Below are 72,089 nucleotides of genomic sequence, written 5' to 3'. Positions count from 1 at the left end.
TGGCCAAAAAGCATACAAAACCTACAAAAGACAAAATGAAAAAAACCCTGCTGTAATTAAATAAGTAAAAAGCAAAAGTGCATTTAAATCATACAGAGTTCTTTGTATACTGAACCTGTGCTTCCTTCCCTGACCCTGGATTGTCTGACTATGTCTTTGCCTCTGTTCTCCTGTACCTCATACCTGTATCTCTGACTCTCTGTTCAGCTGCTGCAGACCTTGGGACTGTCCTGGAGTGGTACCTGGTGTCTACCTGTGGCCCAGCTTATTCTCACCATCAGAGTCTATAGATAAGACCTGGTAGACACTTAGTTATACCCCCAACAGGGTAAGCCCGGCCCGTGATGCAGTGGGTCTACACCCACCAGCGTTACATTCACCCACCAGTGTTATATCCAGGACTATCTGTTATCTGGAAAAACTATGCACTCATGTGTCTGCCATGTGCATGACTTCTAAGGACTTGAAATATGCTCCCTCATTGATAACCAAATAACAAGCTTCAACACTAGAGATCCCTTCATCTCTAGATAGATGTTAAATAGCTGTAAATTCAAAAATGGTATTCAGACATGCACGAGCAATTTATTATTGAAGTAATGATTTTCACTCAGAGAATGTAAATCACAATTTAAACTGCACTAAGAGCTGCATTAATTGGATGTGAATGTGAACATGGATTTCAGAATGTTTATAAGACCAATAGGTTTATGGCTGATCAAAGTGTCTAATAATCTTTTACTGACTTTTATGTTCTTTTTCAAAGTCAAAGCATTTTGAAATCTGCTCAGATGTCTTGTCCTGCTTGTCAGGATGAAGACTTGTAAAGTGAGTAACAATGCAGAATTATGTAAAAGAATAATGATGAAAAATAAAGGTTTAATTTATTGCTTGCCTGTTATTTAGAGGTAAGTTTTTCATGAAAACAAATTCAGCATGGCACTCTCTCATTGTGTAGCCACACACTGAGGCATTTACTATTTTCTTCATTACTTTCCCACCTTTGATAAGGAATATCAGAGATATTCCAACTTTAACCTACCAAATTATAAACACAAATTTCACATATACTTCAAGATGAAAGTAGAAGGTATACACTAGACCCTTTAGCCCCTTCAAGACTGGACAATTTTTCATTTTTGTACTTTTGTTTTCTCCTCTCCTTCTTCTGAGAACCATCACATTTTTATTTTTTCCTTGATACAGCTATATGAGGATGTGAAGAATATTGGAGACATAATTCCCTGTCCATCATCTGTATACTATTGGGCACGGAATTAAATGAAATCCTACAGCACATGATGTGGTAACATGGCACCTGGCCAACTTCAGACAAAGGGATTCACTCCACCCCTAGCTAGCTGGTATGCAACTTTCTACAGGAAAACCCCCTGTCAATACAAGCCATGTGGCCTGAGTCCTTTGTTCAGTCAGCTAGTATTTCATAAATGAGTTATGGAAATACTAAACATCCTAGCTGTACATCGTATATATTTTCGAGTTCCCCAGAAAAGTGCAAGCCCCTGCCTGGGTCTCGAGTCATTCTAACAAGCACGGGAATGGAGATACATAGAGCAGCCACTAGCAACTAAGTAGCAAAATGGTGTTTAGTTTCTGTGAGTAGCAGGGGCCCGGTTGGATTTGATGGTGCCAGAACCACTGCCCTAGGACCAATCAGAAAGGAGTTATGATATTTCATAGGTTTTGGGAGATTTATCACCAAACCTCCAGGGGAGGGGATTTAGGTGCAGCCCAAAGGGTAGGAGGGGAGTTACGTATTCTGTTAGTTGCTTCCTGTCATGGATCACACTCTGTGGATATCTCCAGGTTTTTTATTACATTATGTGAAATCCTCCATTACAAGATATTTCCTAACAACAACTGACCCACAAGTTCCAAACATGACTATAGTACATACATAAACATAGTGAGACCCATAGAGGCCACATCATCATATAACATATTGCTACATCCTTTCTCTTTTAACTGGAGGAACAATAAAAAATAATAAAACAATGGATATCATGACCAAGTTAGAGCTATAACATAATAAGTCCAGTTAGATATAATCCTTGAGGTGCACCTGCTTTCTGATAATTCTGCCAGCTCTGGTAACATAAGATGTGTCACTGTCTACATCTGGTAGTTCTTCTGATTCTGGTAATATGCCTTCTGATATTGCCTGTCTCTGGCCAGAATCCTCACCCTGATGGTCAGCTGTCACTGTTGTTACTTGAGTTGTATTTGCTGCCTCGTTGTCTTGTGTGTCAGGATACTGTTCAAAAGGACATGAAGCATCTCTTTCTTGCATTTTCCTCAGATATCTCTGATTTCTCCTTAGTCTTCTTCCTTCCTCTGTTAGAATTTTGTAGGACCGAGGTCCTAGTTTCTGGACAACTTTTGCCTTTTGCCAGTGTTTGTCAAATGTGCTGCTTGACTGCAGCCGAATGTTGTGATTTCTCTGGAACTCAGGCAGATTCTTTGCAGATTCATTGTAACAAAAAGCTTGCCTATCTTGATTCTTCTGTAATTTAACTTTGATGCTTCCCAGCAACTTTGGCTTTAACAGATGACTAGCAGTTGGTAAGAGTGTCTTTGTACGTGCCTCTGTGCTGGACTGCTGTCTAGGCCTTGGGTGGGTGTGTTTCTATGATCCAGTATAGACAGATATACATCAGTACCCGCCTGTTTTGCTTTCTGCATTAGTCTTTTGGCTGTTTTTACCGCTGACTCTGCTTTCCCAATACTTTGAGGATATCAGGGAGAAGATGTTTGGTCAGAGGCGTATCTATGGGGCAGCCGGGGCATGTGCCCCGGGCGCATCCGGCAGGGGGGCGCAGTTGGGCCGCCTAATGCGGCGGTCTGCAGTGTCTCCCCTGGTGGCTGCATTCTGCATTCTGCCGCCCCCCGGACTGGGAGTCAGCTGTTCTCTGTGTCGGCTGTCAAACTGACAGTTGACACAGAGAAGCTGCAGCACGCCGACTCCCAGTGTTTAATTGTACTCGCATCTTACAGACGCGTGTACAATTGAAGCTATGATGGCAGTGACTAGAATGGAGGTGATTTTTTGAGGCGATGATGTCACTGGAAGGGGTGGGGCCTCTTTCTGTCCAGTGAGGCTCCCATAGCAGGAAGCTGCGTTTTGCTGAGGCTGCTGGAGCAGAGAAGCAGGAAATGACAGGCTGCACACCATGGAGTTGTGTGAGGATAGGACTGAGGGGCTGGACCCTTGTACAAATGGGAATGAGGACCCAGGACTCAGTGTGAGTACTCTGAGGATGGATTTTGGAAATGTTACTTGAGTGGGCCTGCAAGGGGAAGATTATGATAAGGGGCTGTGTGGGGAATGGGGGATGATGAGGGGCTGTGTGGGGAATGGGGGATGATGAGAGGCTGTGTGGGGAATGGGGGGATGATGAGGGGCTATGTGTGGGGAATGGGGGGATGATGAGGGGCTGCGTGGGGAATGAGGGATGATGATGGGCTGTGTGGGGAATGAGGGATGATGATGGGCTGTGTGGGCAATGGAGGGATGATGACGGGCTGTGTGAGAAATGGAGGGATGATGAGGGGCTGAGTGGGGAATGGGGGATGATGAGAGGCTGTGTGGGGAATGGGGGGATGATAAGGGGCTGTGTGGGGAATGGGGGGATGATGAGGGGCTGTGTGGGGAATGGGGGAATGATGATTGGCTGTGTGGGGAATGGGGGGATGATGAGGGGCTGTGTGGGGAATGGGGGAATGATGAGTGGCTGTGTGGGAAATGGAGGGATGATGAGGGGCTGTGTGGGGAATGGGGGGATGATGAGGGGCTGTGTAGAGAATGGGGGATGATGACAGGTTGTGTGGGAAATTGGGTATGATGAGGGGCTGTGTGGGGAATGGGGAATGATCAGGGGATGTGTGGGGAATGGGGAGATGATGAGGGGCTGTGTGGGGAATGATGATGGGCTGTGGGGGTAATGATGATGGGTTGTGTAGGGAATGGGGGGATGATGACGGGCTGTGTGGGGAGTGGGGAAAGGGGAATGATGATGGGCTGTTTGGGGAATGGGGGAATGATGACAGGCTATGTGGGGAATGGGGAATGATGAGGGGATGTGTGGGGATGGGTGTGGGGAGATTTGAAGTGGGGATGGGGGATTTTATGTGTGTGGAGAGATTTGAGGACACAAAATGAGGAGCCAAGGGGGAGATGCAGGGCATGTATGAGGAAACAGTACAGTAGAATGGGGGGCATGTATGAGGAAACAGTATGGTGAAATGGGGGCATATATGAGGAAACAGTATGTGGGATGGGTGCAGAGAGTATGGGTAATGAACGGGGAATGTATGCGGACACAATATCAGTAGCGATGTGAAAAATGTATGTGGACACAGTATGAGGAGTGAGGGTGATGGGATGTGTGCAGACACAGTGGGGGTATGTGTGAGGTGTATGTGTGAGCAGGCAGTAGAGAAAGTGAGGGGGTAAATATACAAGGAGACAGTATGGTGAACAGGGGGGATGTGAGAGGAGACAGTTTAAGGAGGGAGAGGAATAGTGTGAGGAGTCAGTATGGGGGGAGAAAAGTGAGTCGGCACAGAATAGAAACTGAGTAGTAGGGGCGTAGCATGGGGAGACAGTGTAAGGGTACAGCCAGGAGGGGACAGTATACCAAGGCGGAGGAGTGTGATGACAGAGTACAGTATAGAGACTGGGCCCTATAGGGAGGATAGTGTGAGAGGACAATGTATATAGGGGGCCAGTATGGAAAGGAGAGGTCAGTGTGAAGAGCAGGTACCATGACAGGGACAGTGTGGGAGTCATATTTTGTGCAGACAATATAGTGAGGGGCAATTTTTTATTCAGGAGCTCAGCATACTGCAGATATTTTTATTCCGGAGCATAATAATGACACTTCTATCTTTAAGGGCAACATGTGGAGATTTGCTGCAAAAGACAGGAGAAGATGGAAGTCTGCAGAGACAGCTGTGGATGAGAAAACTCATCATGGGGTCTGGACAAGATGAAAAAAGAAGCAGAACAACTCCAGAGACGACGACATCTATAAAGTACCTGTATGTAAATGTTATTTGTTATACTGACTAATTCTCATATTTTTATTTATGTTAGGAGCATTAAAGGGGTTGTCCAGGTCTGTGCTGAGTCTGCAGTCATTCTATGTGACTGCAGACTTCTGAATTCTCACAGTGCTCACTGAACGCTGTTAGGATTCTCTTGTGCCGGTGATTTACATACATGCGGTCACATGCTGACTAGACATGTGTGGCCTCACTCAATGAAAATGAATGGAGCGAGGCCGGGCACATCTAGTTGGAATGTGGCCAGAAGTATACAAATCACATACGTGTGCTGACATGACTGTCCATCGGCAAGGGAGAATCCTAAAAGTGGGCAGTGCATTCGTTGTGAGAATTCAGAAGCCTGCAATGTCAGGATTCAGCTCTGCAGGTTCCAGCAGTCATCACATGGACACTTCACACATATGCGACTCTCATACTTATGGTCCTGTGATAACGAGCTTCTCTTCCTGCTTCTCTCAGTTTTTCACTGATCACTGAGAGCATTAGGAAGAGCACATCGTCTGTACATGACTAAAGGCCCCGTCACACACAGTGATCTCGCTAGGGAGATCGCTGATTTTGTGATGCCACAGCGATCTCGCCAGCAAGATCACTGTGTGTGACGGGGATCAGCGACTGGCCCCCCTGCCAGGTATCGCTGATCGTGCTCGATCGGCCTGGGCCATTTTTCGTTCTCTGGTCTCCCGCTGGCCAGCACGCATCGGCTGAGCTGCTCATGGATGTACAGCATCTGTATGCAGTATAGTATCATATTTAATGGGTTGTTATGGGAAAAGCATTACGTGTTATACGGGTATATTCAGGTGAATTATGGGGAAAGTAGCACTTTAAAAAAAACTCACAGCATCAGAGCACAGTAACACATCAATAATGCATAAAAGTGTCTGTGAGAAAATATTAAATCCACCTGACATTTAATATGTGCACTTTCCTACTTTTATGTGTGTCACTTAACCCCTTCCTGACATCAGACGTACTATCCCGTCCATGGGACCCGGGCCCCTATGCCCATGGACGGGATAGTACGTCTACCGCGATTAGCGGCGCCCACGTGGTGAGCGCCGCTGATCGCGGCCGGGTGTCAACTGATTATCACAGCTGACACCCGGCACAATGTGTCAGGGGCGGTCACGGACCGCTCCCGACACGTTAACCCCTTGCACACCGCGATCAAACATGATCGCGGTGTACCGGGGTTAAAGGGAAGCATCGGCAGGGAGGGGGCTCCCTCCGTGCTTCCCTGAGCCCCCCACGGCAGCGCAATGTGCATCGCTGCTGCGGGGGGCTCCATTCCTGCAGGCCCCCAAATCCAAGATGGCGACGGGGGCCTTCGGGGGCCTGCAGGAAGCTGGCTTCCTCAGTGCCTGCAAAGCCGCAGGCATGAGGAAGCCTTCTGCACTGCCTGTGACAGATCGCTGATCTGTCACAGTGATCTGTGATGTGACAGATCAGCGATCTGTCACAGGACAGTGATGTCCCACCTGGGACTATTTAATAAAGTTAAAAAAATAAAAAAAAGTGTTAAAATAAATTTTAAAAAAATCGCCAAATAAATTAGAAAAAAAAAAATATTCCCCCAAATAAATCCATTTTTTGGAAATAAAAAAAAACAAAAAACAATAAAAGTACACACATTAGGTATCGCCGCGTCCATAACGACCCGCCCTATAAAACTGTCCCATTAGTTAACCCCTTTAGCGAACCCATTAAAAAATAAAAATAAGAAACAAAGCAAAAAATAATGATTTATTATCATACCGCCAAACAAAAAGTGTAATAACGCGCGATCAAAAAGATGCATATAAATATCCATGGTACCACTGAAAACGTCATCTTGTCCCGCAAAAAACGAGCCGCCACACAGCATCATCAGCGAAAAAATAAAAAAGTTATAGCTCGCAGAATAAAGCGATGCAAAAATAATTATTTTTTATATAAAATAGTTTTCATTGCATAAAAAAAACGACCTAAATGAGGTATCGCTGTAACCGTACTGACCAGAAGAATAAAACCGCTTTATCAATTTTATCGCACGCGGAACGGTGTAAACGCACCCCCCCAAATGAAATTCATGAAACACTGGTTTTTGTTCATTCTGCGTCCCAAAAATCGGAATAAAAAGCGATCAAAAAATGTCACATGCCCAAAAATGGTACCAATAAAAACGTCAACTCGTCCCGCAAAAAATAAGACCTCACATGACTCAGTGGGTCAAAATACGGAAAAATTATAGCTCTCAATATGTGGTGATGCAAAAACTATTTTTACAATAAAAAGCGTCTTTTAGCGTGCGACAGCTGCCAAATATAAAAACCACCATAAATAGTAAATCAAACCCCCCGTTATCACCCCCTTAGTTAGGGAAAAATAATAAAATAAAAAAATGTATTTATTTCCATTTTTCCATTAGGGTTAGGGTTAGGGCTAGGGTTAGGGTTAGGGTTAGGGTTAGGGCTAGGGTTAGGGTTAGGGCTAGGGTTAGGGCTGAGATTAGGGTTAGGGGTGTGTTTGGGTTTGGGTTGGAGTTAGAATTGGGGGTTTCCACTGTTTGGGCACATCAGGGGCTCTCCAAATTCAACATGGCGTCTGATCTCAATTCCAGCCAATTCTGAGTTGAAAAAGTCAAATGGTGCTCCTTCCCTTCCAAGCTCTGCCATGCGCCCAAACAGTGTTTTACCCCCACATGTAGGGTATCAGCCTACTCAGGTCAAATTGAAAAACAATTTTTGGGGTCCAATTTCTCCTGTTACCCTTAGGAAAATAAAAAATTGGTGGCAAAATATCATTTTTGTGGAAAAAAATCATTTTTTTATTTTCACGTCTGAGCGTTATAAGCTTCTGTGAAGCACTTGGGGGTTCAAAGTGCTCACCACACATCTAGATAAGTTCCGTGGGGGGTCTAGTGTCCAAAATAGGGTCACTTGTGGGGAGTTTCAATAGTTTAGGTACATCAGGGGCTCTCCAAACGCACATGACACCCGCAGACCATTCCATCAAAGTCTGCATTCCAAAACGTCACTGCTTCCCTTCCAAGCCCCGACGTGTGTCCATACAGTAGTTTTCTCCCACATATGGGGTGTCAGCGTACTCATGACAAATTGGACAACAACTTTTGGGGTCCAATTTCAACTGTTACCCTTGGGAAAATGAAAAAAATGGGGACTAATTGATCATGTTTGTGGAAAAAATACGATTTTTTTATTTTCATGCCCGGGCATTATAAACTTCTGTGAAGCCCTTGGGGGTCCAAAGTGCTCACCACACATCTAGATAAGTTCCTTAGGGGGTCTCGTTTTCAAAATGGGGTCATTTGTGGGGGTTTCCACTGTTTAGGTACATTAGGGGCTCTCCAAAGGCAACAAGACACCCGCTGACCATTCCATCAAAGTCTGCATTCCAAAACGTCACTACTTCCCTTCCGAGCCCCGACGTGTGCCCATACAGTAGTTTTCTCCCACATATGGGGTATCAGCATACTCAGGACAAATTGGACAACAACTTTTGGGGTCCAATTTCTCCTGGTACCCTTGGGAAAATAAAAAAATGGTGACTAAAAGATCATGTTTGTGGAAAAAATACGAATTTTTTATTTTCACGCCTGGGCGTTATAAACTTCTGTGAAGCACTGGGGGGGTTCAAAGTGCTCACCACACATCTAGATAAGTTCCTTGGGGGGTCTAGTTTACAAAATGGTGTCATTTGTGGGGGATTTCCACTGTTTAGGTACATCAGGGGTTTTCCAATCGCGACATGGTGTCCGATCTCAATTCCAGCCAAAAACGTCAAATGGCGCTGCTTCCCTTCCGAGCACTACCATGCGCCCAAATAGTGGTTTACCCCCACATGTGGGGTATCAGCGTACTCAGGACAAATTGCACAATAACTTTTAGGGTCCTGTTACCCTTGGAAAAATAAGAATTGAGGGTGAAAAGATCATTTTTTTGGAAAAAATATGATTTTTTAATTGTACGGCTTTATGTTATAACCTTCTGTGAAGCCCTTTGGGGGTTCAAAGTTCTCACCACACATCACATCTAGATAAGTTCCTTAGGGGGTCTAGTTTCCAAAATGGTGTCATTTGTGGGGGTTTCCACTGTTTTGGTACATCAGGGGTTTTCCAATCGCGACATGGTGTCCGATCTCAATTCCAGCTAAAAACGTCAAATGGCGCTGCTTCCCTTCCGAGCTCTGCCATGCGCCCAAATAGTGGTTTACCCCCACATGTGGGGTATCAGCGTACTCAGGACAAATTGCACAATAACTTTTAGGGTCCTGTTACCCTTGGAAAAATAAGAATTGAGGGTGAAAAGATCATTTTTGTGGAAAAAATATGATTTTTTAATTGTACGGCTGTATGTTATAAACTTCTGTGAAGCCCTTGGGGTTCAAAGTTCTCACCACACATCTAGATAAGTTCCTTAGGGGGTCTAGTTTCCAAAATGGTGTCATTTGTGGGGGGTTTCCACTGTTTTGGTACATCAAGGGTTTTCCAATCGCGACATGATGTCCGCTCTCAATTCCAGCCAAAAACGTCAAATGGTGCTGCTTCCCTTCCGAGCTCTGCCATGCGCCCAAATAGTGGTTTACCCCCACATGTGGGGTATCAGCGTACTCAGGACAAATTGCACAATAACTTTTAGGGTCCTGTTACCCTTGGGAAAATAAAAATTGGGGTGAAAAGATCATTTTTGTGTAAAAAATATGATTTTTTAATTGTACCGCTGTACGTTATAAACTTCTGTAAAGCCCTTGTGGGTTCAAAGTTCTCACCACATATCTAGATAAGTTCCTTGGGGGGTCTAGTTTCCAAAATGGGGTCACTTGTAGGGGGTTTCCACTGTTTAGGTACATCAGGGACTCTCCAAACGTGACATGGCGTCCGATCTGAATTCCAGCCAATTTTGCATTGAAAAAGTCAAACGGCGCTCCTTCCATTCTGAGCTCTGCCATGCGCCGAAACAGTCATTCCCCCCCACATATCAGTTATCAGCGTACTCAGGACAAATTGCACAATAACTTTTGCAGTCCAATTTCTCCTGTTACCCTTGGTAAAATAAAAAAAATTGAACCTGAAGTATTTTTTTTGTGAAAAAAGTTAATTTTTATTTTTTTTTAAATATTCAAAAAAATTCCTGTGACGCACCTAAAGGGTTAATAAACTTCTTGAATGTGGTTTTGAGCACCTTAAGGGGTGCAGTTTTTAGAATGGTGTCACTTTTGGGTATTTTCTATCATATAGACCCCTCAAAGTGGCTTCAAATGTGATGTGGTCCTAAAAATAAAATGGTGTTGTAAAAATGAGAAATCGCTGGTCAACTTTTAACCCTTATAACTTCCTAACAAAAAAAAATTTTGGTTCCAAAATTGTGCTGATGTAAAGTAAACATGTGGGAAATGTCAGTTATCAAGATTTTTGTGTGCAATATCTCTGTGATTTAAGGGCATAAAAATTCAAAGTTGGAAAATTGCGAAATTTTCAAAATTTTCGCCAAATTTCCATTTTTCTCACAAATAAACGCAAGTTATTTGAATGAAATTTTACCACTAACATGAAGTACAATATGTCAGGAGAAAACAATGTCAGAATCACCGGGATCCATGGAAGCGTTCCAGAGTTATGACCTCATAAAGGTACAGTGGTCAGAATTGTAAAAATTGGCCCGGTCATGAACGTGCAAACCACCCTTGGGGGTGAAGGGGTTAATGATACCACACAGGAGGGGGGGTTCATTTCTGTCATGTACTTACTGCTCCTTTCTGGGGACAGACGATGGCTGGAGCTTATGTTCCTGCGGATGCTAGATTTCTCCCACCATGTCAGTGTCTGCTGAGGTGTTGTCAAGTGGGAAAACTTGCGCATAGCAACCAATCACAGCTCAGCTACTTTTAACCAGCTCTGGTGAAATTAGAGATGCTTAGTGATTGGTTGCAAGGAAAACTGTTGGTCATAGCAACCAATCACAGCTTAGCTTCTTTTGAACAGCTCTGGTGAAATGAAAGATGCTTCGTGATTGGTTGGTGATACACACACATTGATTTTTATATATAGAGATTGCCTGAACAGCTTTTACTCCCAACAATGGTATATGGTCACCACCACGCAACACGGTAAATTCAACTCTATAACTCTTTTTGTTACATGGGGTCCGTATTTTGAGCTTACATGTCCCCATCGGTTTCAGAACACTTTTGTTGTTCATCACCAGTACCTTGTCACTTGGCTCAATAGAAACCTGTTTGTCCAGCAGAGCAAATGGAATTACATTGTAGCTTGCTCCACAATCCAGCTGAAATCTAATGGGCTTCTTATCCAACAAGAATTTTGCATAAAGCTGCTTGGCATCCTTGACTACTCACTGCCTGACTACAGTTGTAGACATGTAATGTCCTCTGCACTGTCAGGGTCTGGTGTCACAGTGTGGAGCTGTTTGTACTGTTTGCCTGTTCTCAGCCTGCATACAGCTGAGAAATGATTCTTCTTGCCACATGACCTGCACGTTTCCCCATATGCTGAACACTTGGTTTTGTCTCTCTCATGTCTTTTCCCACAATACTTGCAGTGGACAGTGCTTATAGAGGAGCTTGGTCTTGTCTTTCCTTTCATAGATACTGCATATACCTTATCATCATCATTCTCACTGGTGCCTGCCATCATCTTCAGGCTGTGTTTTGTCAGCTCAGCAGCCTTGCAGATTTGCAAGCATTTCTCTAAAGTCATGTCTTCCTCTCTCTGTAATCTTTTTTTGAGAGGACTGTCTTTTATGCCACACACTATTCTGTCTTTGAATAAACTGTCTCTGATCTCTCCAAAACCACATGTTGCTGAAAGTCTCCTCAACTCTGTCAGATATCTGTCCACATTTTCACCATCCTTATGATGTCTTGTGAAAAAATTATATATTTGCACTGTCTCATTCTTCTTTGGGTCACTGTGTTTATCAAATGCCTGCACAATGTCTGCTAGGAGGAGGTTGTCATTTTCTGGGAGTAAGGTGTGGGCTAATTCTCTGCCATTTTCCCCAATAAGGTAATAAAACAGCTTTACTTTTCGTTTGTCATCACTGGGGGCCACTGTGAGATCCACATACAATGTAAACTCTTCCTTCCAATGTCTCCAAGTCTGGGACAGATTACATGAAGTCACATCCAGTCCCTGAGGGGGCTTCAACCCAGTCTCCATTTTGCAGTAAGTTCAGGGAATCTGTACTTACAGGTGCTGTGATCCTCTGTGATGCTCTGTCTAGTTCCAGCCTCACACAATCTCTGAGGATTTGCAGGTTCTGTGTCCAGCTGCCACCATGTTCTGATAGTTGTTTCCTGTCATGGATCACACTCTGTGGATAACTCCAGGCTTTTTATTACATGATGTGCATTCCTCCATTACAAGATATTTCCTAAAAACTGACTAACAAGTTCCAAAAATGACTATAGTACATACATAAACATAGTGAGACCCCTAGAGGCCACATCATCATATAACATATTGCTACATTACCCAGGGGATTAAATGCTTGTGTGCAGCACATCCTTTTCTCTGGGAGATCACAGCGACAAATCGTGTGAGGACAAGTCACATACAGAGGGGACCACAAGCCTACCATGTGGCAGCTACCCCCCCCTGCAAGCCAGGTGTCATGATCCAGTCCGGGGTTTGTTTTTTGCTATCTTCTCTCAGGCCTGGTCATGCGGGGTTAATCCCCTCTGCCTCGGTTTTGAGCTGGCTGGGCTATTTCTGTCCTCTGCAGCCTGCTGGCCAGCGTCAGCTATAGTTTATGCTTCCAGGCTAGAGCCGCTGACCCGTATACCCTAGTGATCCTTCTGCCTCTGACTTCCTGTATTTATGTGTGACCCGTTCCTTATCCCTGACTTAGTGTGTGTCTGTGGTTTCCTTACAGTGTATGACTCGGCCTGGTCTCTGAACTCTGCCTCTTGCTTTCCGTCCCTGATACCGCATTCCCCGACTGGCTTTAACTCGGTGGCTTGCACCCCGACAGCGTCTTATGTCTCGCATTTCAAATACCACATTCCCGTTAGGCTGACTTCTGGCCTGTCTCTGATTATGTGCATTGCTGTGACCATTGGCACTTCTGCTCCTGACAGTGTATGACTCGGCTTGTCTGACCACTCTTTTGTTATCTGTGATACCTGTACTGCTGCTCAGTGCTGCTACGCTGTGTGTGTGCAACCTCTCTTCCCTCACCAGCATCCTTTGGTGAAGGTTGCACTATACTGTACTGCAGCAGCATTACACGAGGCCTTTCATCCAACTGTTAACTGACTATTTGTTGTGCCTATATCTTTTATTCTACAACTATTGTGTTTGCATATTTGACCATTATCTATGTATAACAATTGTGTACATACAGTAGTGTATTGTCTAGTATGCCCTTAAGGCGACTAAATATATAATTTAACCTTGGGCTGTTCTTTTATCTCAATCCACTAATCCACACATCTGTTTTTTAGCCTAATCTCACATGTTACAGGGCGGGTTTCTGGCCCAATATAAACCCTATTAATGGACCAAGCATATATGGAACGAGGAACTGGACTGCTAAAGTTCTGTTTCACTGGTGCTAGTGAAAGGAGCCTCTCAACCTGTCAGGGTTGCGGGCGAGTGTTGTGACACGTCAGTGACTGCGTGGGCCAACTTCTCTCACTCCCCATAACTTCCTGGGCCCGTGTGCACAGGGGGGGGTCTGTGTAAAACTGTGCTAAGCTGAACTTATGTGTCCCGAGGGGGGTGCGGAATGTCACATTGTTACAAGTAGGGAGATCTTACCACCTTATCCCGCTGACGTAATATTGATGTCAGGTGGGGTGGTGAGGATCCTTCACGTTTCATCACTTATCCCACGTTTTTTGTGGGATGAGTGAAAATTTTGATTATTTATTTTACTTATAATTCTGAAATTTACCTCTGCGATTTTTTTTGATGTTTTTTTGTTGCCATTGTTTGAGGCCAATAGCATTCTTCCTTTTTGGAGCCTTATTTAAAGTGTGTTTTTATTTTTAGTTTATTATTTAGTTCCCCTGTGGTAACTAGAACCTGCAATCATTTGATCATTTGATAATTTCAGTGGCAGGCTCCTTTTACTTTCAGCAAATATAGTGTTCTTCTGGAATAGTAGGTTAGTTCTGCTCCGGAAGCACACTTTGGAGCATGTGAAAAGATATTTTTGTTTTAGCCACACTTGACATGTGGCTACACGCATGTGGATTAGGAGTGGCCAAGTAATTTTTCCAATGCTTGATTAACTGATAGTACATGTTACACAAAAGTTTATTGTAACATGAATTCTTACCAGAAGCAGTAAGCAAAACCTTTATCATTTACTAATTTTTATGAAGTGATAAAATTAATATTGAGTAAAATTAAGATCAGCCTATTGGGCTATCCTTCCACAATTGTCCTAGTTTCTCATGTGGCTCCTTAGGAAAATTAATTATTCAACTCTGGCCCCTCGTTTATACCGCAACATCTAAAATAGGAAACCTGTCAGGACTTGAACCCAGCACCAGGTGGCAGCTCTTCCCTCTGAGCCATTCAGCTTACTGGACAGTTACTTACTATCCCAGATGTTAGTATCTGTGTTGTTCCTGATTGTCTCCACCATGAGATCCTGATTGTTTCCACTCTGTGATCTCCTGATTTAACATTCTACTTATACCTGGCATTGCACTTCCCTTCTTGTGAGATTATTGAGCTTCCAGCCGTTAGTCAAGCTTTCTTTCCACCAGCTGCTTTCTCCAAATTATACTGCGATTCTCATATACCGACCTCAGGCTAACTCTTGATTATGCACCCTGCTTATCCTCCAAACTTTAATGCTCTTCCCGTGTATCAACCTCTGGCTAAATCCTGACTATGCGGTCTGCCAGTTCTGCCCCTAGTGGTTGCAATACCACTACTACAACTCAGGTTAGTTCATAACTAAACCCCATTTAAATGTAAATTTTGTAAAATTACCATAGAATGACCATGTCCTATGCTAAGAAATCTACATCCTTATATAACCATAATCTACATTGTTGTATAATCAGATTATATTCAGTAGACAAGATAGGGCCCCGCCACACATAGCGACGCACCAGCGATCCCGACAACGATATGATCTTGTCACAATCGCTGGTGTGTCGCTACATGATCATTGGTGAGTTGTCAAACAGGCAGATCTCAGCAGTGATCAGGACAGCAACGACGTGGGTAACAAGCGCACACGTCGCTTAGAAACCGCTGTGTACCTTAGTTACCAGCGCGCTGGTGCAGGGAGCTGGCAACCAAGGTAAACAGCGGGTTTCTAAGTGCCGTGCGGCGCTTAGAAACCCGCTGTTTACCTTGGTTACCAGCTCCCTGCACCAGCGCGCTGGTAACTAAGGTACACAGCGGGTAACTAAGTGACGCGTGGTCTTAGTTACCCACGGTTTACATTGGAAACCAGCATCCAGCTCGCTGATCGATGGTCTCCCGCCTGCCACACACAGGGATGCGTGCTGGCCAGCGGGAAACCAACAATCAAAAAAAGTCCAGGCCATTCGAGCACGATCAGCAATACCCGGCGGGGGGGGCCGGTCGCTGATACCTATCACACACAGCGATATTGCTGGTGAGATCGCTGTTGCGTCACAAAACTTGTGACTCAGCAGCGATCTCGCTAGTGATCTCGCTGCGTGTGATGGGGCTTTCCTGAAAAATAGGAATATAATCGGGCAATACTAACTAAACAAGATAAAAGAAATGGAAAAGGAAGCTGCAAAAGTTAATGAATGGGAGTTACGCAAACAGCATAGGACAGAGCAGAGCAAATCTAGAGTATCCTGCACCTGGTACTAAAATTTAGTTTGGCATCAAGTCGCATACACAGCTTGAGTTGGGCATTTACAGGAACTGCTTCATTAAGAGAAGCGGAAAGAAGCTAGTTGTCACATGACCGTAAATATGAAAATCATATGCAGTCATGTCCAAAAGTGTTGGCACCCTTAAAATTGTTCCAGAAAATGAAGTGTTTCTCCCAGAGAATTATTGCAATTACACACGTTTTGTTATACTCATGTTTAATTATTTTGTGTGTATTGGAACGACACACGAAAAAACAGAAAAAACAAAGACAAATTGGACATTGTTTCACACAAAACAACAAAAATGGGCTGGACAGAATTGTTGACACTTTTCCAAATTTTTGAGTAAACCACTTTGTTTCAAGCTTTTGATACTCATTGAAACTCATCTGTGACAAGTAACAGGTATGGGCAATATGAAAATCACACTTGAAACCATATAAAAAGGGGAGAACTTGACTCAGGCTTTGCCTTGTGTGTCTGTGTGTACCACTCTCAGAATGAAGAAGAGAAAGAGAAGAAGAGAACGGTCTGTTAAATTGAGACCCAAAATTGTTGGAAAATACTTTATTAACAATCTCAAGGTTACAAGTCCATCTCCCAAGGTCTTGATGTTCCTTTGTCCTCAGTGCACTACATAATCAAGAAATTTACAACCCGCAGCACTGTAGCTAATCTCTCTGGACATGGATGGTAGAGAAAAATTGATGAAAGGTTGCAATGTAGGATAGTCCAAATGGTGGATAAGCAGCCCCAATCAAAGTCTAAAGAAATTCAAGCTGTCTTGTAGGCTCATGATGCATCAGTGTCAGCGCAACATTTGAAAGAAATGAAATGCTATGCAGGAGTCCAAGGAGGACCCCACACTGACACAGAGACAATAAAAATCTAGACTGCAGTTTGCGAAAATGTTTGTGAGTAAGCAATAATCCTTCTGGGAAAGCATCTTATGGACAGATGAGACCAATACAGAGCTGATTGGAAAAGCACATCATTCTACTGCATCCTGAAAATGGATTGAGGCCTACAAAGATAAGAACACAGTACCTACATTCAAATATAGTGGAGGTTAAAGATGTTTTTGAGTTGTTTTGCTGCCACTGGCACTGATTACCTTGACTGTGTGCAAGGCATCATGATCATAAAATCTGAAGATTACCAAAAGATTTAGGGTCACAATATAGTGCCCAGTATCAGAAAGCTGGGTTTGGGTCCTACGTCATGGGTCTTCCAGCAGGAGATTGACTCCAAACATACTTCAAAAAACACCCAGAAATGGATGGAAACAATGCACTGGAGAGTTCGGAAGTGGCCAACAATGATTCTGGATATAAATGCTGGAGGAGGCAGGAGTGGCACATTGCTGCAAACTGGGATGAGGGGATGTTCTGATGTGCGCCGCTGCGGTGAAAATGGCTGCGGTGCTCTGTGATGCGGGGGGCTCCGCCAGCATTTTGTGAAAAGCCTGGAGCACCCCGCACATCCATTACTGCAAAGCAGTGGCCTCCGGGAAAATGGCCGCTGGGGGCGGCGCATGCTCAGATTGAGATTTCGGCATCGAGAAAAAAGCTTATTTTTTTTTCTCATTAATGTATACTCTGAACCCCATCTTGACTGAAAAAAAGAAATGTAGAAATTTTTGCAAATTTATTAAGAAAGAAAAACTGAAATATGACATGGTCATAAGTATTCAGACCCTTTGCTCAGTATTGAGTGGAAGCACCCTTTCGAGCTAGTACAACCATGAATCTTCTTGGGAATGATGCATCAAGTTTTTCACACCTGGATTTGGGGATCCTCTGCCATTCTTCCTTGCAGATCCTCTCCAGTTTTGTCGGGTTGGATGGTGAATGTTGGTGGTCAGCCATTTCAGGTCTCTCCAGAGATGCTCAATTGGGTTTAAGTCAGGGTTCTGGCTGGACCAGTAAAGAAAGTTCATAGAGTTGTTCTGAAGCCACTCAATAGTTATTATTATTTAGCTGTGTGCTTAGGGTCATTGTCTTGTTGGGAGGTGAACCTTTGGCCAAGTCTGAGGTCCAGAGCACTCTGGAAGAGGTTCTGATCCAGGATATATATGTAGTTGGCCTCATTCATGTTTCCTTCAATTGCAACCAGTCGTCCTGTCCCTGCAGCTGAAAAACACGCCCATAGCATGATGCTGCCACCACTATGTTTCATTGTTGGGATTGTATTGGGCAGGTGATGAGCAGTGTCTGGATTTCTCCACACATACCGCTTAGAATTATCCCCAAAAAGTTCTATCTTCATCTCATCAGACCAGAGAATCTTATTTCTAATAGTCTGGGTGTCCTTCATGTGTTTTATAGCAAACTCTATGCGGGCTTTCATATTTCTGGCACTGAGGAGAGGCTTCCATCGGGCCACTCTGCCATAAAGGCCCAACTGGTGGAGGGCTGCAGTGATAGATGACTTTGTGGAACTTTCTCCCATCTCCCTACTGCTTCTATGGAGCTCAGCCACAGTGATTTTGGGGTCTTTCTTTACCTCTCTCACCAAGGCTCTTCTCCCACGATTGCTCAGTTTGGCTGGACAGCCTGGTCTAGAAAGACTTCTGGTGGTCCCAAACTTCTTCCATTTATGGATTATGGAGGCCACTGTGTTCTTAGGAACCTTGAGTACTGCAGAAATTCTTCTGTAACCTTGGCCAGATGTGTGCCTTGCCACAATTCAGTCTTTGAGCTCCTTTGCCAGTTCCTTTGACCTCATGATTCTCATTTGGTCTGTCATGCACTGTGAGCTGTGAGGTCTTTTAAAGACAGATGTGTGCTTTTCTAAAATCGTACTCTCCTCCTCAGCATACCTGCATCTTCAGATTAAGCTTCCTCTGGGCACTTCCCAGGTGACGGCGGTCCCTCTTTCAGGCAACCCCCAGCATTGGAGATACAGTCCAAGTTAACTTTAACACTTTCTTTACAGAGTACTTCACACGTTACATCCACAGTTGGTACATCGTGACATTTACTTGTTCCCTCATCTTTCCCTTTCTGGCTGTAGCTTCTGTGCATTACACGCCCGGACCGGACCGTCCTAGACTGATCCCCAGTTCCTTCCTGACCTGACCTCGCCATAATGACAATTCTTTCTGCCTGTTTCGCCCCAGACTTGAAATCATCAGTCACCAGGTTTGGCTGCCTCTGGTAAAGCATCTGGTCCATCTGTACCGATCTCGTTGAAGCTCCAACTTCCTTAATTTCCTCAGTCCAATCGACTTCTGCCCTAAAAGCATCGGCCCAGGCGATAAGTCGCCACATCTTTCCTTTCCTGCACTGGCCCACTTCTATGACATGCAGCACTTTAACATTGCGTGGCTGCCTAGCTGTCCGAGCCTATAGCCCATGTGGACCCTAGGTCACCCTGGCCCCGTCTGACTTAACTTTCTAACAACTTCTCTCTTACTACCCAGCAGCCTCTCCTACAATTAACTCTCTTGAAACATCCTATAAGGTCCACTAGTATGCCCCCCATCTAGTGGCCCACAACAGAACTACACTTACCCTTATCTATAGGAACTATATACTAAATTGCCCTCCTCTAATGTCCCCCAAAGAGGATGCACTGACTTACCCTAACTGTGCATGAACATTATTACATTATGTACAATAAAGAACATGACCACACATTATTATCTTACATTAAAGGAGCACAACACATATACACAATCCTACAGAGAATGGTAACAAATGTATGCATGTAGCAGTACCAGTAGGGTTAGCGGTAATACATCTTCAAATGTAGCAGTACCGCAAGCATTCAGCATATACATTATCAATGGCGCTGGAATTCCAAGAACGGTGTTTAGCAGACAGGGAGTCAGAAGGTCCTTCTCATGAAAATTCCACAGTGAGATAAAATTAACTATCTTGGATCAAAGGTGAGCAAGGTGTTGAAAGAAGACGTAGTCCCGGCCGGTGACTATCGTCTATCTGTGGATCTGTAACAGCCGTCTGCATAGAGTACACCTTGCTCACCTTTGATCCAAGATTGTTAATTTTATCTCACTGTGGAATTTTCATGAGAAGGACCTTCTGACTCCCTGTCTGCTAAACACCGTTCTTGGAATTCCAGCGCCATTATGCCAGTGCCTTTATCTCAGTCTAGTTTGAGACATTAGTCTTGGCATATAAAAACTGGTTTGGTGGAATTTAACCCTTAGTTATACACTACAGCGCGAGTTTTTATAGCTTTGCTTTTTATGGTTTATTATATTGGACAAATCGAGTGGTTTTGTCCTTAAAACTTGCTGCTTGTGTGTGATATATGTTAAGCGTAGCGCCAATTGTTTTTACTATTGATATACATTATCAATAGCTAGCAATATGCAAACATTAACACTCAAAGGCAATGAGAGGGAAGGAAGGCAAGAAGGACATTATATCTCACCCCTTTACACCTATAAAAATCAAGTCTTATCAGTTTAATTAAACACAACTGGACTCCATTGAAGGAGTAGAACCATCTCAATGAGGATCACAAGGAAATGGACAGCATATGACTTAAATATGAGTGTCTGAGCAAAGGGTATGAATACTTATGACAATGTGATATTTCAGTTTTTCTTTTTTAATAAATTTACAAAAATGTCTACATTTCTGTTTTTTTTCAGTCAAGATGGGGTGCAGAGTGTATATTAATGAGAAAAAATTAACTTTTTTGAATTCACCAAATGGCTGCAATGAAACAATGAGTGAAAAATGTAAAGAGGTCTGAATACTTTCCGTAACCACTGTATATCCGCATAATAAGATGCACCCCATTTCCCCCCAAAATTTTGGGGAAAAAATGCGTCTTATAATTCGAAAAATACGATACTTCATTTTTTGGAACATTTTCGGCCATGGCTGTATGAGTGGTCATCTGATAACCAGTGGAAATGGCAAATAGAGCTGAATCCTGACAGTGAGTATATTATACACAGTTAGGATTTGAAGTGATACGCTATTTAATTTTATAATTAATGCCCCTAAACGTAAATCCAGATGTAGCAATCATTAACTTGTCAGACTGCACAATACTAGTAACATAGTCATGTATCAAAACATCTGACAAGTTATGGATTTCTAAATGTGCATGGGATCAGAACCAATAATAGTATAATACAAAACCAGAAGTACATCACAACATTTATCATTACAGGAATACATTACTAGAACCACCATCAGTACATGAGTTCAGCACCAGAACCCGCATCACTACAGGATTACATCAACAGAACCAACATCAGTACCTAAATACAGCACCAAACTTAATACATCGATCAAGTGTAATGTCAGGTCAGCCCATATACACATGTACCTACAATTCCAATTATGTTCTTAACAATGGTAAGGAGATATTGGGAGTTGTTACCAGTCATCATCACATTGTGAACCATACAGGAATCACAAAGCTAATGAGATAGAGGCAGTTTCACACATATTCATTTACATTTACGTACCATATGATGACATCTTCTCTGATTGGAGTAATTCTCTTTTTATTCTTCTGCAACTGGTATAGATGCCATGTCCCCTCACCCTACCCCCATACTGAAATCTCATCTCCCTAGATCTTGATGCCGAGATCTCCATCTGCGCATGCACCACCCTCCAGCGGCCATTTTCCCGGAATCCACCGCACAAGAAACCACGGAACTGCGGGGGGCTCTGGCCTTTCACAAAATGTCAGCAAAGCCCTCTCGTAGCACCAGAGACCCCCACAGCAGCACCAGAGACCCCAATAGCACCCCTGGAGACCCCAGCATCACCGCTGGACACCTCAGCAGCACAGCCGGGCACCTGCAGCACCGGACACCAGCAGCACTGGACACCTGCAGCGGCGCACTGCACATCGGACACCCCCTCATCCCAGCCTGCGGCCTGTAGCATCACCCCACTCCTGCCTCCTCCAGCAGCGACCCTGGGATCCCGATTCACCACAGCCACCACCCCCGGTAAGCAATAAGACTCTTGGTGTAAAAAAAGCACTATCATTTTGTTAAAAAAATGTTTTTCCAATTTTCTCCTCAAAATTTGGGGTGCGTCTTACAATCCGAAAAATATGGATGGTACTTTTTTTCCCCACTGTATGTCAACAGCACAACTAGCTGTTGCAGCAATTCCCATTTCAATCTTATAATAGTTAAGAAAACAGTGTAGCCCAGCAGAGCTAGACTGCTTTTAAAACTCCTTTTCTGGCAGCTGGGACCCAATATTATGACTCTTAGACCAAATAATTTTAATGATGCATACTAGTTGTGTTTTGTTTTTCATTGTTTGAATCACGAGCTTATAGGAGTAAAGTGTAAAAAAAAATGAAAAACAACTATTTTAAATTGCAATGCTTCATGTTTAATGATGGCAACATTTTTTGTATAGTTGAAATAGGTATGTTTTAAAAAAAAAATCAAAGTACCTTTCAGTATACATACAGTATGTATTGAATATAATATAGCAGGAATATTTTACTTTGGTTTAAAGTCCTCTTTATTTTGTGTGGCTGCTTTCAACAGGGGATTCTGATGAAACTCCCTCCTGTGCCATCTCCTACTTTGCCTTGTATGTAGAATAAAAGCTCCTTCATTTACTAGAGCAAGTCTCCAGTAGGTTTTTGCATCGTGGATCCACATACCCCATTACTGTATGTCAGCTTATCCTTAACTTGTTTCTACCTCCTCCATGTGAACACTCAACAAATTATACAATGGCGCTGGCAGAACAAAAGGTACTTTATTATGTTATACTTTTAAAAACAGATTTGTACACTGCTGTGAACACTGGACAAAATGCTGTCGCTTTTAATTTAAGAGTAGGAAGGAGTACCAAAAAAATAAATGTATGTGATGAAATAGAAGTGAAAAGGAACTATGTCAGATTTTTAATCTTCACACTTCATAACAGAAATTGAAGAAAAGATGAAAAGTAGGCAAGTAATATTTACAGAAGTGGGAACTGTCCCAGTTATGTGTGGTAAAAGTAAACTGCAAGCAATGGAAAAGGACCAAATATTTTTTTAAACCAAGGAACATGTGTTGTAGCACATACACATGTGGTCAAAATTGTTGGTACCCCTCGTTTAATGACAGAAAAACCCATAATGGTCATATAAATATCTCAAATCTGTCAAAAGTAATAAATTAAAAATTTATGAAAATGAACAAAAGAAAGTCAGACATTGCTTTTCAACCATGCTTCCACAGAATTAAAAAAAATAAATAAAACTCATGAAATAGGTCTGGACAGAAATGATGATATCCTTGAAAATATTTTGTCAAAATGGACATGTTAAATCAAGGTGTGTCCACTAATTAGCATCACAGGTGTCTACAATCTTGGATTCAGTGAGTGGCCTGTATAGAGGGCTACAGATACTCACTGGGCTGTTTGGTGACATGGTGTGTATCACATTCAACATGGACCAGAGGAAGCGAAGGAAAGCGTCGTCTCAGGAGATTAGAATGAAAATTATAGACTAACATGTTAAAAGTAAAAGTTATAAGACCATATCCAAGCAGCTTGATGTTCCTGTGACTACAGCTGCACATATTATTCAGAAATTTAAGCTCCATGGGACTGTAGCCAGCCTCCCTGGATGGGGCTGCAGGAGGAAAATTGATGACAAATCAAAGGGACGGATAACACAGTTGGTAACAAAAGAGCCCAGAAAAACTTCTAAACAGATTAAAGGTGAACTTCAAGCTCAAGGAACATCAGTGTCAGATCGCACCATCTGTCATTGTATGAGCCAAAGTGGACTTCATGGGAGACAAGCAAGGAGGACACCATTGTTGAAAAAAAAAATTATAAAAAAGCCAGACTAGAATTTGCCAAACTACATGTTGACAAGCCACAAAGCTTCTGGGAGAATGTCCTTTGGACAGATGAGACAAAAATGGAACTTTTTGGCAAGGCACATCAGCTCTATTTTCACAGATGGAAAAATGAAGCATATCAAGAAAAGATACTATGAAACATGGAGGAGGCCCTGTAATGTTCTGTGGCTGCTTTGCTGCATCTTGCACAGGGTGTTTAGAATCTGTGCAGAGTAAAATGAAATCTCAAGACTATCAAGGGATTCTAGAGAGAAATGTGCTGCTCAGTGTCAGAAAGCTTGCTCACAGTCAGAAGTCATGGATCCTGCAACAGGATACAGCTAAAAGCACCCAATAATGGCTGAGGAAAACATTGGACTATTCTGAAGTGGTCTTCTATGAGCCCTGACCTAAATCCTATTGAGCATCTTTGGAAAGAGCTGAAACATGCCATCTGTAAAAGACAACCTTTAAACATGAGACAACTGGAGCAGTTTGCTCTTGAGGAGTTGATCAAAATACCTGTCGAGAGGTGCAGAAGTCTCATTGACAGTTACAGGAATTGTTTGATTGCAGTGATTGCCTCAAAAGGTTGTGCACAAAAATACTAAGATAAGGGTACCATCATTTCTGTCCAGGCCTATTTCATGAGTTTTATTTTTTTAAAAAAATTCTGTGGAAGCATGGTTGAAAAGCAATGTCTGACTTTCATTTGTTCATTTTCATAGATTTTTGATTTATTATTACTTTTGTCGGATTCAAATTATTTCTGTCACCATTGTGGGTTTTTCTGTCATTAAACGAGGAGTACCAACAATTTTGACCACGTGTGTATGTAACAAAGTGCAGGTGTTGGGTATGTCACCACAGAACAGACAGACCAACAGTTAAAGGGTTTTATTTACAAGGAAATAAACTGGCAATATAGCAGTGCGAGTATTAGAAAAGTGAAACAGGTTCTTAGACAGGCAAACAGTATAAACAGTAATTCTTGGAAAGAACTTATCAGTCTGAAGGGGACTTGCTTGAAGGGTCGAACTTCTCCCACTTTGGCGCCGAACAACAGTGGCACTTGTTGTCTCTAGTCTCTGTGCACTCTCTGTTCTTTAACACTCCCTAGCTGGGGTCTCAGGGGTTACTGCGGGAGTTAGAGGGGATACGAGGCAAACAGGGTCCACTGTGCTCTGAGTCCTTCGCTCCAACGCTACAGTCTCTCCTGGGAAAGCGAAGCTCCGTCTACAATTGAGTCCCTCCACAGGAATCAGGGGCTCTACACTAACACTGCGGGTATCGGGGCTTCGCGCGGGGGTCACTGTCTCTGTATGGGTCACTGTCTCTGCACGGGTCACTGCCTCTGCACGGGCCACTGTCTCTGCACAGGCCACTGTCTCTGCACGGGGGTCAGGATGCACCTCTCCTGTCACTGCAGACTCTGGTTCCACATACTCACAAGATGCAGTGTTCCTGTACAGTCCCCCCGTATGGGTCCTCTGGACGGGAGTTCTCTTTCCTCTCCCAAGCGCAGCTGTGTTCTGCCCTGACCACTGTCCAAGCTGCTCTGAGGACCACGCGCGCGCACTTTTCCCACTCTCTGCCCGGCTTCCTTCCTGTCCCGGTCTCTTTGTGTGCCCCCGAGGAACCTGCTGTGCAGCTCAATGGTTCTGGGCACGGAGCAGAGGAGGCAACCCCCCGACTCTTCCTGTGTTTCATCCCCTTACATTCCCCCTCTCTTTTAGCTCGCCATTCCACTGGTGAGAGTTTCTGGAGTTCCTGTTGGCAATCTTCCAGTCCTTGCACAATCTGTTGCCAGATGAACTCATCCTGGTTGTAGCGGGTGGGGGGTACACCAGCCGTTGAACGTTCAGAGCGTCTCAAATCAGCAGGGACTGTAGTGTCAATCGTTGAAGGAGGAGTGGGAGTCGAGGCCCCCTCTGATACATCAGTAGTTTCAGCCACCAGCCCTGTTTCCGGGTTCCCTGGGAGATTGGGAGTCTTCCTCGTCTTCCACATCAGCATTGAACACTGGCTCAGCTGATGGGGGCACTGGAGCCAATTGTTCTGATTCAGGATCACGAGACAAACATGAATACAACAAATTCTTATGCAGTGTGCAGGTGGGAGTCTCTTCTCCCGTCTCAGACTGGATCTCATAGACGGGGCCCTTGCCACCAAGCCGCCGCTTCACCCTGTACGGCCTTTTCTCCCATCAGTACTCCAAGTTGTTGTGTGGGTGCTTCTCCCTCACTAAGACTCGGTCTCCAGATCATAGAGCTGTCCCCTTTTGAGGAGTGACTTGGGAGTGTTCCAATTCTCGTAGTCAGTTCTGCACTAGCCATTGAATGGTTCGTAGCCGATGACGGTGTTCTTGAACCCAGGAGTACACCCTTGTCCGTGGGTAGTCCTCCTCGGGCTCCAGCTCCAGCTCTGCCAGCCCCATCCCTGGTCAGCTGAAGAACAGAGATTAGGGTATGAATCCGGTGGTGCTGTGTTTCTGATTGTTGTTTGCCCACACCAATTTGGGGACGGACTCAGTCCACTGTGCTTTCTGGTCCTCTTCCAGTGTCCTCAGCATTTGAATTAGGGTGCGGTTAAATCTTTCACAAGCTCTGTTCCCCTGTGGATGATAAGGGGTGGTCCAGGAATTATCGATTTTGTACAGCTGGTGCAGCTCCTCCACTACTTTTCTGAAGAAGCAGGCTCCCTGATCAGAATGGATGCGTTTGGGACACCCATACACCTGTATGAAGTGTTTGCAGATTGCGAACGTTTGGGAGAGTGGCTTGATTCTACTCTACAGCCCTTTGTGCAGCGCATCCCTGGTTATCTTAAGGATACCGGGGATGTTCTGTACTTATTACATGAGACGACATGGGAATCTGATTGGACTTGGCTTTCATGTGATGTCATTTCACTGTACACTTCGATCCCTCACCAAATTGCAATTATGGCGGTAAAATTTAATCTTAATAAATATAGTTTGTTCAGTTTGGACTTACAAAATTACATCATTCAAGTTTTGGAATCTTTATTATCTCACAATTATTTTTTATTTGATAAAAATTTTTTTTGCAGAACAATGGTGTTTCAGTGGGTGCAAAATTTTCTCCTTCAGTTGCAAATTTAGTCATGGCATGGTGGGAAGAGATATTTATTTTTGGTTGCAATAATCATTTTTCAGACACTATACAATGGTATTATTGTTTCATAGATGATTTGTTGTTTATTTGGAAAGGAGATGTCAATTTGATCCCTCCATTCATAGAATACATTAATTCCAATTTATTTAATTTGAGTTTTACCCATATTTTTGATTCCAAAGAAATTTGTTTTTTGGACTTATGTTTAACAGGTGCACCTTATCAGCATATCTCTAGCACCACTTTCAGAAAAAAATCGCAGGGAACACCATTTTACATGCCACCAGTTTTCATCTAGAAGAAACAATAAAATCGATACCTGTAGGAGAGTTGACAAGAGCCAAGCAAAATTGTAGCCATGAATTTTTATACAATAAGGAAGTTAATATCATAAAGAATCGATTGGGAAATCACGGTTATCCTGCTTGGACCATAAATCGCGCTATTAAGATTACTGATACTAAATCTAGGGATTCTATCATCCAGAGGCAGTCTTGCCTGCAAAAAAATTCCTTTGATTGTCCAACCTTAGTATTAACGTATAGCTCTTATTTTCGTTCCATTTCAAACATTATACAAAACAATTTGCATATATTAAGAAGAGATGACATTACTAACAATTTACTGGGGGAAGGTATCAAAATTGTTTCAAGAAAAGCGCCCACCTTAGGAAATGTTCTGTCGCCTAGTTTTCTTGATGGACAAAAAAATACTGGTGCAAGCAATTGGTTATCAACTGTGGGTTATCACAAATGTGGACATTCATTATGCAAAACATGTTCTTTTTCTCATAAAACTACTCATTTTCAGAATGCAGCAAATAGTAAATCATAAAAGGATTATCTTATCTTATCTTATATAAAATTCAGTATTTTCTCAATTGTAATTCAGATTATGTCATTTATATCATTGAATGCACGCATTGTGCTTTGAAATATGTCGGATCGACTATCCGCAAATTAAGAGAAAGATTTCGTGAGCATTTATATGATATTGTACATAGTTCCACTAGACACATGTCTAATATTTCCAAACACTTTGTGTCTGTACACAATAGAAGTGTTTTTTCTTGCTTGGTCTATGCAATTGAACGTATTAAGAAACATCCTAGAGGAGCTGATCGCGAACAAATGCTGCGCAATAGAGAAGCTTTTTGGACTTTTCTGTTGGACACACGTGTACCCACGGGTCTTAATCTAATAAAAGAATTCATGTTGTATTATTGATTTTTGAATTTTTGTATTTTTTTTATTTTCATTTGCACAAATACATTAATTGTCTGCACATTGCATTTTTATTTTTATATTTTTATGTATGTTGACATCACATGTGTTTTTTTGTAATTATTTATTTCACCTGTTTATTGTCTTTATATGATGCAATGTTTGCCTCAGACCTTATCCTGAGTCTAAGAACCTGTGTGTTCGAAGCGCGCCCAGGTGCTCTGTAATTCAGTCCAAGGTAATTCCCTTCATGGGGTATACCTATTTGTACATAGCTGCCCTTTTCTACCAATGATTTTACTAAAGTCAAAATAAAAATCATTTTTATCCTTTGAGCTGGATTTCTCCATTTTTTGGAAGATTGCATGTGCTGCAGACTTGGCAGTCTGGTCCTGTGTGGGCGTCACTACTGCAAATTTAGTAAAGTGATCTATCATCAGTAAACAATGCTCATAGCCTTGGTGTGCTGGTCCGATTGTCAAGTAATCTATGGCCAGTAGGTCCATGGGGCCAGAAGATCTCACCGTCTCTGTGGGAGCTCGCTGTTCTGGCGGCTTGACCAGCTCCCAACTCCGGCACTGCTGACATACTTTCTCCACGATGTATATTAGGTGGGGGTGAAAAAATAAGTGCTGCAAGCACTGGAACGTTTTTTCTGGCCCAAAGTGTGCTCCTTTCTCATGTGCCTCCTTGGCCACCTGATCTACCAAGGACGAGGGAATAACTATCTGCCATACAAGACTGAGTTCGGTTTGAAGGAACACCTTCCGGTACATGATGCCATCCTGCAACTGGAGCCTTTCCCACTGGTGTAACATCCTCAATACCTCAGGTGATTTGGACCCCCTCTCGTGGTGGTTGGGCATTTGTTCTGACGCGACCCACCATCTCAGCTGAGCTAAATCCTGATCCTCCTGCTGCATTCGGACCCACTCATCGCGAGGCAGCTCCAACAAATTCACCCAGGCCTCTTCTTTTTCAATCTCCCACGTAGCTGCTACCGTCCTGGCAGTCTCTCCAAAACCGGGAACTTCCACATCCTCCCATTTTTCATCCTGGTTGACCGTTGGTTTGCGATAATTTCCTTGAGAGAGGGCATCCACATGAACATTCTCGGCTCCTCTTTTGTACGAGATTATGTACCGGAACTTGGCCATTCGGGCTACCCAACGTTGTTCCAAGGCCTCTAACTTGGAGGTCTCGAGATGAGCCAGCGGGTTGTTATCAGTGCGTACATGAACTTCTGAGCCAGCCAGATATCCGCGAACTTCTCTGTCATTGCCCATACCAGAGCCAACAGATCCAGCTTAAATGAAATCTAGTTTTCTGGATTCTTTTCTGAATCATGCAAGGATCGACTGGCATATGCTATGACGTGTTCTTTCCCATCCTGCAGTACTGGAGTACTGCCCCGAGCCCCTGTAGGCTTCCATCAGTGTGCAAGATGAATGGCTGAGTGAAGTCTGCATAGGCCAGAACAGGGGCCTCCGTCAAAGCCTTCTTCAGAGCGAGGAATGCTTCTTCTTGATGCTTCCCCCACTATATTCTCCTGTTTTTGGCGCAAGAGGGCACTCCCCTCAACAACTCCTGAAGTGGATTTGCAAGGCAGGTAAAGTCTTTTACGAAGTTTCTGAGGTATCCTGTGAGTCCCAGGAATGCACGCACATCTTTCACAGTCACTCTTGTACCACAGCTATCTTCTCCTGGGAAGGCCTCACCCCCTCAGTGGAGACAAAGTGTCCCAAGTATTCAATCTTCAGGCCATACTTCTGTAGTCAACTCAGAACTTGCTCCAGTCTCTGTAGATGCTCCTCAAAGGTGGGGCAAAGACGATGATATCGTCCAAGTAAATCAAAGTGGCCTCAAAGTTCAGATCTCCCAGACATCTCTCCATGAGTTGCTGAAATGTTCCTGGGGCATTCACTAGGCCGAAAGGCATCCGATCGAACTCGTACAGTCCCATCGGAAGGATGAAAACCATCTTGGCTTGATCTTGCTCGGACATGGGCACCTGCCAATAACTGCTGGCCAAGTCTAACGTGGAGAAGTACCTGGCATTTCCCAGTGCCGATAAGGACTCTTCTATCCTGGGCAGTGGGTACGAGTCACTTACTGTGCAAGCGTTGAGCCAGCGATAGTGCACACAGAACCGCAAGGACCCGTCCTTCTTCCTCACCAACACTATGGGAGCAGCCCACGGGCTCTGACTTTCACGAATAACTCCCTTCTTCAACATGTGTGACAGCATTCTCTTCACCTCCTGGTACATCTGTGGATGTATCTGACGGTACCAGGATCGGTGCCGCATCCCCAGTCGGTATCTCGTGGGTAATGGCCATGGTTCATCCAAAGTCGTCTTCGTCTTTGGCGAACACCTCCTGATATTTCCCCAGCAAGGCTTCCACCTGGGGGACCTGCTGTGGGTTAAGTTCTGAGAGTTCCGCCCGCATGTGTCCCAATATTCAGCTCCCTTCTTGCAGTAATCTGGGGTCTGGGGCTGCCTCCGCTTTGATGGTCACCAGCCTCGGGTCTTCTGGCCTTGCGGTCAGCTGCACTGTCTCGGATGGAACCAGATCATCTGGGAGGCCCAGGACTTGGGCGACTTCGCTCCTAGTGGGTAAAATGGCATCCATTTCCCCCAACTTTACGCAGCGCACAAGGACAGTACCATCCCACATGGTGGCCAGGGACTGCTCGACCAATATTCCTGATGGAAGCTGATCAGCTCTGCTAGGTTCAATTTGAACTTCCACCCCTTCTAGCGAGATGCCAGTTCATATAGGCAGGGGGAGTACCGTCTGTCCAGGGGGAAACACTCGATTGACAGAGGCAGGTGCAATGACTTTGCCAAGTTCCTTTCGGTCACCACATGTCTCCTGGACCTGGGCTGTCCGTATCAATTGTTGAAAGACTCTTCTCTGGGGGGTTCGGTCGCTCCATTGTTGTAGGAACTGCTGCGGGGACTCATTGAAAATAAGACTCCTGAGGTCTTTTAACACTTTCATGCCCAGGGTCATGGTATGGTCTTTAGCGGGCTCACCGTCCACCAGTACTACTCCTTTTCTCCCTACAGCTTTACCGCACACCTAGATGTTCATCCATACCACCCCTGCGACCGGGATGGGCAAGTGATTGGCCACCATAAGTTTGATCACTGGGCCCCACTTCGGCCGTAGTGCCTCCGTGAAGTGACGGCAGAAATATCCCTCAGGCATGTTGATCACTTGTGAACCGGTGTCTACCAGACACCGCACTGCTCTTCCATTGATTTCTGCCCAGACCAGGGTGCACATGAAAACAAGGCTGGTGGGACTTTTACTCCTCCTCCTCTGCTCTTCACGCTCCGGGCAGCGTCCCTCATGCTCGGAGCCACCTAGCTTACCGGAGGGCGCAGGGATGGTCAGCTCCACCGGGGACACCACCGGGCAATGTGGCCAGGTTCTCCACAGATATAGCACGTAAGAGAGCTTCTCCTCCGGGTAGCTTCAATCTCTCTTCAGGGGACAGCTTCTCTGTCTCACACCAAAGGACCGGGTGTTACGCGGGGCTTAGGTCAAAGAAGGCTGAAATACCCGGGGCCCGTGCGGAGTCCCTCCAACTAGGGAAAACCCTGTCTGACCCTCAACTCAGGGCTTTTGCTAATGGTGCAAATGCCTGAGCCTCCAACCTTTCCTTATCTCCTGCTCAGCCCTAAGCTGAACCCTCCACCCTCCACCCAGTGAGTCGTCAAACCACCAAAGCCCACACAGTAATGACAGACAGGGAGAACTTAAACCGCACCGCGCCGCATACACACAGGACAATACCGTAATGTGAACAGGGCAAAACAAAACACAAATATAGGAAGGCGAAAAGGTAACAACGGATCATACGCCACCAGCTACGAATTTCTCTCTCCAACACCTCCTCTCCAGACCGGAACCACTTGGCATAAAACACAAGCTATAATCGGCGACACCCATAGGCCAGCACGACTATTTAAAGACCGTGGGCGTGACCAAACATCCCACCTGATTTCCAGCTAGATTAACCCCCAATAACCTGAGTAAAATCAAGCCGGCGCCACTGAGGCTATAGTGGACGGAGATGGAACTACCGCTGCCTGCCGGACGCTGTGGTGTGAATACCGTCCGACATGACACTGGGCCCTTCTGTCTGAGTTCTCTTTGAGGCCGCCATTTCTTCATGGACCTGCCTGATCTCCATTCTCAGGTCCTCTACCCATCGAGGGATATCGTTTGCGGTGGTGGTTGCCTCCCTGCTCCGCACCTTCCCCACAGGCCCTGTCACACCCTGTTCTTGCTCTCGCGCACGCGCCTCACTGCCAACTTCAGAGAGAGACATATCTGGCTTTACCCGCAGGCGTTCTCGCATGGCCTGCTTCATCATTCCATCACGCAGTCCCGTCACCAAGCTGATCCCTGAGCACCACGTCAACTGACTCTACGCCTACACTGTCCTTCCGTCTGATAGCAGTATGGAGCTCTTGTAGGGCATTCATGAACTGGGTCACAGTCTCCCCCTCTCTTTGTATTTGGTGAATCAACTGCATGCAGAGTTCCCCTACATCAGTGGGGTCCCCATGCGTCTTCTCAAGAATGCTCAGCACCTTGTCCGGGGTATCTCTCCCGGCAGGACCTATGCATGACAGAATCTCGTACCTCCACCTCTAAGGCTATCAATGCAATCTCTGCCTCCAGGGCTGGTGCCAGGGGATGCATCCGCATCAGTCCCCGGATTCTCTCTGTCCAACTCCACAACATCACATTGTTCCCAGTAAACCTCGGCAAATTATTCAACATGGCTTCCAGGGAAATGCTAGACCTGGGGCCTTCCCTAACTGCTTGGTCTGCCCCTTCTGCGCTACCATGTAACATCCTGCTGACTACGCCAAGTGTAACAAAGTGCAGGTGTTGGGTATGCCACCACGGAACAGACGGACCAACAGTTAAAGGGTTTTATTTACAAGAAAATAAACTGGCAAAATAACAGCGCGAGTAATAGAAAAGTGAAACAGGTTCTTAGACAGGCAAACAGTATAAACAGTATTTCTTGGAAAGATCTTATCACTCTGAAGGGGACTTGCTTGAAGGGTTGAACTTCTTCCACGTGGACACCGAACAACAGTGGCACTTGTCGTCTCTAGTCTCTGTGCACTCTGTGGTCTTTAACAATCCCCAGAGGTTACTGTGGGAGTCAGAGTGGATACGAGGCAAATGGGGTCCCCTCTGCTCTAAGTCTTTCGCTCCAACACTACAGTCTCTCCTGGGAAAGCGAAGCTCTGTCTACAATCAGGGGCTCTGCACTAACACTGCGGGAGCCGGGGCTTTGCATGGGGGTCACTGTCTCTGCACGGGTCACTGTCTCTGCATGGGGCACTGTCTCTGTACGGGCCACTGTCTCTGCACAGGCCACTGTCTCTGCATGGGGGTCAAGACACACCTCTCCTGTCACTGCAGAGTCCGGTTCCATGTACTCACAAGATGCAGTCTTCCTATACAGTCCCCCCATTTGGGTCCTCTGGATGGGAGCTCTCTTTCCTCTCCCGAGCGCAGCTGCATTCTGCCCTGACCACTGCCCAAGCTGCTCTGAGGACTGCACACGCGGTTTTCCTGCTCTCTGCCCGGCTTCCCTGCTGTCCCGGTCTCTTTGTGTGCCCCCCGGGGAACCTGCTGTGCAGCTCAATGGTTCTGGGCACGGAGCAGAGGAGGCAACCCCCCCGACTCTTCCTGTGTTTCACCCCCTTACATGTATATAATAATTGTGCCCCTACTAAGGCCCGTTAGTCTTTTCACTCTTTTCACTCAAGAATATCAGACCCCCAAAAATGCCCACCCTCCACATACTGTATGATACCCCTACAGTGTTTTCAGCAACACAATTTACCCACAGAATACTCCAAACCAACACAGTATGCAGACCACCATCTTTCTTCTTCACAAAGAGGAAGCCTACCGCCATGGGCAAAGATGAGGGCCTGATGTGTCCCTTCTCCAGACTTTCCACAATGAAGTCCTTCATGGCTTGTTTCTCCAGACCAGAAAGACTAGTCTGGACTTAGGCAATTTGGCTCCAGGGACAAGATTAACAGGACAGTCATATTTTTATGATGAGGAGTCAAATCCCGACACCCCCTCTCAGAAAAAACATCCTCAAGCCCAAAGCAGGTAACGTTTCTGTAGAGACTGAAGAAAGTGAAATATTTAAACTGTTCTCCTGGCATAAAATCCCCTACTCAATAACCTCCCTGGCTTGCCAATCCACCAACAGATTATGTTTCACCAGCCAGGGAAAGCACAATACCAGTAACGTAGCTACCGGGGGGCAGAGGGGGCAATGGCCCTGGGCCCCACGCTCTGAGGGGGCCCACCTGAGCTACACTTCTCTAACTGTATCGGCGTGCACAGCGCACCCATACAGTTACATTCTGCGGCAGAGCAGGGAGAATCAATCTCCCTACTCTGCCGCCCGGCCGCTATGGGCCCCTGAGAAGGCGGTGGGGGGCCCCAATGCCAGCAGTGGGCCCCCCCACCTCACAGCCAGCAATGTTGTCCTGGGCTATTCTGTGCGCACAGGACCTGTGATGAGGTCACAGGAGGGGCGGAGTCAGGGGTCACATGATCAGGGGCTTCAGTGCTTCAGTGACTACAGGACTCTGCTGTGCTGGTTGTCATGGTGCTGGATGAGGTGAAGTTTCTGTATGGGGTCAGGAGGGGTTTACAGGGTGGATGTAGCAGAGCTGTGTGTGTATGAGGTGTATAGAGCAGAGCTGTGTGTGTAGAAGGTGTATGGAGCAGAGATATGCATGGATGAGGTGTACGAAGGAGCGGAGCCGCGTGTGTATGGGGTGTACGGAGCGGAGCCGTGTGTGTACGGGGTGTATGGAGCGGAGCCATGTGTACAAGGTGTACGGAGCGGAGCCGCGTGTGTACAAGGTGCGCGGAGCAGAGATGCGTGTGTACAAGGTGCACGGAGCAGAGCTGCGTGTGTACAAGGTGCACGGAACAGAGCTGGTGTGTGTATACGGGGTGTGGAGTGGAGCCGTGTGTGTATAGGGGTATCAGGTGCAGTAATAAGGACACATGCGGCAGCAGTGGCTCAGCATTGGGGTATCAGGTGCAGTAATAGGGACACATATGGCAGTGGCTCAGCATTGGGGTATCAAGTGCAGTAATAGTGACACATGTGGCAGCAGCGGCTCAGCATTGGGGGTATCAAGTGCAGTAATAGGGACACATGGCAGCAGTGGCTCAGCATTGGGGTATCAAGTGCAGTAATAGGGACACATACGGCAGTGGCTCAGCATTGGGGTATCAAGTGCAGTAATAGGGACACATACGGCAGTGGCTCAGCATTGGGGTATCAAGTGCAGTAATAGGGACACATACGGCAGTGGCTCAGCATTGGGGTATCAGGTGCAGTAATAGGGACACATACAGCAGTGGCTCAGCATTGGGGTATCAGGTGCAGTAATAGGGACACATACAGCAGCAGAGGCTCAGTGTTGGGGTATCAAGTGCAGTAATAGGGACACATGCGGCAGCAGCGGCTCAGCATTGGGGTATCAGGTGCAGTAATAGGGACACATATGGCAGCAGCGGCTCAGCATTGGGGTATCAGGTGCAGTAATAGGGACACATACGGCAGCAGTGACTCAGCATTGGGGTATCAGGTGCAGTAATAGGGACACATACAGCAGTGGCTCAGCATTGGGGTATCAGGTGCAGTAATAGGGACACATACAGCAGCAGAGGCTCAGCATTGGGGTATCAGGTGCAGTAATAGGGACACATACAGCAGCAGTGACTCAGCATTGGGGTATCAGGTGCAGTAATAGGGACACATACAGCAGTGGCTCAGCATTGGGGTATCAGGTGCAGTAATAGGGACACATATAGCAGCAGAGGCTCAGTGTTGGGGTATCAAGTGCAGTAATAGGGACACATGCGGCAGCAGCGGCTCAGCATTGGGGTATCAGGTGCAGTAATAGGGACACATATGGAAGCAGCGGCTCAGCATTGGGGTATCAGGTGCAGTAATAGGGACACATACGGCAGCAGTGACTCAGCATTGGGGTATCAGGTGCAGTAATAGGGACACATGTGGCAGCAGCTGCTCAACATTGGGGTATCAGGTGCAGTAATAGGGACTCATACGGCAGCAGCGGCTCAGCATTGGGGTATTAGGTGCAGTAATAGGGACTCATACGGCAGCAGCAGCTCAGCATTGGGGTATCAAGTGCAGTAATAGGGACACATACAGCAGCAGTGGCTCAGCATTGGGGTATCAGGTGCAGTAATAGGGACACATACGGCAGCAGCGGCTGAGCATTGGGGTATCAGGTGCAGTAATAGGGACTCATACGGCAGCAGCGGCTCAGCATTGGGGTATCAAGTGCAGTAATAGGGGCACATACGGCAGCAGCGGCTCAGCATTGGGGTATCAGGTGCAGTAATAGGGACACATACGGCAGCAGCGGCTGAGCATTGGGGTATCAGGTAGAGTAATAGGGACACATGCTGCAGCAGCGGCTCAGCTTTGGGGTATCAGGTGCAGTAAGAGGGACACACACGGCAGTAGTGGCTCAGCATTGGGGCATCAGGTGCAGTAATAGGGACACATACGGCAGCAGCGGCTCAGGATTGGGGTATCAGGTGCAGTAATAGGGACATATGCGGCAGCAAGGGCTGAGTATTGGGGTATTAGGTGCAGTAATAGGGACACATACGGCAGCAGTGACTCAGCATTAGGGTATCAAGTGCAGTAATAGGGACACTTGTGGCAGCAGCGGCTCAGCATTGGGGTATCAGGTGCAGTGATAGGGACTCATACAGCAGCAGCAGCTCAGCATTGGGGTATCAGGTGCAGTAATAGGGACCCATACGGCAGCAGCAACTCAGCATTGAGGTATCAGGTGCAGTAATAGGGACACATACGGCAGCAGCGGCTCAGCATTGGGGTATCAGGTGCAGTAATAGGGACATATATGGCAGCAGTGGCTCAGTATTGGGGTATTAGGTGCAGTAATAGGGACACATTCGGCAGCAGTGACTCAGCATTGAGGTATCAGGTGCAGTAATAGAGACACATGTGGCAGCAGCGGCTCAACATTGGGGTATCAGGTGCAGTAATATTGACATATACGGCAGCAGCGGCTCAGCATTGGGGTATCAGGTGCAGTAATAGGGACACATACGGCAGCAGCGGCTCAGCATTGGGGTATCAGGTGCAGTAATAGGGACACATACAGCAGCAGCGGCTCAGTATTGGGGTATCAGGGGCAGTAATAGGGACACATACGGCAGCAGTGACTCAGCATTGGGCTATCAAGTGCAGTAATAGGGGTACATGCGGCAGCAGCGGATGAGCATTGAGGTATTAGGTGCAGTAATAGGGACTCATACGGCAGCAGCGGCTCAGCATTGGGGTATCAAGTGCAGTAATAGGGACACATACAGCAGCAGTGGCTCAGCATTGGGGTATCAGGTGCAGTAATAGGGGCACATGCGGCAGCAGCGGCTCAGCATTGGGGTATCAAGTGCAGTAATAGGGACACATACAGCAGCAGTGGCTCAGCATTGGGGTATCAAGTGCAGTAATAGGGACACATACGGCAGCAGCGGCTGAGCATTGGGGTATCAGGTGCAGTAATAGGGACTCATACGGCAGCAGCGGCTCAGCATTGGGGTATCAAGTGCAGTAATAGGGGCACATACGGCAGCAGCGGCTCAGCATTGGGGTATCAAGTGCAGTAATAGGGACACATACGGCAGCAGCGGCTGAGCATTGGGTTATCAGGTAGAGTAATAGGGACACATGCTGCAGCAGCGGCTCAGCTTTGGGGTATCAGGTGCAGTAAGAGGGACACACACGGCAGTAGTGGCTCAGCATTGGGGCATCAGGTGCAGTAATAGGGACACATACGGCAGCAGCGGCTCAGGATTGGGGTATTAGGTGCAGTAATAGGGACATATGCGGCAGCAAGGGCTGAGTATTGGGGTATTAGGTGCAGTAATAGGGACACATATGGCAGCAGTGACTCAGCATTAGGGTATCAAGTGCAGTAATAGGGACACTTGTGGCAGCAGCAGCTCAGCATTGGGGTATCAGGTGCAGTGATAGGGACTCATACAGCAGCAGCGGCTCAGCATTGGGGTATCAGGTGCAGTAATAGGTACCCATACGGCAGCAGCAACTCAGCATTGAGGTATCAGGTGCAGTAATAGGGACACATACGGCAGCAGCGGCTCAGCATTGGGGTATCAGGTGCAGTAATAGGGACATATGTGGCATCAGTGGCTCAGTATTGGGGTATTAGGTGCAGTAATAGGGACACATTCGGCAGCAGTGACTCAGCATTGAGGTATCAGGTGCAGTAATAGAGACACATGTGGCAGCAGCGGCTCAACATTGGGGTATCAGGTGCAGTAATATTGACATATACGGCAGCAGCGGCTCAGCATTGGGGTATCAGGTGCAGTAATAGGGACACATACGGCAGCAGCGGCTCAGCATTGGGGTATCAGGTGCAGTAATAGGGACACATACAGCAGCAGCGGCTCAGTATTGGGGTATCAGGGGTAGTAATAGGGACACATACGGCAGCAGTGGCTCAGCATTGGGCTATCAAGTGCAGTAATAGGGGTACATGCGGCAGCAGCGGCTGAGCATTGGGGTATTAGGTGCAGTAATAGGGACTCATACGGCCGCAGCGGCTCAGCATTGGGGTATCAAGTGCAGTAATAGGGACACATACAGCAGCAGTGGCTCAGCATTGGGGTATCAGGTGCAGTAATAGGGGCACATGCGGCAGCAGCGGCTCAGCATTGGGGTATCAAGTGCAGTAATAGGGACACATACAGCAGCAGTGGCTCAGCATTGGGGTATCAGGTGCAGTAATAAGTACACACGCGGCAGCAGCGGCTCAGCATTGGGGTGTCAGGTGCAATAATAGGGACACATACGGCAGCAGTTGCTCAGCATTGGGGTATCAGGTGCAGTAATAGGGACACACATGGCAGCAGTGGCTCAGCATTGGGGTATCAGTTGCAGTAATAGGGACACATACGGCAGCAGCGGCTCAGGATTGGGGTATCAGGTGCAGTAATAGGGACATATACGGCAGCAGCGGCTGAGTATTGGGGTATTAGGTGCAGTAATAGGGACACATACAGCAGCAGTGACTCAATATTGGGGTATCAGGTGCAGTGATAGGGACACATACGGCAGCAGCGGCTCAGCATTGGGGTATCAGTTGCAGTGATAGGGACACATACGGCAGCAGCGGCTCAGCATTGGGGTATCAGGTGCAGTAATAGGGACACGTACGGCAGCAGCGGCTCAGCATTGGGGTATCAGATGCAGTAATAGGGACACATACGACAGCAGCAGCTAAGCATTGGGGTATCAAGTCCAATAATAGGGACACATACTGCAGCAGCGGCTCAGCATTGGGGTATAAGCAGGATGAGGGGTTTGTGCAGGTTGGGGATACATGGTGATGGAGCTGGAATGTGAGAAGTGAAACGTGTTGTTGTATTCTCTGTAGCAGAGTCCTGGCTGGAGAATTGTCATTGTTGGTCTGGGCCAGATGGAAAAGATGTGAAAAGTGAACGATTCCATCAGAAAGATCGTCAGCGGTAAGACACCAACTATAGCTGTGCAGTAATCACATATGTTGTGTAGGACTGGTATTTACCACTAACCATATGGCGGTAATATCAATATTGGTCTTTATATAGGGATTATTTTCAGTAACAGCGCAGTCATCTCCTACATCCACTATTAGGGTGCATCACCGAGTTGTAATCAAAGTTACCTAGTTAGGGGCCCACTCAGAAGTTTTGCCCCCCCTGAACGAAAACCCTAGCTACGCCTCTGCCCAATACAATTGGAGTGGGGAGACCATCCAGGACATAGCAAGGAATTATTTCTCAATGAACCGACCCCATCCTCAGTCCTACTTTACGTACAATGTGAGTGAAAGCTTTCTGTGCAAGTGGCGCTGAGTCAATGGCGAAGATGGAAATGGGCTTAGCTAAAGCACAGCAAACCAGCCCTTGACTTCTGGCAAACTCAGCATCAACCATGTTGACTGCAGCTCCACTGTCAATAAACACCAGAAGTCTCCTTGGTTTTGCTCTCCAGCACCCCCTCTGCTGGCAGGACAAAACGGGAAGTACAGGTTGATAAAAAATGCACCCCTTGTTCATTTAACTCCAGACTACCAAGGGTTAAACGAGTCTACCTTTGTTTAGGCATCAAAGGACAGGCCCCAATAATATGTCCCTTTTTTCCACAAAAAAACACCCCTCCTTTTTCTTGCGAACCTCCTGTGAAGTGTCCGATGTGGAGGCACCCCCTAACTGCATGGGTTCCTCTGCCCTCTGCAGTACTGGTTTACCACTAGACTGCTCCCCTGGCAAAGGGGCAATACTCCAAAAAGAGGCTAAGGAGAAGGTGGTCTTACTCACCTATCCAGAAGGCGTCTATCCACATGAATAGACAAAGGCATAGTGGCTTCCAAGGGCTCTGGGGCTTCGTTCACTGCCACATAGGGACACATATGGCAGCAGCGGCTCAGCATTGGGGTATCAGGTGCAGTAATAGGGACACATACGGCAGCAGTGACTCAGCATTGGGGTATCAGGTGCAGTAATAGGGACACATACAGCAGCAGTGGCTCAGCATTGGGGTATCAGGTGCAGTAATAGGGGCACATGCGGCAGCAGCGGCTCAGCATTGGGGTATAAAGTGCAGTAATAGGGACACATACAGCAGCAGTGGCTCAGCATTGGGGTATCAAGTGCAGTAATAGGGACACATACGGCAGCAGCGGCTGAGCATTGGGGTATCAGGTGCAGTAATAGGGACTCATACGGCAGCAGCGGCTCAGCATTGGGGTATCAAGTGCAGTAATAGGGGCACTTACGGCAGCAGCGGCTCAGCATTGGGGTATCAAGTGCAGTAATAGGGACACATACGGCAGCAGCGGCTGAGCATTGGGGTATCAGGTAGAGTAATAGGGACACATGCTGCAGCAGCGGCTCAGCTTTGGGGTATCAAGTGCAGTAATAGGGACACATACAGCAGCAGTGGCTCAGCATTGGGGTATCAGGTGCAGTAATAGGGGCACATGCGGCAGCAGCGGCTCAGCATTGGGGTATCAGGTGCAGTAATAGGGACACATACAGCAGCAGTGGCTCAGCATTGGGGTATCAGGTGCAGTAATAGGGACACATACAGCAGCAGTGGCTCAGCATTGGGGTATCAGGTGCAGTAATAAGTACACACGCGGCAGCAGCGGCTCAGCATTGGGGTGTCAGGTGCAGTAATAGGGACACATACGGCAGCAGTTGCTCAGCATTGGGGTATCAGGTGCAGTAATAGGGACACACATGGCAGCAGTGGCTCAGCATTGGGGTATCAGTTGCAGTAATAGGGACACATACGGCAGCAGCGGCTCAGGATTGGGGTATCAGGTGCAGTAATAGGGACATATACGGCAGCAGCGGCTGAGTATTGGGGTATTAGGTGCAGTAATAGGGACACATACAGCAGCAGTGTCTCAATATTGGGGTATCAGGTGCAGTGATAGGGACACATACGGCAGCAGCGGCTCAGCATTGGGGTATCAGTTGCAGTGATAGGGACACATACGGCAGCAGCGGCTCAGCATTGGGGTATCAGGTGCAGTAATAGGGACACGTACGGCAGCAGCGGCTCAGCATTGGGGTATCAGATGCAGTAATAGGGACACATACGACAGCAGCAGCTAAGCATTGGGGTATCAAGTCCAATAATAGGGACACATACTGCAGCAGCGGCTCAGCATTGGGGTATAAGCAGGATGAGGGGTTTGTGCAGGTTGGGGATACATGGTGATGGAGCTGGAATGTGAGAAGTGAAACGTGTTGTTGTATTCTCTGTAGCAGAGTCCTGGCTGGAGAATTGTCATTGTTGGTCTGGGCCAGATGGAAAAGATGTGAAAAGTGAACGATTCCATCAGAAAGATCGTCAGCGGTAAGACACCAACTATAGCTGTGCAGTAATCACATATGTTGTGTAGGACTGGTATTTACCACTAACCATATGGCGGTAATATCAATATTGGTCTTTATATAGGGATTATTTTCAGTAACAGCGCAGTCATCTCCTACATCCACTATTAGGGTGCATCACCGAGTTGTAATCAAAGTTACCTAGTTAGGGGCCCACTCAGAAGTTTTGCCCCCCCTGAACGAAAACCCTAGCTACGCCTCTGCCCAATACAATTGGAGTGGGGAGACCATCCAGGACATAGCAAGGAATTATTTCTCAATGAACCGACCCCATCCTCAGTCCTACTTTACGTACAATGTGAGTGAAAGCTTTCTGTGCAAGTGGCGCTGAGTCAATGGCGAAGATGGAAATGGGCTTAGCTAAAGCACAGCAAACCAGCCCTTGACTTCTGGCAAACTCAGCATCAACCATGTTGACTGCAGCTCCACTGTCAATAAACACCAGAAGTCTCCTTGGTTTTGCTCTCCAGCACCCCCTCTGCTGGCAGGACAAAACGGGAAGTACAGGTTGATAAAAAATGCACCCCTTGTTCATTTAACTCCAGACTACCAAGGGTTAAACGAGTCTACCTTTGTTTAGGCATCAAAGGACAGGCCCCAATAATATGTCCCTTTTTTCCACAAAAAAACACCCCCCCTTTTTCTTGCGAACCTCCTGTGAAGTGTCCGATGTGGAGGCACCCCCTAACTGCATGGGTTCCTCTGCCCTCTGCAGTACTGGTTTACCACTAGACTGCTCCCCTGGCAAAGGGGCAATACTCCAAAAAGAGGCTAAGGAGAAGGTGGTCTTACTCACCTATCCAGAAGGCGTCTATCCACATGAATAGACAAAGGCATAGTGGCTTCCAAGGGCTCTGGGGCTTCGTTCACTGCCACATAGGGACACATATGGCAGCAGCGGCTCAGCATTGGGGTATCAGGTGCAGTAATAGGGACACATACGGCAGCAGTGACTCAGCATTGGGGTATCAGGTGCAGTAATAGGGACACATACAGCAGCAGTGGCTCAGCATTGGGGTATCAGGTGCAGTAATAGGGGCACATGCGGCAGCAGCGGCTCAGCATTGGGGTATAAAGTGCAGTAATAGGGACACATACAGCAGCAGTGGCTCAGCATTGGGGTATCAAGTGCAGTAATAGGGACACATACGGCAGCAGCGGCTGAGCATTGGGGTATCAGGTGCAGTAATAGGGACTCATACGGCAGCAGCGGCTCAGCATTGGGGTATCAAGTGCAGTAATAGGGGCACTTACGGCAGCAGCGGCTCAGCATTGGGGTATCAAGTGCAGTAATAGGGACACATACGGCAGCAGCGGCTGAGCATTGGGGTATCAGGTAGAGTAATAGGGACACATGCTGCAGCAGCGGCTCAGCTTTGGGGTATCAGGTGCAGTAAGAGGGACACACACGGCAGTAGTGGCTCAGCATTGGGGCATCAGGTGCAGTAATAGGGACACATACGGCAGCAGCGGCTCAGGATTGGGGTATTAGGTGCAGTAATAGGGACCCATACGGCAGCAGCAACTCAGCATTGAGGTATCAGGTGCAGTAATAGGGACACTTGTGGCAGCAGCGGCTCAACATTGGGGTATCAGGTGCAGTAATATTGACATATACGGCAGCAGCGGCTCAGCATTGGGGTATCAGGTGCAGTAATAGGGACACATACGGCGGCAGCGGCTCAGCATTGGGGTATCAGGTGCAGTAATAGGGACACATACAGAAGCAGCGGCTCAGTATTGGGGTATCAGGGGTAGTAATAGGGACACATACGGCAGCAGTGGCTCAGCATTGGGCTATCAAGTGCAGTAATAGGGGTACATGTGGCAGCAGCGGCTGAGCATTGGGGTATTAGGTGCAGTAATAGGGACTCATACGGCAGCAGCGGCTCAGCATTGGGGTATCAAGTGCAGTAATAGGGACACATACAGCAGCAGTGGCTCAGCATTGGGGTATCAGGTGCAGTAATAGGGGCACATGCGGCAGCAGCGGCTCAGCATTGGGGTATCAGGTGCAGTAATAGGGACACATACAGCAGCAGTGGCTCAGCATTGGGGTATCAGGTGCAGTAATAGGGACACATACAGCAGCAGTGGCTCAGCATTGGGGTATCAGGTGCAGTAATAGGGACACACATGGCAGCAGTGGCTCAGCATTGGGGTATCAGTTGCAGTAATAGGGACACATACGGCAGCAGCGGCTCAGGATTGGGGTATCAGGTGCAGTAATAGGGACATATACGGCAGCAGCGGCTGAGTATTGGGGTATTAGGTGCAGTAATAGGGACACATACAGCAGCAGTGACTCAATATTGGGGTATCAGGTGCAGTGATAGGGACACATACGGCAGCAGCGGCTCAGCATTGGGGTATCAGTTGCAGTGATAGGGACACATACGGCAGCAGCGGCTCAGCATTGGGGTATCAGGTGCAGTAATAGGGACACGTACGGCAGCAGCGGCTCAGCATTGGGGTATCAGATGCAGTAATAGGGACACATACGACAGCAGCAGCTAAGCATTGGGGTATCAAGTCCAATAATAGGGACACATACTGCAGCAGCGGCTCAGCATTGGGGTATAAGCAGGATGAGGGGTTTGTGCAGGTTGGGGATACATGGTGATGGAGCTGGAATGTGAGAAGTGAAACGTGTTGTTGTATTCTCTGTAGCAGAGTCCTGGCTGGAGAATTGTCATTGTTGGTCTGGGCCAGATGGAAAAGATGTGAAAAGTGAACGATTCCATCAGAAAGATCGTCAGCGGTAAGACACCAACTATAGCTGTGCAGTAATCACATATGTTGTGTAGGACTGGTATTTACCACTAACCATATGGCGGTAATATCAATATTGGTCTTTATATAGGGATTATTTTCAGTAACAGCGCAGTCATCTCCTACATCCACTATTAGGGTGCATCACCGAGTTGTAATCAAAGTTACCTAGTTAGGGGCCCACTCAGAAGTTTTGCCCCCCCTGAACGAAAACCCTAGCTACGCCTCTGCCCAATACAATTGGAGTGGGGAGACCATCCAGGACATAGCAAGGAATTATTTCACAATGAACCGACCCCATCCTCAGTCCTACTTTACGTACAATGTGAGTGAAAGCTTTCTGTGCAAGTGGCGCTGAGTCAATGGCGAAGATGGAAATGGGCTTAGCTAAAGCACAGCAAACCAGCCCTTGACTTCTGGCAAACTCAGCATCAACCATGTTGACTGCAGCTCCACTGTCAATAAACACCAGAAGTCTCCTTGGTTTTGCTCTCCAGCACCCCCTCTGCTGGCAGGACAAAACGGGAAGTACAGGTTGATAAAAAATGCACCCCTTGTTCATTTAACTCCAGACTACCAAGGGTTAAACGAGTCTCCCTTTGTTTAGGCATCAAAGGACAGGCCCCAATAATATGTCCCTTTTTTCCACAAAAAAACACCCCCCCTTTTTCTTGCGAACCTCCTGTGAAGTGTCCGATGTGGAGGCACCCCCTAACTGCATGGGTTCCTCTGCCCTCTGCAGTACTGGTTTACCACTAGACTGCTCCCCTGGCAAAGGGGCAATACTCCAAAAAGAGGCTAAGGAGAAGGTGGTCTTACTCACCTATCCAGAAGGCGTCTATCCACATGAATAGACAAAGGCATAGTGGCTTCCAAGGGCTCTGGGGCTTCGTTCACTGCCACATAGGGACACATATGGCAGCAGCGGCTCAGCATTGGGGTATCAGGTGCAGTAATAGGGACACATACGGCAGCAGTGACTCAGCATTGGGGTATCAGGTGCAGTAATAGGGACACATGTGGCAGCAGCTGCTCAACATTGGGGTATCAGGTGCAATAATAGGGACTCATACGGCAGCAGCGGCTCAGCATTGGGGTATTAGGTGCAGTAATAGTGACTCATACGGCAGCAGCGGCTCAGCATTGGGGTATCAGGTGTAGTAATAGGGACACATACAGCAGCAGTGGCTCAGTTTTGGGGTATCAGGGGCAGGAATAGGGACACATACGGCAGCAGTGGCTCAGCATTGGGCTATCAAGTGCAGTAATAGGGGTACATGCGGCAGCAGCGGCTGAGCATTGGGGTATTAGGTGCAGTAATAGGGACTCATACGGCAGCAGTGACTCAGCATTAGGGTATCAAGTGCAGTAATAGGGACACTTGTGGCAGCAGCTGCTCAGCATTGGGGTATCAGGTGAAGTGATAGGGACACATACGGCAGCAGCGGCTCAGCATTGGGGTATCAGGTGCAGTAATAAGGACACATACGGCAGCAGCAACTCAGCATTGAGGTATCAGGTGCAGTAATAGGGACACATACGGCAGCAGCGGCTCAGCATTGGGGTATCAGGTGCAGTAATAGGGACATATACGGCAGCAGCGGCTCATCATTGGGGTATCAGGTGCAGTAATAGGGACACATACGGCAGCAGCGGCTCAGCATTGCGGTATCAGGTGCAGTAATAGGGACACATACGGCAGCAGCGGCTCAGCATTGCGGTATCAGGTGCAGTAATAGGGACACATACAGCAGCAGCGGCTCAGTATTGGGGTATCAGGGGCAGTAATAGGGACACATACGGCAGCAGTGGCTCAGGATTGGGCTATCAAGTGCAGTAATAGGGGTACATGCGGCAGCAGCGGCTGAGCATTGGGGTATTAGGTGCAGTAATAGGGACTCATACGGCAGCAGCGGCTCAGCATTGGGGTATCAAGTGCAGTAATAGGGACACATACAGCAGCAGTGGCTCAGCATTGGGGTATCAGGTGCAGTAATAGGGGCACATGCGGCAGCAGCGGCTCAGCATTGGGGTATCAAGTGCAGTAATAGGGACACATGCAGCAGCAGTGGCTGAGCATTGGGGTATCAGGTGCAGTAATAGGTACACACGCGGCAGCAGTGGCTCAGCATTGGGGTATCAGGTGCAGTAATAGGGACACATACGGCAGCAGCGGCTCAGGATTTGGGTATCAGGTGCAGTAATAGGGACATATACGGCAGCAGCGGCTGAGTATTGGGGTATTAGGTGCAGTAATAGGGACACATACAGCAGCAGTGACTCAATATTGGGGTATCAGGTGCAGTGATAGGGACACATACGGCAGCAGCGGCTCAGCATTGGGGTATCAGGTGCAGTGATAGGGACACATACGGAAGCAGCGGCTCAGCATTGGGGTATCAGGTGCAGTAATAGGGACACGTACGGCAGCAGCGGCTCAGCATTGGGGTATCAGATGCAGTAATAGGGACACATACGACAGCAGCAGCTAAGCATTGGGGTATCAAGTGCAATAATAGGGACACATACTGCAGCAGCGGCTCAGCATTGGGGTATAAGCAGGATGAGGGGTTTGTGCAGGTTGGGGATACATGGTGATGGAGCTGGAATGTGAGAAGTGAAACGTGTTGTTGTATTCTCTGTAGCAGAGTCCTGGCTGGAGAATTGTCATTGTTGGTCTGGGCCAGATGGAAAAGATGTGAAAAGTGAACGATTCCATCAGAAAGATCGTCAGCGGTAAGACACCAACTATAGCTGTGCAGTAATCACATATGTTGTGTAGGACTGGTATTTACCACTAACCATATGGCGGTAATATCAATATTGGTCTTTATATAGGGATTATTTTCAGTAACAGCGCAGTCATCTCCTACATCCACTATTAGGGTGCATCACCGAGTTGTAATCAAAGTTACCTAGTTAGGGGCCCACTCAGAAGTTTTGCCCCCCCTGAACGAAAACCCTAGCTACGCCTCTGCCCAATACAATTGGAGTGGGGAGACCATCCAGGACATAGCAAGGAATTATTTCACAATGAACCGACCCCATCCTCAGTCCTACTTTACGTACAATGTGAGTGAAAGCTTTCTGTGCAAGTGGCGCTGAGTCAATGGCGAAGATGGAAATGAGCTTAGCTAAAGCACAGCAAACCAGCCCTTGACTTCTGGCAAACTCAGCATCAACCATGTTGACTGCAGCTCCACTGTCAATAAACACCAGAAGTCTCCTTGGTTTTGCTCTCCAGCACCCCCTCTGCTGGCAGGACAAAACGGGAAGTACAGGTTGATGAAAAATGCACCCCTTGTTCATTTAACTCCAGACTACCAAGGGTTAAACGAGTCTCCCTTTTTTTAGGCATCAAAGGACAGGCCCCAATAATATGTCCCTTTTTCCACAAAAAAACACCCCCCCTTTTTCTTGCGAACCTCCTGTGAAATGTCCGATGTGGAGGCACCCCCTAACTGCATGGGTTCCTCTGCCCTCTGCAGTACTGGTTTACCACTAGACTGCTCCCCTGGCAAAGGGGCAATACTCCAAAAAGAGGCTAAGGAGAAGGTGGTCTTATTCACCTATCCAGAAGGCGTCTATCCACATGAATAGACAAAGGCATAGTGGCTTCCAAGGGCTCTGGGGCTTCGTTCACTGCCAAAGCATCCTTCAACCTTTCAGTGAAATCCTGAAGAAATTGGCTTCTGAGAGCATGGTCACTCCACTTAGTATTAGTTGAATACCTGCGGAATTCGGAGCTATACGTCTCCACTGAATGATTTCCCTGCTGAAGGTGACACAACCTTGACTCAGCCAAGGAGACTCGGTCAGGGTCATCATAGATAAGGGCAAGAGCCCCAAAAAATTCCTCCCCTGACTGGAGACAAACCGAATCCTGTGGCAAAGAGAACACCCTGGACTGTGGATATCCCTGTAGCAGAGAGATCACAATACCCAATCGTTGCTTTTAATTTACGTAGGAGTAATGACAGCTTAAAATCAAGTTTGCAAGCTTCCTTAAATGCAAAAAACTTGTCCCTTCCTCTGGAAAATCTTTCTGGGAGGGCAACCTTGGGTTCAGGCTGGACAGGCCTACCTGCAGAGACCCCAACATCAGCGACCTGCAGCCGCTGAACGTCATAGCGGAGGTCATTCACCTACAGAGACAGACAGAGCAGCTGTTCTGTAAGTTCTACAACCGGATCCATACCAAGAGAGAAAAAAAAACACACCCAAGGGAAAAAAATCATACACAAATAAAACCATGTGTCAGATTTTTTTCCTTAAATATGCACGGCTGGTGATAATGGCATGCACAGTGTAGGAAAGACTAAGTGCAACATGAAGGGATACGGGAAAGGGAACCCAACACTAGGGAAGGGAGGAGTGGAGACTCCTAGGCAGATCTAATGTCACCTTGTCTGCCCTAAGCATCCCTATATAGGTTCCGCACCTTTCTCTGAGAAGGCTACCTAACCCCTGCCTGACCCTGACGATAAGCCCTGGATAGGGAAGGACAGGATAAGCAATAGTCAATCCCTACTACAACTAAAGACAGATGGGATACACAAACAAGGGGAACACTTAGCTTGAGCAGACTCAGAGAGAAACACAGATGTAGCTCCAAGCCTCAACAAGGAAATAGAGATGGAAATATCACTGGAAACTCCCAGCAGCAAGCTGGGAGTTATAAACTCCCCGGTCCAGGTGTGTCAACTAGAGCCGGGGGAGGTTGCCACTAGGTCCTAAAGTCATAAGGACTAGGACAGAGTCTGCAAAGCCAACTGCTGAGACCTTCTGCAGCTAGATGCAGTGCAACAGTCTGTAGTCTCACACATCTGTGACAGACATCTCTCAAAACAGCATAACTTCTTGGCTGAGGTGCAATGCAAGTTGGCTACAGATCTAATATATAAAGCTCAATGTATGTGTGTGTGTGTGTATGTTTGTATGTATGTATGTGTGTATGTCCGGGACTGGCATGTGCACCGTCGCAGCTACAGCCACAAAATTTTGCAGTCACACGTCTGGACCCCGAGAGCGTCATAGGCTATGTTGTGAGGCGAAATTTTAACCCCGCGCATTCCAATTCACCAAACAATTTTGCCCCTAGGTACATAATGGGGAAAAAGTGTATGTATGTATGTGTGTATGTCCGGGATTGGCATCTGCACTGTCGTAGCTACAGCCACAAAATGTTGCACAGTCACACATCTGGACCCCGAGAGCGTCATAGGCTATGTTGTGAGGCGAAATTTTAACCCCATGCGTTCCAATTCACCAAACAATTTTGCCCCTATCTACATAATGGGGAAAAAGTGAAAGGAAAAGTGTTGGAGGCAAGTTGACAGCTGCCAGATGTGAACAAGGGGGACTTAAAGAATGAGAGCGATGGTGCCAAAGAGTATATACCGTACAGTTGTTAAGGTGGGGCCCTGACATAGGATACTCACCACACACGGGGATATGAACACACACGCAAAATGCGCCACACACTACCACGCGCTTCAACACATATACCATCCTCAGCACACATTTCACAACACATACACCAACCTCGCCACATAAAAGTCGAAACACAAAAGTCGCCACTCAAAACTCGCCACGCTGTCCCAGAGCTGTTTAAAAGATGAAAAATGAGCTGTGATTGGTTGCTAACTGAGGCCTATTATTCTTATCATTTCTATGGTGTTATCGTCCTTCTGTAAAGCTGGAAATAACACAATTTATTACTGTGCCAACAGAGACCACACTCTGACACAGACTGCAGGGGGAGCCCAGTATCACACAGGATAGGATTAGATACACGGCTCAGCAGTCAGTATCACACAGGATAGGATTAGATACACAGCTCAGCAGTCAGTATCACACAGGATAGGATTAGATACACGGCTCAGCAGACAGTATCACACAGGATAGGATTAGATACACAGCTCAGCACACAGTATCACACAGAATAGTATTAGATACACGGCTCAGCAGACAGTATCACACAGAATAGGATTAGATACAGGGCTCAGCAGTCAGTATCACACAGGATAGGATTATATACATGGCTCAGCAGTCAGTATCACACCGGATAGGATTAGATACACGGCTGAGCAGTCAGTATCACATGATAGGATTAGGTACACGGCTCACCAGTCAGTATCACACAGGATAGGGTTAGATACACGGCTCAGCAGGCGGTATCACACAGGATAGGATTAGATACACTGCTCAGCAGTCAGTATCACACAGGATAGGATTAGATACACGGCTGAGCAGTCAGTAACACACGATAGGATTAGATACACAGCTCTGCAGAAAGTATCACATAGGAGAGGATTAGGAACACAACTCAGCAGACATTATCACACAGGATAGGGTTAGATACACAGCTCAGAAACTGGATGTGCCAAAGGAGAGGACATTTTCATTCCAAGAATTCCACTCATTCCATCTGATTTGTTTTTTGATTTTAAACGCCTCCAGTTTCCAGTTCAACTGCTATTTGCAATGTCCATTAACAATGCTCAGGGACAGTCCTTGAAAGTAGTAGGGATCGATTTAAGTAGTAGGGATCGAATTGCAATCTCCATGCTTTTCTCATGGTCAACTTTATGTGATCTGTTCAAGAGTTGGAACTGCCAAAAATCTGTTCATCTTTGCACCGAAAGGAAAAACCAAACATGTTGTTTATCAAAAGACTCTTGAATGAGTTGAAAATAAAATACTATCAATACTTGGGTAATCGTTTAGCTAATTTGTGTTGCAAATCTGTAGTGTTGAATATATGATGTGAAATGTTTTTATGTGCAATATAATCATTATAATTTGTTATAACTAACCACGGCAATGCCGGGCTCTTCAGCTAGTACATACATAAACATGTGTGGTTATTATTACAAAGAATTACCTTATGATTTATTCCTTCCAAGGACCTTACAAAGACCTAGAAGAAAAGTAATTTCAGCATTGAATTAGGAAAGGGTTCTTTACAGTTGGAGTAGTCAGACTCTGAAATGGCTTACTGAAAGAGGATATAATCGCAGACAAAATAACAGCAAACATACATGTTATACATATCACTTTATTATAGATAAGGGAAATATAGCTACTAAAACATATAGTGAGCCAACTAATAGCAACAGTTAGATCCACAGAGATAGCTGCCACTTGCCAATATGGCTGGAAATATCCTAAAGGGACAACTGATGAGAATTGTACAAAATGGGAAGATTACCATGAAGAATCACAAAAAAATTATGAACAAGTTTGTCCAAAAGGGATATAATCAGACCAAGTTAGAAGAAATAAGAGAACAAGTAGGGAAAATATTAAGAGAGTCTTTATTAACTGTAGATATATAAAACAAAGAAAAAATATATACCTCATTAGAAACATCAATCAAATGGACAATACTCTATACTCCTGCTTCTAGACCTGCATTCGACACAGTTGACCACTGCCTCCTACTACAGATCCTCTCCTCCTTTGGCATCAAAGGCCTTGCCCTATCCTGAATCTCATCATACCTTTCCAACCGCACATTCAGTGTCTCCCACTCCCACACCACCTCCTCATCCCACCCTCTCTCTGTTGGAATCCCCCAAGGCTCTGTTTTAAGACCCCTACTCTTCTCAATCTATACACTTGGTCTGGGGCAACTCATAAAGTCCCACGGATTCCACTACCACCTTTATGCTGATGACACTCAGATCTACCTCTCTGGCCCAGATGTCACCTCTCTGCTGTCCAGAATCCCAGAGTGTCTATCAGCCATATCCTCCTTCTTCTCCTCTTGCTTCCTCAAGCTCAATGTGGACAAATCTGAACTCATCATCTTTCCTCCATCTCACAGATCTTCCTTACCCGACCTAGCTATAACAATTAATGACATCACACTTTCCCCAGTACTGGAAGTCTGCTGCCTCGGAGTAACCTTTGACTCTACCCTGTCCTTCAAACCGCACATCCAAGCTCTTTCTACCTCCTGTCGCCTCCAGCTCAAAAATATTTCCAGAATCCGTCCTTTCCTCAATCTACTAAAATGCTTGTGCATGCCTTCATCATCTCCCACCTCGACTACTGCAACATCCTTTTCTGTGGTCTCCCTGCTAACACCCTCACACCTCTCCAGTCCATCCTTAACTCTGCCGTCCGACTAATTCATCTCTCTCCTCGCTACTCCTCCACTTCTTCCCTCTTCAAATTTCTTCACTGGCTCCCATTCCCTCAGCATATCCAGTTCAAATTACTAATACTGACCTACAAGGCCATCTATAACCTGTCTCCCCCATAAGTCTCTGAACTAATCTCCCAATACTTTCCCTCATGTAATCTCCGGTCCTCCCAAGACCTCCTTCTCGCCTCCACACTTATTCGCTCCTCACCCAACTGCCTCCAAGACTTCTCCTGAATAGCCCCTATTCTCTGGAATTCTTTGCCCCAACAAGTCCGACTATCAACCACATTTGGATCCTTCAGACAGAACCTGAAAACCCACCTCTTCAAGAAAGCCTACAGCCTGCAATGACCCCGCTACCTCCTTCTCTCTCACCACTACCGGTGATATCACCTCAACCAACACTGGAACTGCTGCAACCCACCAACCTACTGTCTCCTTCCCCACCATCCTCTAGCATGTAATCCCAAAAGGGCAGGGTCCTCTCTCCCCTCTGTATCAGTCTGTCAATGTTAGTTTGTTTACTGTAAGTGATATCTGTAATTTGTATGTAACCCCTTCTCATGTACAGCACCATGGAATCAATGGTGCTATATAAATAAATAAATAAATAATAATAATAATAATAATAATAATTTTTAAAATACCCATTATTACTCAATACAATCATGAGTGTGGACAATTAAAGAAAATAGTAAAAAAAATTGGTCATTACTAAAAGGACAAAATAATAGGGGAACTTATTCCATGCAAAACGAGCTTTGTAGTTAGAAAAGCTAAAAGTTTAGCTAGTCAAATAGCCTCTACAGTGGTTAGAAATAAATCCATGGCTAAAAATAAAAACCCAATATATAATAAAGGTTTCTTCTCCTGTAAAAAATGTGCAATGTGCAAAGCAACAAAAAGTAACAACCTTTGGAACGTCAGAAGAGACATTCTCAATACAAACACACACATATTGTCATATCACTACAAAGTGGTGCATAATGGCAAATCAACAGGTAGCATTTTTGGAGTGAATCATAGAAAATGTGAAGGAATATTGGAAAGGAGGAAACTATATAAATAAAATGTCCAGAGCCTAAAGCAAATGGATTTTCATGTTAAATACATTAAGACCATTTGGTCTAATGAGTAAAATAGAACTTTTCGTATTTTAATTTAAGTCCGATTTTAACCAATGAGCAGAGACACCCACCTATATAAGATCTTCCTCCTACTGTGAATGTAATCCTTGACAAAGGGGGTCAGAGACTCAGAAACGCGTCAGATGGACAGTTGGTACTTTTTTTTTTCCGGAAGGAGCACCTGCAGTTAGTTGTGATGTCACACAGACCAGGGCGGCAGATTTTTTCAAACCAGTATCTGTGCAGACGGGTCCGGCCAAAACGCTGCATATACTGTTTGCAGAGTGCTGAGGCACGGATAACTAGGACATGACTTTCTGAATCTTCTTGATAAAAGACGAATATACTCTGAAAAACCCATGTACAGAAGTACAGGTAGGTTCCTTATGTACAGTATACCAGTTCTTTTTAGTGCATATTGTACTTTTTCATACATTTGACAGCAGTCTATCACGCACGTGGGCACAAAGTGCTTCTATATGAAGCTTTACATTTTAGCACATCCTGGTAATGCTAGTGCACATAATCATAAATAGCAATTAAAAAAGGCTGGATGCTTTTCTCACAACAAATAACGTTATGGATCAAAAAATAATCCAACTATAGATATGTATATTGATGTATATTTAGTAGAGAAAGATTGAAGACGATGGACCTTTGTCTTTTTTTAACCTATGTAACTGTGCAAGATTATTCTATGTTGAAATTTGTATCATCCACTACTTTTAACAACTTAATAAACATTCAAATTTTGAAAAAAAGATCTCAATTTTCATGAAAAACAGTGTACCATTACACTTTTTTCTGCAGAATTGTATTGAATATTTCTGTAATTGTCATGAATCATTTAATGGACATTTTATTTTAACTTTGTGAACAAAGCAGCACCAGACCATGTGATGATAGGTAAGCCATGAAATAAAGACCCCCATACTGGTTTAATCTACTGCTGGTAAGACCTGCAGCGATAAAGATCGCAGAGCTATGCTTTCAAAGTTGTGTAGTGCTACTGGAATCCTGCGAGAAAGGGCATTTGGTGTGAAGATCTGCATATTTGCTGAGAACACTCCTGTCCATTATTAATTCTAAGTACATTTATAGATTCCTTTCCTTGCATTATATTTCATTATAATTAGTTTTGTTCAGCTCATATACAGTTACAAGAGTTTTTGGTTAAAAAAATTTCTGTTGCAATTTTACAGAATTAACATAGATTAATTCTTAGGTAAACACAAACAAATAAGTCATATTAGTCATTAATAGTGTTGAGCGATACCTTCCGATATCGGGAAAATATCGGATCGGATTGGATCGGACCGATACCCAAAAAGTATCGGAGTATTGAATATCGCCGATTCCGATACCGGAAACCAATGCAAGTCAATGGGACAGAAATATCGGAATTAAAATAAACCCTTTCTTTCCTTGTAGGTTAATTGTACATGAAGGAAAACAACTAAGAATAATGTAGAATGTATTGGGGGAGGTGGAGGAGACATTAAAGGCATAGAGGTTTAGCCCAATCAAATGGAATAGCAGGAATTAATTTTTTTTTTTAAGACGTTCGGAGTTACAAAGATATTGACTATGTTAAAGGGGTTGTGTAGCAATAGAGGGAGATGTTCAGAAAAGGCACATGTTGGCGGAGTGTTGGAACGGAGTGCTTTATCTAGCTTGGAGGTTGACTGAGCCTCTGACCCGGAGGACATGGCATGGATGCGGGCACCTGTATGCACAACAGACTGTGAGTAAAGCTTTGGAACTACATGCCCTAGTGTCCTCCAGTTATTCCTGCGCCAACACACTCAGCACTGCTACATCTCTGTGCCTGGCACTGCACCATCTACGTCTCTTCACTAGCTCTCCATCTACACTGCCCTGGGACTACAGCCCTACCTGTGGAGGGCCACAACATCATTGCTGCACCACACCATCTGTCCCAGAGGATCTGTCTGCAGCGTCGGCTTAACATCATTGCCGAACACCACAGGTGGCGTCACGAATCATTCACTTATAAACTTTAATCATCATCCACACGTTCAACATTTCCATTTTACAATGGATGCCCAGGGCCACGGACCAGGTCACAGCTACCGTGACATCTCCCATTGAAACCAACAGGCCCGGTACCGAGTACCCCACCAGCCCTGGCAGGCGATCCAACTTGGCGGAAATACATAACAGAACAGGTTGACCGGGCTTTTTGCATAATCTCAGTGCATATCTAGGCTGCAGAATGCTGACAATAAGTAATTAACCTTCTGTGGCTAGTCTGCACGGTTTCCAAGATATTATCTCTTGCTTCTAAGATAAACGTCCGGGAGGATGTGTTCTGGCATTGAAATGAGAACTTGTCATTTCCTCCTCCCTCACTAGTTTCACTTTCCATAGATCACTGTTCAGCGTGTGTCTGGGAGAGGAGCAGCTGGGCGGTCTGCTCGCAGCCAATCATAGCCATGTCATTAGTTAACATGCCTACATGCCTAACAGGATGTTCCCACACTTCTTAGGATTCCTCATTGGCTGAATCACATCAAACTGGCTCATAGCATTATGGGAACTTCCGATTCCGGTATTCGATATACAAAAAGTATCGGAACTCAGTATCGGAATTCCGATACCGCGAATATCGGCCGATACCCGATATTTGCAGTATCGGAATGCTCAACACTAGTCATTAATATTTGACAACTATACTTACTATTGTTAATACAGGAGGAGTTAGATAGTTGAAATTAAACTATTACTGTTCAGGAGACATTACTTATCCTTCAAGAATATCAGCAAAATAGTTATATGGCATTTGGATAAATTGGTTATTTTTTTCTCATTACTAAAACATAAGACATTGATTTTTACCTCTTCTCGCACGTAATAACACAGACTTATGGCAAGCTATATTTATTATGAAACTTTTCGAAGTGTAAAAATTAGATACTGAGAGCTGTCTTGTATTCATCATAAGGAAAAAGCAAGAAAGACTGCAGAACATCTCAGCCCATATGTCTTTATGCACAAAATTTCCAGATAGCATATTCATGAAATCCATAAAACTATGGAATGCACTCCCTCAGGAACTGGTATTGGCAGACTTCATAGAAAAATTTAAAAAGGGTTGGACAATTTCCTACAGCATGGAATATACAAGGCTTCTGACATTAATAATACAGCATGGAATATGGATGTACAGATCTTTCAGACTGCCAAAGTGGGGTTAGCAAGGTATTCATTTTGTGCTCTTTAAAAATACTAGAAATGTTTTATAACTGAGATTTTCCATTTACCTGGATCAACTCTTAGCATAAAAAATTGACTTGTTCTATAGTTTTATTCAAGTCTAACAAAAATAAATAACAAAAACATTTCAGGTATTAACTATTGATGAGCGAACGTGCTCGCCACTACTCGGTACTTGCCCGAGTATCACTGTGCTCGGTGTACTCGACAAGCACCGAGTATTTCCGCAATTACTCGGTGGGAACTCGGGTCTCCACCCAGCATTTTTGGTGGACTTTAGAGACCCAATCATGGTGCAGGGATTGTCTGCCAGGCCATGAAACGCAGCAGCCATCTTTGTTGTGGTTGTGCAGTGATTGGGCATTTCTTAGTGTGGGGTCTACCATCCTAAATGCTCACATCCAGCTAAACCAACAGTCCTTCTAAGGACTAATTCTGAAGTATAGGTTCCAGTGTTAGGCAGATAGGAGAGTCTACGTTGCTATATACACATCAGTGCAAGGCCTGCAGGCACTGTATGTGTGTACATAGAGCATTGCATACATCAAGAGGGTCCATTCCCTTTCTGTGTTCTGGTGCTGCTGCTACCTATGGGATATATTAGCCATACATAACTAACCCCAGGTGAAATTGGAATACAGGCCACACATTTTTTGGTGTGGTTTATGGCTGTTTTATTTTTTTGGGCTGGCTGTCACTTTTGGTTAAATACAACAGTATTTAGCAAAAAAAATAGGCCGCACATTTATTGTAGTTGTATCTCTGTAGTAGCTCATATCTGTGTGTGCTCAAAGTTTTGCCAGTTTACGGGGCTTTTCTTTATTTTTCCTGGGTGAAACTGTACTTATACACATCACTAGGTAGGCCAAAAAAAAAAAAAACAGGGCAGACATTTGTAGTAGTGGTATCTCCGTGGCAGCTCATATCTGTGTGTGCTCAAAGTTTTGCCAGTTTATGGCGCTTTTCTTTATTTTTCATGTGTGAAACTACTTATATACAGCACTAGGTTGCATTCTTTTAAAAAACAGGCCAGATTTTAGAGTGGGGTCTATCTCTGACATGCCTCATACATCCGTGTGCCAAAAATTGAGGCATTTTAGGCCTAAATTCCCTTTTTTTTGCCAGTCTGTCACTCTCGTTATATCCAGCAGTCTTTTGCATCCACAAAAAAGCAAAGAAACATATTTGACAGTGTGGTATATCTGTGACATGCCTCATATGTCCGTGTGATAAAAATTTGCAGATTTTAGGCCAGTACTCCAGTCTGTCACTCTCGTTATATACACGGAGTGCCTGGGTTGACAAACATTTCCCCATGGGAAGTACATTTTTAAAAAATATACTATGGGCATCATAGACACCCTTGACAAAAATTGGACTGCCTGTAGCAGCACAGAACACGTTAACCCTGGTGATTTAGTGGCAGAGAATGAGCAGACATAATGATAAAGCATACTGAAATCAAACAAATAAGTAAAAAATGTGAATCCACCTATGAAAGAAAAAACAAAAGGGAGGGGTGAACATAGGTTCATAGATATAGATATGAAGCCATAATGTGTCCAACGAGATGTGTTTGTCCCTAGAAACAGCTCAGAGACAGGGATATAAATTAAAATATAATATAATAGTATTTCAATATTTTTCTATTGGAGAGCTATACACTAAGTCCTAAGAGGATGGTCCAGAGATAGTAAAACAGGAAAATATAAGAATAAATGGGAAGAATATATGTACATCTCATTTTTATGACAGTTCCCCCCTGGGGGAGTAACATTTGTTTTGGTTTCAAGCTTGTAAAAGGCATCATAAAAAAACCTCGCACAAAAATTGATTGACTTTTGCATCACGGAATACGTTAACCCGGGTGTTCTACTGGTTGTGGAGGATGAGGATAAGGAGGAGGATAACACCAAACAGACCAAATTATGAAGCCGATACCCATGTGTCGTTGTGAAGAGGTGCATGAGAATATACCTCCATAAAAAAAGACAATGTATTTTTGATTATGTTTCCCTGCTTTCATTCGGTGGTGTACAGAAGTCTGTCTCAATCCAGGCATCGTCCATTTTTGTAAAAGTCAGCCTGTCAGCATTGTCATTTGACAGGCGGATGCACTTATCTGTTGTAATTCCACCAGCGGCACTAAAAACCCCCTCAGCCAGAATGCTAGCAGCAGGGCAGACCAGGACCTCCAAGGCATAGAGAGCTTGCATACCCAATAATTAAAAGGCACAGAGGAATCCCGGCGGATGTTTGTACGATCTGCAAGGTACTCCCTCAGCATATTCGCAAACATTGCACTTCTTGTGCCAGCACCCCTTGCCTCTGTGCTGGCACAATGGGAGGGTCTGAGAAAACTGTCTCAGAACTTTGCCATTGTTTCCCTACCTGAGTTGGATTGTACTTCTGTCTTTGTCACTTGGACTCCTTGGTTGTACAACAAACTCAGACGTCTGCTGCCAGCGTTCTCACATGGGAATTTTTTACAGTAATTCCGCTACAAGGGCCCTCTGTACAGCAACATTTTTGTACACCTCTCTGCCTCTGAAAGAAGAGATTGAACGTTATCCTTGTAGTGTGGGTCTAGTAGTGTCACCAACCAGTAATGAGTGTCACCGAAAGTGTTTATAATGTGAGGGTCACAGGAAACACAGCACAACATAAAGTCAGCCCAATGCATCCCAGACTGCTAACAGGCAACACTTCCGTGTCCTCACCAACAGAACGACTGATCATGCTGGCCTCCTCCTCCTTGTCCTCAGGTCTACAACACTTAAAATGAACCTCAGTAAGATCATAGTACAAACATCATTGTAAATACCTTCTTGTAAATACACACCTGTAGTTTTACACTCCCCCACCGCATTTTAGATTGTAAGTGATCACGCACAGGATTGTTTTGTTTGGTTTAAATTATTATTATCATTGTTACTTAGTGTAGATTGTAAGCTGTCACGAGCAGGGTCGGTTTATTTTGGTTTAGTTATTGTATTGTTGTTATCGTTGTTACTTAAGTCTGTTGTGTTTAAAAATGTTAAACTGAAATTATGTTTGTGCTATATAAATAACTATAAATATTACTATTAGAACACAGAGAAGCAGGATGGAGATGTTATTTATGGCATCCTTGCCGCTCACCATCTTGGTGGATTCCTCAAAGTTTGGGAGCATGGTCCATATGTCTGACATCCATGTCCACTCCTGAGATCTTATGTGTGAAGTCAGAATTGAATACCGACAACCTTGTTGATGCTGATAGACTAGTCACCAACTGCCCTCTTCTGCTCACAAATACTTTTCAACATCTACAGTGTAGAGTTCCAGTGCCTGGGGACATCACACACCAGTCAGTGAGCCAGAAGCTGCAAGTGCTGCTGAAACACGGCAAGGGTGGATGAAGTTGTAGCTGACTTTCTAAAATGGATATGCAGAGCATTGTACTTTTCTGGCATCTCTGTGTTGCTTTTCAGAAAACATTGAACAATGAGGTTAAGTGTATGAGCCAGGTATGGCAAGTGTGTGAGTTTGCCTCACCACAGAGCAGCCACCAGGCTCCAGCCATTGTCACACACAACCATGCCTGACTATTGGCTCAGCGGTGTCAGCCACAGATCTGCCTGCTGTTTCAGAGCTGTCCACAACTTTTCATCATTGTGCTGTTTGTTACTTCAGCATATTAGCTTCACCACAGCCTGTTGCCACTTTGATGAGGCAGTGTTGCAGTGCTTCAAGCTTGTGACTGATATGCTAATTTTGGAAATGGAGGCTGAAGAGGAAGTGAAGGAGGAGGAGGTGCAGGAGCTGTAGACTGTGGGGACAACCCAGATTGACGTAGGGCCAGCAATATTCTGGGTTGGGAGGACGTGCACCATACCAAGGTTGTAGTGGGTCCTGGCTTCCACTATGTTACCCCAGTGTGCCCTCAGTGAGATGTACCATCTCTGACCACAAGCACTTGTCCACGTGTTTGTGATTAGGTGGACTTAACAAGTAACAGCATTGTGGAGGGCACGGGTAATGTTGTGGGACACATGCCTGTGTAATGCTGGGATGGCACACCAGGACAAATAGTCCCACATGTTCGTGGCCTTGGGGTGATCCTCCACTCTGCCCTCTCTTTCAAGCTACATATCCAAGCCCTTGCCTCCTCCTGCCTACTACAACTCTAAAACATTTCCTGGATCCATTATAAGTTTATGCTTCGAACATACAACACTGCCCTTTACCTCTCAAAACAAATCTATTTTAACACCCTCATCACCTCACTGTCCAATAAAACTAAATGTCTCTTTGACACTTTTCATTCTCTACTCAACCATAGAGTACAGGTCCCAACTTCAAAGAAAAAATTGATCAGATCTGACAGGAAATTATCTCCCAATCACCTCATACCATGCACTGTCCTCCCTCCCTCACTGCATCTAGCTCACTCTCTGATTTTGAATCAGTTACAGAAGAATTAAGCAGGCTCCTTGCATCTTCTCGCCCAACCACTTGCACCAGTGACCCATTTCCGTCACATCTACTCCAGCCCCTTTCCCCTGCTGTCACCCCTTACCTAACTAAAATATTTAACCTCTCTCTCTTCTGGTATCTTTCCCTCCTCATTTAAGCATGCCATCATACATCCACTACTTAAAAAACCATCCCTCGACCAAAACTGTGCCGCTAACTGTAGACCTGTCTCTAATCTTCCCTTCATCTCTAAACTCCTGGAGCGCCTGGTCCACTCCCGTCTTATCTGCTATCTCTTTGATAACTCTCTTCTCGACCCTCTCCAATCCGGTTTCCGCTCTTTATACTCTACTGAAACTGCCCTCACTAAAGTCTCTAATGATTTACTAACAGCTAAATAAAATGGTCTTTACTCCATGCTAATTCTCTTGGATCTCTCTGCAGCATTCGACACTGTGGATCATCAGCACCTTCTCACTATGCTCCATTCCATCGGTGTCAAGGACACCATTCTCTCCTGGTTCTCCTCCTATCTCTCTGACCGCTCCTTTATTGTATCTTTTGCTGGCTCCTCCTCCTCTCATCTTCCCTTTACTGTTGGGGTTCCTCAAGGATCAGTCCTAGGCCCCCTCCTCTTCTCTTTGTACACTGCCCCTATTGGTCAAACAATCAGTAGGTTTGGTTTCCAGTACCATCTCTATGCTGATGACACCCAATGATATGCTTCTTCTCCTGACATCACGCCTGCCTTTCTAGAAAACACCAGCAATTGTCTAAACGCTGTGTCTAACATCATGTCCTCACTATATCTGAAACTGAACCTGTCAAAGACTGAACTCCTTGTGTTTCCTCCCTCTACTAATGTACCTATACCCAACATTGCCATTTCCATGTGTGGCTCCACTATTACTCCCCAGCAACATGCCCGCTGTCTTGGGGTCATGCTTGACTCCGAGCTTTCCTTTGTCCCCCACATATGATCACTGGCTCGCTCTTGTTATCTGCATCTCAAAAACTTTTCTAGAATTCGACCTTTTCTTACTTTTGACTCCGCAAAAACTCTTACTGTTTCTCTTATTCATTCTCATCTTGACTATTGTAACTCTCTTCTAATCGGTCTCCCTCTTACCAAACTCTGCCCCCTCCTATCTGTCTTGAATGCTGCTGCCAGGATCATATTCCTCGCCAATCGTTATACCGATGCCTCTACCTTGTGCCAGTCATTACACTGGCTACCCATCCACTCCAGAATCCAGTACAAACTTATTACCCTCACCCACAAAGCTCTTCATGGCTCAGCACCACCCTACATCTCCTCCCTTGTTTCAGTATACCATCCTACCCGCACCCTCTGTTCTGCTGATGACCTGTGGTTAGCATCCTCAATAATCAGAACTTCCCACTCCCGTCTCCAAGACTATACACATGCTGCACCAATTCTTTGGAATGCACTTCCCAGGTCAATACGATTAGTCCCCAATCCCCACAATTTTAAGCGTGCCCTGAAAAATCATTTATTCAGACTGGCCTACCGCCTCAACAGATTAACCTAATCTATCCCTATGTGGCACAGCCAAAAGTTTTTACCATAACCAGGTTCCCCGCATCATGTTCCCACATGCTTTATTCATCCATTAGCCCTCTGCATCTGTACTGTTACACACTTAACATTATGGCTGGTCCATACAATCAGGGCAACTGTTACCACCCACCTTTCGTGTCTCCCTTTTTTCCTCATAGATTGTAAGCTTGCGAGCAAGGCCCTCATTCCTCTTGGTATCTGTTATGATCTATGTGATTATTGTTATGCTGTAATGTCGATTGTCTGTACAAGTCCCCTCTGAAATGTAAAGTGCTGCGGAATATGTCGTTGCTATAGAAATAAAATTTATTATTATATTATTATGGATCTGTACATTTTAAGAAACTTCAAAAATATTTGTGCACTCTGTTGTGAATTCTCTTTCTGGGCTCCCTCTGGTGGTTACTGAAGCTGGTCAGATTGACAGAGGCTTGCCACCTGATAATGATGATGACAATTGGAGATCTGGGGTTTCTGACTGGAGTATTTAAGACAGCTGACTTCCTTCAATCCCTGCTAGTGATTTTCTTCCTGTGCCTTCTAAGGTCTGATGTCTCCTGCTCTGTTCCTGCATGGTTCAGCTAAGTGGTTCATTTGCTAATCTTTTTGCATTTGATCTGGTTTTGTGTATCTCTGCTTTGTGTTGGTCAGCTTGCTCCTGCTGGGACTGTGCTGGATCACCACCCATATGTTGCTGCTGTTAGGCATCGGATTCCTGGCACTGCACAGCAGGAATCCAGAGCCAGACATCCTGCGGTCTCTCATTTTCCTCCAACCGCTCAGACTCCTGCTCAGCAATCACAGCAAGCCAGGTATTCCCCTCAGACTCGTTCTGTGAGCCTGGATGTTGCTGCCACCTCTGGTGCAGCAATGGTAGCGCAACCTGCTTTGCAGGGAACTGCTCCAGAGTCCTCGTGCCGTGCTACTGGGCATGCCCGCAACTTGTCCTCTCAGTGGAGAGCAGGGGTCACATGTCCAGGTCCTATGTCGGATCTGATTGGTCCTTCCCAAAGTACTGGAAGGTCCCGGAAGCGCATGGCTATAAAAAGCCCGCATGGCGTCTCGGCCATGCGCTAGTGTAGCATATTATTCTGTGTGTGTATGGTGATGGATGTATGGACTGGTGTCTGACTCATTATGAAACCCTACCCTCTGATATTACGAGTGGTGACCGAGTGTGAATAGTCAGCTCCAGGGTTGTGGCGAGCTACACGCCACTTGCTCCACACCTACACTAGCGTCCGTCGGCGCCCGGTCCTCGGCGCCGCCGCTTGCGGCTTTTCTCTGCCGCTTCGCTGTAGTAACAGCAACTATTGGTGTTCGCGGCTGCGACGCCACACGCAGGCCTCTGTGACGCTAACAGGTCCTGTGCCTTTGCTTTAGCGTTCGGGTGACGTTAACCCGAGCGCAGTCCCGCACCTACTAGGTGCATCTGCCATTGTTCAGCAGTGGTCTTGTCACCTACCGCACGGTGGACCCCGGGCGGCGAACGCACCTACTATTATTTATATTTGCTGCGTTCCGCCGACCCTAACATTACACTAGCGCCAGGGTTTGGCTGGCAATGGCAGACGTGCAGCAGCTGCAGCGCTACATTCAGCAGCTGGAGAGCAGGTTGGCGGCTATTGAGAGCACCAACTCAGCTGCGAATGCTGCGCTAGCTGCTGCTCAGACAGTCGCTGAGGCTGTCTCACGTGCGCCCACACTTTTGCCCTTGCCGACAATGTCTCGCCTCCCGCTCCCCGATAAGTTTTCAGGTGATAGTGCCTCCTGTAGGGGATTCGTTAGTCAGTGCTCCATTCAGCTGGAGTTGCTGGCTGCACGGTTTCCTACAGAGCGGGCTAAGGTGGGATTTATTGTCTCCCTGTTGTCTGGCCGGGCATTACAGTGGGCCACGCCATTGTGGGAACGTGATGATCCCGTGGTACAGGGAGCTGCTCAGTTCCTCATGAAAAGAGAAGAGTTCCTCGCGGCTCTGAAGCAAGTCTTCTTGGGACCACGGGTCACACACGATACGGCTCTCCAACTGTTATCCTTAACACAAGGGTCACTTTCGGTTAGCCATCATGCTGTCCAGTTTCGGACACTGGCTTCCGAGTTAGAGTGGCCGGACAAAGTGTTGGTCCCGGTGTTTTGGAGAGGCCTGGCTGAGCATGTAAAAGATGCTCTAGCTACTAGGGAAATTCCCACATGTCTGGAGGAGTTGATCGCCGTTTCCACCCGCATTGATCTCCGCTTCACGGAGCGCGGGTTGGAACGAGCGCAATCCAGACGTAGGGTTAATTTGGCTCCCACCTTTACCGAGCCGGTGTTCCGGGGTACGTTAGATAGTGGGTCCTCCACCTGGGAGGCAGAGGTCACCCTGGATTCCGGGGCCGAGGGGAACTTTATGTCCTCGACTTTTGCCCAGAGACACGCTATCCCTCTGGTGTTACTCTCCCAACCTCTGACCATTAGGGGGGTAAATGGGGCACCGTTACCATCTCAGGTGACCCATCAGACAGCCCCACTCGGACTCTCTATTTCACCCTCACATCAGGAGACTCTGTCCCTGCTTATTATGCCCAATGGCATCGATCAGGTGCTCCTCGGAGTTCCCTGGCTTCGTTGCCACTCCCCTCATATTGACTGGGCTTCGGGGAGGATACTGGGCTGGGGCAAGGACTGTGAGGGAAGGTGCCTGAGGGGCAGCGTTCAGGTGGCTTCCACTGAAGTGCCTGCGGATTTCTCCGCGCTCCCCAAACCCTACCACCAGTACGCGGACGTCTTCTCTAAGAAGTCTGTGGAGACGCTCCCGCCGCACCGTTCCTATGATTGCCCGATTGATCTCCTGCCAGGCACAGAGCCTCCCCGAGACTGTGTTTACCCCTTATCACTCCCTGAGACGGAGGCTATGTCCCAATATATCCGGGAGAACCTGGCTAGGGGTTTCATCAGAAAATCTGTGTCACCGGCTGGTGCAGGGTTCTTCTTCGTACAGAAGAAGAACGGAGAGTTACGCCCCTGCATTGATTACCGAGGTCTCAATGCTATCACGGTTAAAAACAAATACCCCCTACCGTTGATCTCGGAGTTATTTGACAGGTTGCGGGGGGCCCGGATCTTTACTAAATTAGATCTGCGGGGTGCATACAACCTGATCCGCATTCGCGAGGGAGACGAATGGAAGACAGCTTTTAATACCAGGGATGGCCATTATGAATACCTGGTTATGCCCTTTGGCCTTTGTAATGCGCCAGCTGTCTTCCAAGATTTTGTCAACGACGTCTTCCGCGACGTGCTCTCTACCTCGGTGGTGGTCTATCTGGATGACATACTCATCTTTTCACCAGATTTGACCACCCACCGGAGAGACGTCTGCAGGGTCTTCGACCGTCTGCGTGCGAACTCGCTATTTGCCAAGCTGGAGAAGTGCCAGTTTGAGCAGGAGTCCTAGCCGTTCCTGGGCTATATCATCTCGGCCCAGGGGCTGGCCATGGATCCTGCCAAACTACAAGCGGTAATGGACTGGCAGGAACCCCATTCCCTCAAAGCGGTGCAGCGCTTTTTGGGGTTTGTGAATTACTACCGCCAGTTCATACCACACTTTTCCACACTGGTGGCTCCTTTGGTTGCTCTCACCAAGAAAGGAGCTAACCCCAATACTTGATCAAAACATGTCTCCAAGGCCTTCTCGGCTATAAAATCACATTTTGCTGGCGCTCCCATATTACATCGTCCCGATGTGGATAAGCTGTTTATCCTTGAGGTAGACGCTTCTTCCGTCGGTGCAGGAGCAGTCCTTTATCAAAAGGATGCTCAAGGTCGGAAGCATCACTGCTTCTTCTATTCCAAGACCTTCTCACCGGCGGAGAAAAATTACTCCATCGGCGACAGGGAGCTGCTAGCCATGAAGTTGGCTTTTTCTGAGTGGAGACATCTCCTGGAGGGAGCCCGGTTTCCCTTTCAGGTATATACGGACCATAAAAACCTGGTCTATCTACAGACGGCCCAACGCCTGAATTCCCGTCAGGCCAGGTGGTCGCTCTTCTTTTCCCGATTCCACTTCACCCTCCACTACCTCTCTGGACAGAAGAACGTCCGCGCGGATGCTCTCTCACGTTTAGTGGTCTCAGCGGAAGAAGGAGAAGCTGAGCCTCGGTTAATTCTCCCGCCGGAGAGTTTTACGACCGTGGCTCCAGTTGCTCTCGAGTCGGTACCACTGGGCAAGACCTTGGTGCCTCCTTAGCTACGGCCGGAGGTCCTCGCCTGGGCACATGCCTCCAGGGTGGGTGGCCATTTTGGTAATAAACGGACCGCCGAACTCCTGGCAAGGTCATATTAGTGGCCACATATGGCTCGAGATGTCAAGGAATACGTGCAAGCATGTGTTTCGTGTGCTCGGAACAGACCCTCTAGACAGAGGCCGGCGGGGCTGTTGTTTCCCCTGCCAGTGGCGGATAGACCTTGGGAGATGGTTGGCATGGATTTCATAGTTGGCTTGCCCAAGTCTGGTGGCAGTACGGTCATCTGGGTGGTCACCGACCATTTTTCCAAAATGGTGCATCTGGTGCCACTCGCACGCCTGACTTCCGCTCGAGGTCTGGCCACCATGTTCATTAAGCACGTATTCCGTTTACATGGCATGCCGGACAAAATCGTGAGTGACCGCGGTCCCCAGTTTGCATCTCGGTTTTGGAGGGAGCTCTGCAGTTTACTCAGCATCGAGCTAAATCTATCCTCCGCTTACCATCCCGAGACAAATGGCTTGGTCGAGAGAGCCAATCAGACCTTGGTCACCTATTTACAGCATTTTGTCTCTGCCAGGCAGGATGACTGGGCATCCTTGCTACCTTGGGCTGAATTTGCCCTAAACAATGCGGTGGCTGATTCCACTCGTCAGACGCCCTTTCTCCTAAACTATGGTCAACATCCACGCGTCCCTGTCCCGATGCCAGTGTCCTCCACCGACTCCAGGGTGGCAGACTGGGCAGTGGAGGCCCGGGACATTTGGGATCGCACTCAGGATGCTATCCGGGCATCTAAAGAAAGGATGAGGGCGTCCGCCGACACACATCGGCGGCCCGCGCAAAGCTTCTCCCCTGGCGACATGGTATGGCTCTCCACCCGAAACATTAAACTGCCGGTCGAGTCTCCCAAGTTCGCACCGCGATACATTGGACCATTCAAGGTCCTCGAGCGACTTAGCTCGGTGGTCTACCGCCTGGCTCTTCCTCCACATTTGGCCATTTCGGACGTGTTCCATGTGTCCCTCCTCAAACCAGTTCACATGGTCCGGTTTTCTGAGTCATCTGCCGGGTCAACAGACTTATCGTCTGATGAGTTTGAGGTTAACGCCATCGTGGGGCGCAGGTTTGTCCGTGGCAAAAAATTTTATTTGGTGGACTGGAAGGGTCATGGGCCCAAGGCTCGGACCTGGGAGCCGGTGGAAAAAAAACATGCACCGCTCCTGATCGCGGCGAGGCTCAGAGGGGGGGCCCTGGGAGGGGGGTAATGTTAGGTGTTGGATTCCTGGCACTGCACAGCGCGAATCCAGAGCCAGACATCCTGCGGTCTCTCATTTTCCTCTGACCGCTCAGACTCCTGCTCAGCAATCACGGTGAGCCAGGCATTCCCCTCAGACTCGTTCTGTGAGCCTGGATGTTGCTGCCACCTCTGGTGCAGCAATGGTAGCGCAACCTGCTTTGCAGGGAACTGCTCCAGAGGCTAAGTCCTCATGCCGTGCTACTGGGCATGCCCGCAACTTGTCCTCTCAGTGGAGAGCAGGGGTCACATGTCCAGGTCCTATGTCGGATCTGATTGGTCCTTCCCAAAGTACTGGATGGTCCTGGAAGCGCATGGCTATAAAAAGCCCGCATGGCGGCTCGGCCATGCGCTAGTGTAGCATATTATTCTGTGTGTGTATGGTGATGGATGTATGGACTGGTGTCTGACTCATTATGAAACCCCTACCCTCTGATATTACGAGTGGTGACCGAGTGTGAATAATCAGCTCCAGGGTTGTGGGGAGCTACACGCCACTTGCTCCACACCTACACTAGCGTCCGTCGGCGCCCGGCCCTCGGCGCCGACGCTTGCGGCTTTTCTCTGCCGCTTCGCTGTAGTAACAGCAACTATTGGTGTTCGCGGCTGCGACGCCACACGCAGGCCTCTGTGACGCTAACAGGGCCTGTGCCTTTGCTTTAGCGTTCGGGTGACGTTAACCCGAGCGCAGTCCCGCACCTACTAGGTGCATCTGCCATTGTTCAGCAGCGGTCTTGTCACCTACCGCACGGTGGACCCCGGGCGGCGAACGTACCTACTATTATTTATATTTGCTGCGTTCTGCCGACCCTAACAGCTGCTTATGTCAGTTTGTTCTGTCCCCTGTTAAATTGGTCTCTTTTTACTTTGCTTTCAGTATATACTAGAGTGATGATATAGTGGGGGTGAAGTTGTGTGACTTCAGTATTTTTTTATGCATCAGACATGTTGGATTTTTCAGGGTTTTTTGCATGATTGCAGACAGTGTCTGTCCTTTCCTGTCCTGTCTAGTCAGTTTGGGCCCCATCATCTGCTCAGTCTATTTTTCTGCCTGCGTTTGTGTTTTCATCTTGTCTCACAGACAATATATGTTTGGGGGCTATCTATTCCTTTGGGGTCTGCTTCGGGGCAGTTTAGATTTCACCTTTCTTGCTTTAGGCTGAGTTAGCTCCCCGGCTGTGCTGAGCTGTCTAGGGCATCATAGGTACGCTCCATGGCTACTGCTAGTTGTGTGGATAGGATCAGGGGTCTGCAATCCACTTAGTTACAAAGCTCTCTGGTTTTCTGGTGGCTTAGCCAGGTCCTGCAATCCTCCTCGGTGACCCATTCATAACAGCACGCCCTCATGAACTCCTGCCTCAACTATTGCAACCTTCTACTCTCTGGCCTCCCCTCTAGCACTCTTGCAACACTCAAATCTATCCTAAACTTTGCTGCCAGAGTAATCCAATTGTCTCTCCATTATTCCCCAGCCTCTCCTCTGCCAGGCCCTTCAATGCCCTCCTATTGCCCATAGGCTACAGTTCAAAAACCTAACTATAACATCCAAAGTCTTGCACAACCTGTCTCCTCCATACATCTGTGACATGGTCTCCCAATGTCAGACTAGGTTATGACTTCTTGTACGCTAACCCAGTGTGCTGTCAGCGAGATGTACCATCCCTGCCCACAAGGACTTGTCCACGTCTCCATAGTTAGGTGCACTTTCCTTGTAACAGCATTGTTGAGGGCCCGGGTAATGTTGTGGGACACGTGCTTGCTTACGTAATATCGTGATGGCAGACCGGGAGAAAGAGTTGTGGACCGAGTACCTAGCTATGGTCACCGCCATCAGGTTGGGGAAAGCTTCCATCTCCAATGAGCCTAAAATGCAACATTTCAAGCACAAGCAGATGAAAAATGTGTGAATTTAATACTGTGGCGTTGGCTGCATGTTTCCACTTGCGTTCCAAGGATTGGGGTATGGACAACTGAATGCTGCGTTGGGACAAGGACGTGGAGGTGCGTGTTAATGGTGCTAGTTGAGTTTGTGTGCAACTACAGATGCAGGGCAGGAGGCATCTTTGCATGCACCATGGACAAGGGATTGGCTTGCACGCACAACAGCGAAAGAAACAATGGAATCACATGCAGACACTGTTCATGGAGCCTGGTGTTCAACCAACAAAGTCAGGTGCTTTGCTGCCATATGCCTGATCATGATGGTTGTGGTAAGGCTGGTAGTTTTGCTACCCCTACTGATGACGGCATGGCTGGTTGTGCAAATGGCCTTTTTGGGGTTATTGGCAGAGTCTTTAAAACCAACAAGACTGTTAGGGGGACATTCATTGTCTCCCTCTCCCACACACACTTCTCCATCTACACCTTCAGCCTGGGACAGCTGATGTAATGGCACAATTTGCAATCTCATCACTACACCGGTAGGCCAGTCTGAAGAAATGTGTTTTTAGAGCATGCTTAAAACTGTGGATATTGGAGATTAATCGAATGATCCCTGTTAGTGCATTCAAAAAAATTGTCGCAGCATGTTAGAAGTCTTGGAGATGGGAGTGGGAGGTTCTGATTATTGAGGATATTAAACTCAGGTCAATAGCAGAATGTAGGGTAGGGTGGTAGACTGAGATGAGGGAGGAGATATAGGGTGGTGCTGAACCATGGAGTGCTATATATATATATATATATACACACAGTTGAAACTACATACACTATATAAAAAGACACATATGCATGTTTTCCTCAATATCTGACATGAAATCAGAATAAACATTTCCTGTTTTAGGTCAATTAGGATTACTATAATTATTAATATTTGCCATATGCCAGAATAATTAGAGAGAGAATGTTTTAAGGCATTTTTATTACTTACTGCAAAGTCAAAAGTTTACATACACTAAGATTACTATGCCTTTAAACAATTCTGGACTGCCCATATGATGATGTCATGTGTTTGGAAGTTTGAGTTAATTAGAGAGCTGTGCTGTCACAGGAAATAAATGGAGAAGAGCATCCCATCCTGTATCTGAGATGAAAACTCTCTTCTTGAGAGAAGAATTACGCCATAGTTGAGAAGGAGTGTATAGC

This window comes from Dendrobates tinctorius, unplaced genomic scaffold (assembly GCF_039654945.1).
Source record: "Dendrobates tinctorius isolate UK_male_01 unplaced genomic scaffold, ASM3965494v1 ptg000171l, whole genome shotgun sequence".
Classification (NCBI taxonomy): domain Eukaryota; kingdom Metazoa; phylum Chordata; class Amphibia; order Anura; family Dendrobatidae; genus Dendrobates; species Dendrobates tinctorius.
This window is presented reverse-complemented; position numbering follows the sequence as displayed.